General features: G+C 33.8%; 7 protein-coding genes and 1 non-coding gene across 13 annotated transcripts; 4 read left to right on the top strand and 4 right to left on the bottom strand.

The window, feature by feature from the left end:
- Positions 1-5171: 5171 nt before the first annotated feature.
- On the top strand, positions 5172-9441 carry LOC124828580 (RING/U-box superfamily protein). Its single transcript, XM_047301915.2, has 6 exons — positions 5172-5316; positions 5887-5989; positions 6302-7144; positions 8043-8168; positions 8248-8539; positions 8811-9441. Exons 3-6 carry the CDS (start codon positions 6474-6476, stop codon positions 8997-8999), a joined length of 1278 nt encoding a protein of 425 aa, XP_047157871.1. The 5' UTR covers positions 5172-5316; positions 5887-5989; positions 6302-6473; the 3' UTR covers positions 9000-9441.
- A 360-nt stretch (positions 9442-9801) lies between these two features.
- EMB2753 (tetratricopeptide repeat (TPR)-containing protein) lies at positions 9802-25933 on the bottom strand. 2 transcript variants are annotated; one of them, XM_047301914.2, is made up of 26 exons: positions 25653-25933; positions 24749-24827; positions 24478-24560; positions 24240-24389; positions 23603-23718; positions 20934-21039; positions 20457-20528; positions 20250-20365; positions 18925-19057; positions 17427-17504; positions 17286-17339; positions 17109-17179; positions 16202-16256; positions 16011-16106; positions 14711-14839; positions 14521-14603; positions 14200-14430; positions 13819-13951; positions 13639-13746; positions 12719-12850; positions 12367-12423; positions 11918-12015; positions 11740-11798; positions 11545-11656; positions 11025-11125; positions 9802-10643 (listed from the first exon to the last, which is right to left on the bottom strand). In XM_047301914.2, exons 1-26 carry the CDS (start codon positions 25701-25703, stop codon positions 10474-10476), a joined length of 2673 nt encoding a protein of 890 aa, XP_047157870.1. In that variant the 5' UTR covers positions 25704-25933; the 3' UTR covers positions 9802-10473. The 2 variants fall into 2 exon arrangements, with proteins under 2 accessions (XP_047157870.1, XP_087948924.1); XM_088092798.1 differs by lacking the exon at positions 25653-25933 and having other exon boundaries at positions 24478-24543; positions 24749-24811.
- A 1803-nt stretch (positions 25934-27736) lies between these two features.
- On the bottom strand, positions 27737-31609 carry ATXRCC1 (BRCT domain-containing DNA repair protein). The gene is made up of 8 exons (XM_047301918.2): positions 31590-31609; positions 31126-31430; positions 30859-31047; positions 30111-30222; positions 29495-29580; positions 29266-29376; positions 28988-29074; positions 27737-28296 (listed from the first exon to the last, which is right to left on the bottom strand). The coding sequence occupies exons 2-8, from the start codon at positions 31354-31356 to the stop codon at positions 27955-27957; spliced, it is 1158 nt and encodes a 385-aa protein (XP_047157874.2). The 5' UTR covers positions 31357-31430; positions 31590-31609; the 3' UTR covers positions 27737-27954.
- A 93-nt stretch (positions 31610-31702) lies between these two features.
- On the top strand, positions 31703-31784 carry TRNAS-AGA (transfer RNA serine (anticodon AGA)). The gene has a single exon. It is a non-coding gene; the product is annotated as a tRNA-Ser (tRNA).
- A 267-nt stretch (positions 31785-32051) lies between these two features.
- Positions 32052-37540, top strand: CENP-C (centromere protein C). The gene is made up of 11 exons (XM_047301916.2): positions 32052-32305; positions 32417-32616; positions 32701-32789; positions 32886-33000; positions 33103-33254; positions 33390-34717; positions 34825-34897; positions 36072-36181; positions 36794-36887; positions 36965-37072; positions 37230-37540. The coding sequence occupies exons 1-11, from the start codon at positions 32147-32149 to the stop codon at positions 37352-37354; spliced, it is 2553 nt and encodes an 850-aa protein (XP_047157872.1). The 5' UTR covers positions 32052-32146; the 3' UTR covers positions 37355-37540.
- A 10295-nt stretch (positions 37541-47835) lies between these two features.
- On the top strand, positions 47836-49276 carry LOC124828606 (Galactose oxidase/kelch repeat superfamily protein). The gene has a single exon (XM_088093710.1). It carries the CDS (start codon positions 48052-48054, stop codon positions 49132-49134), a length of 1083 nt encoding a protein of 360 aa, XP_087949836.1. The 5' UTR covers positions 47836-48051; the 3' UTR covers positions 49135-49276.
- A 2578-nt stretch (positions 49277-51854) lies between these two features.
- LOC124828585 (UDP-Glycosyltransferase superfamily protein) lies at positions 51855-56028 on the bottom strand. Of its 2 annotated transcripts, XM_047301922.2 has the most exons (7): positions 55868-56023; positions 55609-55676; positions 54447-55505; positions 53402-53978; positions 53083-53305; positions 52465-52521; positions 51855-52211 (listed from the first exon to the last, which is right to left on the bottom strand). In XM_047301922.2, the coding sequence occupies exons 3-7, from the start codon at positions 55435-55437 to the stop codon at positions 51966-51968; spliced, it is 2094 nt and encodes a 697-aa protein (XP_047157878.2). In that variant the 5' UTR covers positions 55438-55505; positions 55609-55676; positions 55868-56023; the 3' UTR covers positions 51855-51965. The 2 variants fall into 2 exon arrangements, with proteins under 2 accessions (XP_047157878.2, XP_047157876.2); XM_047301920.2 differs by lacking the exon at positions 55609-55676 and having other exon boundaries at positions 55868-56028.
- A 1972-nt stretch (positions 56029-58000) lies between these two features.
- On the bottom strand, positions 58001-62424 carry LOC124828586 (protein MLN51 homolog). Of its 4 annotated transcripts, XM_047301925.2 has the most exons (13): positions 62267-62420; positions 61666-62152; positions 61456-61558; positions 61138-61352; positions 60197-61029; positions 59763-59877; positions 59346-59540; positions 59069-59124; positions 58934-58979; positions 58719-58782; positions 58550-58637; positions 58344-58428; positions 58001-58249 (listed from the first exon to the last, which is right to left on the bottom strand). In XM_047301925.2, exons 2-10 carry the CDS (start codon positions 62130-62132, stop codon positions 58755-58757), a joined length of 2058 nt encoding a protein of 685 aa, XP_047157881.2. In that variant the 5' UTR covers positions 62133-62152; positions 62267-62420; the 3' UTR covers positions 58001-58249; positions 58344-58428; positions 58550-58637; positions 58719-58754. The 4 variants fall into 4 exon arrangements, with proteins under 4 accessions (XP_047157881.2, XP_047157880.2, XP_047157882.2 ...); XM_047301924.2 differs by having other exon boundaries at positions 61666-62424; XM_047301926.2 differs by having other exon boundaries at positions 58550-58629; positions 61666-62424.
- Between the last annotated feature and the right edge of the window lie 1670 nt (positions 62425-64094).

Below are 64094 nucleotides of genomic sequence, written 5' to 3'. Positions count from 1 at the left end.
AGTGTTCTAGTAGAGTTTTGGGTCACTTTGAGAGGAAGTAAGGTAGTGATTTTGGACATTGGATGTCTTGAGTGCAATTGGGCTGTTTAGGTAGCTCAGATAGGTCAATTTTGACTTGTTAGGAACCTCAAAATGGTCTAAAACGAGTTACAAGTATTTGAATTGGATTTGGGTCCCTAAGTTGTTGATTTTGGTGTTCTAGAGTAGAAATTGAGTTTAAATCACTTTAGAATTGTAGTAGGAACGTTTATAATCATCTAGACAAGTTTAATTAGGTGTAAAACAAGAATTAGAGGTGTTAGAAATTGGAGAAAAGGCCTAGAAATGGTAAGGGCTGGTGTGAGTGCATGATTCTGTAAAATTTGCGTTCTGCAAATGATGCAGAGTCGCTATGCGAGTTGTCTCGCATGGTGAGTCCTTGTAGAGAGTGCTCACTGTTTGGGTCATTCGCTATTCGAGCTGGTGCGCTGTGCGAATGACTAGAGAGTACTGCTCTCTGTCTGGTGATTCGCATAGCGAATCCTGTCACTGTGCGATTGGTGGTGGCCCGGAGTCACTGCCATTTTAATTCGAAAGGCGAGAGGGGCGCAAAGCGAAGAGGTTTGGGGGTGTGCTATCTGTTTAAGCCCTCGCATAGCGACCTGAGTGCGCTACGCGAGAAGACCTGAGGCCTGTAGCCTCATCGAGTTAATGCGCATAGCAAATGAAAGGGGTGCGCTATGCGAGAGACATGAGGTCTGGCACCTCAGCGAGTTAATTCGCCTTGCGAGTGAGGGTGCGTTGTGCGAGAAGATCTTGTCTCGCCTTGCGAATGGTGTGTGCTGAGCGAATCCTTTGAATCCAGATTTCTCTTTTGCTCTTGCTTTGAGTGAATTAAGTATGTGGAATGATTGGAATGCACAGTATGATGGTGGTAATGTGATTATATTGAAAGTATGTGAATGTATGAGACATGTTTGGTGGTTGAAAGTAACAAGTGTGGTTATTGGACGTAATTCTATGATCTTTAAGGAGAGAATCCATGGTGGTGCCCTTGGTGTGTTTTAGAATAATTTGCATGGTAGCTCAGGGGGTTATCCTAAAACTACAATGGTCAATCATTCTCAAGTAGAGAGGATTGAACCATGTCGTGAGTAGTAGAAGGAGGTCCTAGTCTTGGGTGCTTCCAGTATGACCCAAGGTGAGTGATAACAGACTAACCTCGTGAGTGTGGTAGGGTGAAACCCATTGGCAATGGCTTTGCAAAGCAGTAGAGGCCACCACGAGTGCATGACCCACTATAACTCGATAATCATTCTAAGTTCGGACGAGTCAAGTGTAAAGTGTAACAAGTGGTGTTGTATGGTTTGTTAACTTTGAATTAAACTTGCATGTTGTATGTGAGTGTTATAACTCTAATACGTTTAAAGTTTTAAATTATGACTAAATTTGGGATGACTGTAACCTTAATACTTTATTTACCGTCTTATTTTAACTGTTCTCTTATATTAAAAATGTAGACGGCTATATTATATATTTATATATAATTTGAGACATTACATCTTAAACTTATCATACTACTATAACATAAAAATAACCTTATCAAAATATTATTATTATTATATTATAATAATAATTATTATATATATATATATATATATATATATATATATATATATATATATGTGTGTGTGTGTGTGTGTGAAAGCATGTTGTCATACATTATTTCTATATAATTATCCAACAAAAATTGTTTTCCATGAACTAATTTGTTAGACTTTATTACATGTGACATGCACATCCTTTTTTAACAATGATTTTTTTTGGTTTAAATCTGACATTGTATCCTTAATATATTTCTTGGAATACAAGTCATTATAATGTCGTATTTTAATTTTGTTTTTGTGAGTTATAGTTTGCTACTTTTTTTTAGATTTTATATGTATATTTTTTTTTCAGTGCAGGTATCTTATAAAATATCATTTAATAACGTTATTTACATTTTAACATAAAAACACTTAATTTTAGTATTTTTATTATTGATTATTGTGAATGATTTTGTTCTGTTTATATTTTTTTAACACAAGAGTTCTTTTAATAATTTTCCTTTTGTTTTTATGTTATATGTATTTTAAATTTATTGCCGTGTCAGAATATTTGAACGGGAGTATCTTATAAGATTTAAATATTAAACTTACATTCGAGATACTCTAAGACTATAAAAGTATTTTTATTATAAAATTTACATTTAAAATTATAAATTTAAGACCTCTATTAAAATATGTTAACCTAACATAAAATTTAAAAACTTAAATAAACTTTAAATAAAACCATTCTTATATATCATAGCATATATTTATCATAGGCTTTGACAGTAATAAATGAAGAAGTAAATCAATAAATGAAAATAAATTCAAATAAATGTGGAAAAATATCTGAATGGGTAATTTGAAAGTGGCTTCAGTTTGAAAAAGATGGCTTCAAACAAGAACCATTTACTCCGGGAAGTGATGATTATAATCGACAGAAAGTGGGCCCATAATGGGCTTGGGCTTTCCGCCACTTGTCATACAGATGATGCACATGTTCCATATTTATCGGGGCCCTCCATTGTGTACAGTAGCTATTTGTGGTGTAAACTGTGCAATGTGTATTCCACCCCTCCACTTCCTTCCGATTTTTCTCCATCGGCCCATCAAAACCCACGTAATGTACGAAAAAATGCTTTATTTTTGTGGATGTTGCTCCCTCCACCCCCACACATCTCTTCCTCCACCTCCCCTTTACTATTTTGCCCCTTCCTCCACCTTTCCTTTACTATTTTGCCCCTCAGTAAAATTTTATTTTTAAAATCGTTGTTTTTTAATTTTATTCATTTATAACATATTTCACTGATAACCTACGTAGTTCCTTGTATGAGTAAAATATTTTTCTGCAAAGCTTGGTGATCGTGAAAAGAATTATCAAACAATCTTCTTCTTGTTCTCGGTGCAGTACGTGGTGCAGTGCGTTTGTGGTGTAGTGTCCTTGTCGTGGTTCCTCTCCAGGTACGTAGTTATAATCCTTCCAATAATTCTAAACCCTAAACCCTTCCCATACTTCCAATAATCCTTTTAATATCCAAGCCTATAATCCTTGCATGAGCCGCAAAACGTAGTAAAATAAAAACGAAACGTAAAAGGAACACTGCCTCTGGACGGATGACATCCTTCAACGGATGTCAACATCCGTTTAAGGCAAAACAGACGACATCCGTTTTGCCTTAAACGGATGTTGACATCCGTTTCGCCTTAAACGGATGTTGACATCCGTTGAAGGGTAACGGATCTCCCACATCCGTTTCGGCCTTTCGCGGACACTGTTGAAACGCGACAAGCACCAAGGCAGAAAGCACCGAAAACAAACCTGTACCACGCCGCACGCCGCAGATCCGCTCCTCTCCCAGCTGAACGGCCTCCACCGCACCAAGGCACCAACGGTTCAACGGCTGCTCCGCAAACGCTCTTCCGGAAAATGAAGAAGAAAGAAATGGAGAAATAGAAGTGAAAGGTTGATGAGGCTTGACGGAAGAGAAAATGATAAACGGAAATGGAGAAGAAGCTTGACGGAAGAGAGAAAGGTAAACGGAAATGGAAGAGAGGAAGAGGTGCAGAGAGAAGTAAATCAGAAGTTTTAAATAAATTAAAATATTAAAATAATAAAAATAAAAAATTTTAACTTTTGAGGATATAATTGTCATTTTAGAAGGATATAATTGGCATTTTAGAAAATTGGGGAGGTGGAGGAAGAGACGTGTGGGGGTGGAGGGAGTAACACCCTATTTTTGTTGGTTTGTTGGATTAGAGTCCAATTCACTGGGCCGTTTACGGCCCAACGTGCTTTTGTTATTCATACATATATGTGGAACAATACATAGGTTATCTGAAATTAATGAAGTAATCAGGTTATGCGAAACTTTTAATTGAATTTATACCAATTAATATCAATAACAGTGATGTTTAGGCGCAATTAGTATTTTAAAATGCATAAAATTATTATCATTATTAGTTAAATTCCATTAGATTTTTATTAGAGTATATTGACATAACAAAAAATTTAAAAACCTTGAACATTACAAAAGACCTTAAATCATAAAAATAAAATAATATTTTTTTTCTAAAAAAAAAACAGTAAATAAAGTATTAATTAAAATATGGATCTTACTACACTTTCCCGTCATAGTAAAAATTATTTATGCATCTTAAAAATAACGTAATATACTAAATTCACAAAAAAAAAAACCTTTTATATTAACTTTGGATTTTTATAAAATTTTATAATATATGTACTTAAAGATAACAAAACTACCCAACAATTTTCTTAAAGCCACAACAATAGTTTTATAAAATTATAAACATTAGTGAAACATCCTATTTTAACTTATTGTTTGACTAAGATGATTACTTTGTCTCATTCTCATCTTATCTTTAAATATAAAATTGATTTGCTTTATTTCTAAAAAGTAAAAAAAGTAATTAAAGATCATAAATATTTAATTCTTCAAATAATTTTCTTAATAAGAAGTGTTTCTATTATATCTAATAATTTCACATAAATAATTGAAGTATAAAATATTTTAATTTTTTTTTTCATATTTTGAAACGCTTTTTAAGAACACAATAATAATAGAATTTTACATTTCAAAAAAACTAATATTTTGGATATATAATAATTAACCATTATCTCAATAATTTAAGATCCAAACATTATCGCATAAAATCACATAAACTAATTCAATTTATGGTTTTTAATAAAAAAATACATGTTCAGTGATCCATTATGGTCCTATTATTAATCTTCACTTTCATCAAATATATATAAATCTAATTAATTTAAATGTAGGTGAAAACAGTAGGACCAAGTTATCGATATTCAATTTATTATTTATCGTAAACAAAAAATATGATAGAGTTTTCTTATTTTACAAATGATCAAATATCTAATAACATAATCTGTAAAAAAAAAAAGAGCCTTATCATCGTAAATATTATACGTCGTTGGATTAACTTCCTTTTGCATCATCGACGACGAAGGAAGCGTTTATTCAAATCGAACGGTAGAGAGAGCGAGCGTGGGACCAGACGACATCATGCCTGTGTTTCTGTTATTTGATCAGAGGCGTGTTAAGGCATTGCTGACGTTATATTAATATTTCAATTATCGATAATATATTATTATTTCTGGGTTCATTATACGTTTGTTCTGTTTTTGTTTGTTTAGTAAAAATCGAAAATCTGCAGCAAAAGAGACGGCATCCACAGTGAGCTTGGAATCGTTTGTTTGCGTGAGCTGAATCAGGTGAACACTTTCTTCTCCGCACTCACATTCCTCTCTGTTTCCCTTTTTTCTTTCCGCAACTTCAGCTTTTCTTTTGATTTATTTTGGTTCCGCTGTCGAATGTTTTTTCCTTTTTCTGTTGGGCGGATCACACTGTTTGTTGTCATAATGGCACACGCAAATTCAACAATTTCTCACTGAAACGGATGCGCTGGGATTGGGTTTTGTGTTTTAATCGGAATTATGATTTACTAGGTTTCTGTTTCCGGAAAAAAAACTATTTTCTTCTGAATTCACTGTTACCTAACTTTAGTATCTATTTATCACCGTGGATTTTGGTCCTAATGTCATACTTGCCCCACTTTAAACCCTTATTTTATGCTCACTTCAAACCCTTACTGCACTTTTTTTTTTGGAATTGGCATTACATCATGCTGTTATTGGAACTAGGTCTTTGTGTAAATAACGCTCAAGATAATCTACTGTCATAAAATGTACTACTGTGTTCTCACTTTAAACATATAGATTGCATTGGATGAAACAGTTTACAGGATTAGGAAGTGGTGAGATTTTAATATATTACTTGATCAGGAAAAAGGTTAATACCCCTTTCAAGGCCCGGCAACATTTCTACACATTTTGTTTGGAGTATTTCGGTGGATTTGAGTGGCATCAGGAATCAAATCAGGAGAAGGTGCGTGCTTATGTTGCTACCAATCTATGCCTTATCGTGTTTTACTTTGATGATTTAGTGAATTTTAATGAACTATGTAATTATCTATGACCGCAGATTTAGTTCCTAATGTTATGTTTGTCCCACTTTACTTACTGTTGTTATTGGAACTAAATCATTGTGTTAATAACATTCAAGATATCCACTGTTATAAAATGCATTATAGTGTTCTCACTCTCAACATATAGATTACCTTAGATAAAACAGTTTATAGAATCAGTGAGTGGTGAGATTTTAGTATATAAAGTTATGTATGTGTGGTTACTTGATCAGGAATAAAGTTAATCCCCCTTTCAAGGCCGGTGAGATCTTAAAACTTAAGGTTTGGAATTGGAGTATCGCGGGGGATTTGTCCGTCATCAGGTATCAAATCAGGAGATAGTGCAGGCTGAAAACTTTGTTGCCACCAATCTATGCCTTGTCGTGTTTTACTTTGGTGATTTAAATGGATGTTACTTCTCTGGGTTCAAGTACCAATACCCAAACTGACCAACACCCTTTGCTGATGGAGCAACTGGAAAATCATAATGGTCGTCAGCACGTAATTGACATTACTATGAATGGTGAAGCTCTAACTATGTCTTCCCATATTGATCAACACTCTGAAATGCATTTACCGCAGAGTGGAGATCAACCAGCTGCGGACACACAAGATTCCACTCATCAAGCATCTTCATCTTCGGCATCCAGATTAAACTCTAGAAATTCAGCTTCGCTAAGAAGAGGTGAAGGATATGGTCATCGTGGTCGGAGTCCATTGAATTCTGGATTGTGGATTTCTGTTGAGCTTTTTGTCACTGTGAGTCAGATCATAGCATCTATAGTCGTTTTGTCGCTGTCCAGGAATGAAAATCCCCAAGCTCCATTATTTGCATGGATTGTGGGTTATGCATCTGGTTGTGTTGCCACACTTCCCATTCTATATTGGCGTTTTCGGAACCGTAATCAAAGCAATGAACAAGATTCCTCTCAACCATCTCAAGGATCTTCTGGAAGCAATCCTCCAGATCGTACCTATACTGCTATCTATGTTTCTCATGTCTCAGACGAGGAGAATGGTAATGCTACACAATCAGCCACAAGAAACCCTATAATTCCTGGAGCCTTTACTTCTAGGTATGATTTTATTTGCCCCTCTCTTATCAATTTGTTTTTTCGGGGGGGGATGGTGGTGTGGGAATAATAACTCTGGTTTTTGAATACGCTATTAGTTTATTGTTTTACAGGCAAATAACCTTATTCCTTTTACGTACTTTTCAGCCCAATTCATCATGGGTGGAGTTGGGATTGTGGTTTTCAATTGATTGAAAATGTCCAATATATTTGACTTTATTTATTTGGTGTGGGGGGGGGGGAGGATGGAGTTCGAAACAAAGTAGCCAAGGATTCAGATGATTAGGAGTAGAAGAAGGACGAGTGCGTATTAGTTTTTCTGCTCCCCATATTGGAGACACTGGCAAGGTTTCATAACTCACCATGGGCTAATATGTCCTGAATTATATATTATCCTCCTCATCTGGTTGTTCAAGTTTTCAATTAAAAGATTCATATATTATATTTGGAACCAATGGTGAAAATGTTACTTAAAGTTTGGATATTTGCGATAAATTAATGTACAAGATGTGACGGCAGATTCTTTAGTAGTTACGACATCTTTTTTTGTTGATGACAATGAGTATAATTGTAGTGGCTGAATTGACATCTTGTTTCCTCTGAGGTTATTGATGTCAAATTCCAGCTTATACAGTACCTTGCCTAATATTATCCACATTTAATAAATTCCTTGTTAAATTACAGAGGAAATGAAATATTTTTCGAGATTCAACTAGAACTTGGTGACTGGGGAAGATAGGAAGCCTTGAAATATGTTGAAGTTGTAACACTATTTACTCGTCATTTTATTTAATGATAAATTCAACTGAGTACAAAACCTTGAATCTCAGTCTAATTTCATCATGTTTAATGAACTCCTACCACACTAATGAGAACAGAATTTTTCTTTGCTAAATTGCAGGCTTAATGGATTTGTAGACCATTTCAAGATGGCCTTGGATTGCTTCTTTGCAGTTTGGTTTGTAGTTGGAAATGTTTGGATCTTTGGAGGTCACACTTCTCCTTCTGATGCTCCACAGTTATATAGGTACCTTAAACACACTGTTTTTGCGCAGCCGGTATTTTACAATCTTGAATCTTCAAATAATCTTGGCCATTTCATGCAGATTATGTATTGTTTTTCTTACCTTTAGCTGTATCGGATATGCAATGCCATTTATACTCTGTGCAACTATTTGTTGCTGCCTACCTTGTATAATTTCTGTTTTGGGCATTCGGGAGGAATTTTCTCATAATAGAGGAGCAACAGTGGAATCAATTAATGCTCTACCAATCTTCAAGTTCAAATTGAAGAACAATGAAAACGTTGATGATCAGGATGTCAATGCAGCTTTGGATGAGGGTGGAATTTTGGCTGCAGGAACAGAAAAAGAGCGAGTTATTTCAGGAGAAGACGCTGTAAGTTTAATGGGGGTCACTATATATATATATATATATATATATATATATATGTTGTTTTAAAGTTATGAATTAACAATATTTACCTCAAAGTCTATGCTTACCTTCAGCCAAAAGAAGATCGAATAGCAAGTTTTAGATTTAAGTAGAACCTGAGTGGAAGTAATTCTTAAGGATGGACCAATGACTTTGTTGCCAATCTTTATGATTTGTGATCCTTCACATGTGGTGGAAAATAATTTAACTGAGTAAATTTCTGAATTTGTTGCAGGTTTGTTGCATTTGCTTAGCAAAATACGCAGATGATGATGAGCTTAGAGAGTTACCTTGCTCTCACGTTTTTCATGTAGTGTGTGTTGACAAATGGTTAAAGATAAATGCATCATGCCCTCTTTGTAAAACAGAAGTTGGTACAACTAATGGAGAGTCACCTTCAGCCTGGGACTCCAGTACTCATTAGGTCAGAACGGATACCAACACAGCCAAAGTTTATCTCAGATGAATATCCCCTTCAAGTTGCAGCTTTTCAAGCAAGTGTACATCATTAAACCTTTGGATTCTACTCTGAAGATGAGATCCAAGATAATGCAAATCAAGTAATACTTGAGCATGTGTGATTTTACGCTCTAGTAAAAGGTAAAGGATGTGTTTTTACCAGCCCTAGTTACCCTTTTTCTTTTCTCCCCCAACATCTTTGCACCGGTTATACATACTCACCAAGTATTATTTGTAGAAAAATAGGATGTTCGAATCTTTCTTCGTTTATCTGTTGTCCATCTGTACATATCACAAAATTTACTGAATATGTTGATTTTTTTATTTGAAACTGTAAAATGAGCTGAATGTTTTTCTTATTGTTTTGACATCGTGATGATTTCAATCTTAACCAGCTGTTTCCCTTCGCTTTGTTTATTATTTATGAACTGTTTGAATTGTAAGCATTAATCAAATTTATACTTTATTCCATGTCCAAATACTGCCTGCTTCAATTAATTTGACTATAGTAAAAGCAAAAAAATTATCAATTGTTTACTTTAAAACATTTCCGTCATAAACTTCTGCGATTCACATGTTCATATATACGTGCTCTTTTGATCTTAGAACTGGCTAATATATTTAACAAATATATCTATACATGATCGTCAACTCAACAAAATGCAGCAATAACTGTATACGAGGAATTTAGGTAAATGAATTTCAGGTGGCAGAAAGTATCTGATGTAGGAAACAAGCGCGAAAATTTAAAATCCAAGCGAACAGAATTGAGACTGAATATAGTTTGCAAATATTATTAGAATTGTAATGAATGTATAATATAATATCACAACTAATTTACTCAAACTACAAAATTATAGTTTTTATGCCATTGGTCTCTCCCTTTTCCTCTTTTTTTTTTAAATCATAATTTTTACAAGTCTTCTATTCTCAACCTTCTGCAATATTCAACATCAGGATTTTCACATGGAATCTAGAGCAAAATTTTGAAATGGTTAAATAACTAATAACTAATACATGATAAATGAGCCAACAGACAGCACAAGTACAACATTCTCTCGGGTAGATGGTGGCCGAATGCAGGACCAAAAACTTAAAATTTCTGCAGCTCTCCCTGCGAAGTAAACAGTAAACCTTGGACGACGATGCACACCTTTGGAGCCTTCCCTCTTAACATCAAGAGAAAAAGGGGGTGAGCAAATAAGAAATTCAACCCAAAAACATAATAGCGGTAGAGTTATACACATGCAAATGGAACACATCAGTTTAGAGAGGGAGAACTCGTGCAAAGAAAATACGTCCGTGAGTTGTTCAGAATTTGATATAACTTAGCATGACTCTTGCTGGGAACTGCAGCCTAGTTTAGGTGGTGTTTCAAATGCAGCTTGAATCCAAAGTAGGTAACCGGCAAACCATTTTTTAGCTAGTTTTCAACTTCCTCAGATGGTGAGATCTTTAAATGCCTCTAGTTTCCCATTTGATGGGGTGGATTCCACATGGTTAGAACTCCCATTTTCAGTGCTCTTGCCTACCTGATTAAAGGCAGAGCTACGACTGCCCTCAAAGTACGTGGAGTACGGGAAAAACTTGGCACAACGCTCTTTCCATCCTGCAAGCAAATTTACCATTTCCAAATTTAAAGAATATAAAACATATTGTATCTCCCCTTTAGGGGGTTTCCTCTGTCTATTCCAAATGGACTTAGACGCCGTCATGGCAGAATTAAATGTTATGTCAACAAAAACATAAATGTCAGTTAAAAAATAACACTTTTTTATTTCATTATTATTTTTCCTTCTTAAAATAATATAATTCTCCTCATCACAGAGCAAACAGTGAATTGTTAACTAAGAAACCAAATAAGCATTAGTCTTGGAGATCAGAAGCGCATACATACTTAATATCTCCCAAAAGGTTCATGGCATACACTCTGTTTAAGTCCATTTATATAAAATATAATCAAGCAATAGAAAATAACAATGATACTTACTTAATGCAGCATCCTCATCAACAAGAACTGTTCCAAGAAGCTTATGAACTGCAATACAATCTTTAAGTTTCCATTCCCCGAACGGTCCAAGCACACCATTTCTATAATAACAAATATTGCCCTTAATTTAGAAACCAAAACCGAGCCTAGAAAGGTAAAAACAGAGATTTAATTCTAAGAACACTTCCATAAACACAAACACTTACATGGTGAACGGCAACCCCCAAAAATTATAGGATGAGATATGTTTGTTTTTAAAATTTTGTTTCTATTTAATTCCCCCATCATATTTCAAAATATTTTTGATAGAGAGCTAGGTAAGGCAATGAATTCCAGTAAACTTTTTCAGCCTGTCAGTCAAAATGTGATTAGCACGCCGAGACATGTCAAGCAATGCTGAAGTACGAAATATAAAATTTTTATCCAAAAACAGGTGTGCATCACATGCATGAACGGTGCACCAGTTTGAAGACATGACACGACTTGATAGCATGAAACTTGAGGTTTGTAAGAAGATTACCTTGGCACAAGGTTATTTGTTGACCCTTCAATCAACTTGACAGCCTCAGGCCTTCTGTTGGGATCCAAAACATACAACATTTCCCCAAAAGCAGCTCTATGCATCAAAGAATCTGTAAACAAGATGGAGAACGAATAAGAGATCTTTAAGTCAAATTTGAACCATACGAATCTTCATCTTAATGCTGAGTATCACCTTCATGTTTTTCAAGGAAAGAATTATTTGTCTCAAACAGAGATTTCCCATGCAGCTGACTACATAAAAATAACAACCAGACAAAGGTAAGAATTAAATCATAAATTAACAAAAATGAATATAAGCGACCACAAAAGACAATAAAAGGAGAAAAAAGTAAATAATTGCAGCAGAGAACCTAATCGTTTGGCGCTCAGCTTCCAAGACACTCCAAACAAGTTTCTCACTGTCAGTCACAGGAACATTCATGGATCCCACTTTATTGAAGAATTTAATCTGCAAACCGTGGACTTAAAAAATGAATGATAGCTAAAAGAATCATTTTCCTTAATGGAGGAAAAAAGAAATCAAAATAGAGAGAACTGATATCCTCAAAAGCGAGAAAACTACGGGAGGAGCAAACTTAGTGGGACTTATACCAAATTCAAAGGAGCAGATTTTCGAAGGTTATCCAATTTGCATGTACAAAATGCTAAATATAAACAAATTAAAAAGATGACATGCACAAGTAAAATCAAATACTGTAATGCAATGTTCTGATGTTAATAAACGTTAAAATCCTAACTCTATAATCCAATGACATGTAATTGACTTGTTTGTTTTGTTCTTCATATAAATAAAGCATACCAGACAACGATGAGAATCAGGGTGTTCAGTATCCAACCTCAGTAACTGCTTAACAGCCTACAAGTCAATAGATTGAGAACAAAAGATATTTAATTGGCATCATATTCAAACAAGGGAAAGTGCAAAAGCTAGCAAGTTTTATAATGTCAAGAAATGAAAAATAACACATACATATTAATCAGCATAAAATCACAACAAAGAGGCCCCTAAACAAGTGTCTAGGAAGACACCGAACTGTTAACCCAAATAAACTACAAACCTGACATAATAGCTTTGAATAAGATGCTGTAACCCACCCCAGCCTGGGCTCAAAAATAAAAAAAATCTTGGCTCTCAATTTACATATTTTTACCTGGAAGGCAAGTAAAATTTTCTGTTTTCTCATATATAACTCAAAAGAGAGAATGTGTGTCTCCAATGAGTCAGGTGAATTCTTCTGAAGCAGCTTCAAGTATTTTGTGGCTTCCAACAACGGATCTTCAACCTAAGCAGGAGAAAAAAAATGCAGGAACAGTAAAATATCAGCATCAACAACTACAATAACTGAATATGCATAATTTTTCAGAACAATTTCCATCAAATTTATCAATGAAATTTCACAGAAATATATAACTGCTGATTAGTTTTTCATAAACCAAATGATGAACTACATCAATTTTGTTAATCCATGTAGATAATGAAACTGTGAAAGCTGTCTTTGGATTCAACATGGCATTTTAACCAATAAACCTTTTTCATTAAATATGATTGGAAAAACAAATCCTCAGAAAAAAAACATAAAGAACATTTGTAGCCAAAATTACATATTGAATGTCTTGCACATGCATGCACTACACCAGTGAAACCACCATAAAATTCTCTCACACAGATGCTTACACATCCTGCCAAACTACTAGAATTTGATTGAAATGATGTTTTAAGGATCCATCTTTGGAACAACTAGGATTTGTTAAGAGATAATAAAGACTTCATCAAATATATTCTAGGAATGCAGGAACATGATGTGGAACCAGAGAAGGTATGACTAATTTGTCAATAGCTCAGTTCTTGCTACCATTTTTCAAATTTAAAAAAGATCTGCACAAGGTAGAGTAAGCATGGGCATTATCTGCGGTTACAATCCAAAGAGCCCTAACATGAGGTGTCTTGTTAAAGATATGATTGTCCATCATGATGACGGGCCTTCATGGCTTCACATAACATCTTAGACTTTTGAATAGTTGGTTCTTGATTATACTCAAGCTAAATGAAATTAAATTATTGAAATTTAACCTGCATCAATATTTCACCACGTGGATCAGGATCAACAGGTTTTGCATGCCGTTTCCCAGACTTTGATACCCCACCAGCACTTGATTCTTCATTTTTTATTTCTGCCTCCTAAAAGAAAAAGAATTAACATGAATACCTTTTCATTAAGAATTTCACCACAGAATAAGAAGCAGTGATTACTTGCTTAGCTCTAGCTTCTGCCTTTCTTTGTTTTTGCCTCATTTTCTTTTTCTGTGAAGGAAGCAACTTAGACATGTCATTATCTTCCTCGGCTGTTGACTTTGGAGGAAAATCATGCAATTTGATATAGCATCTGCAACCCCGAACATTACAAGCATGAGAACATAAATACAAGATCAAAAGGAAATTCCATTTGCATGCATAAATTTAGGCTGTGGATGTCCCAAAGTGATGCTGTTTTAAGTCACAAAACTATAAGAAATGTTTGACCTCTCAAGGACGCAAGGCAGGGAAACAATATACCCAATTATATAGAGAACTGAATAACACTGACTAGGATAGCAACACACAGTAAAGCAATTAAGAACTGCATATATGCACCTGATAGCTCCAACGGCTGCTTTATGAAAGTATGCATGCGAATGCAATTGGTCTTGAAATTTAAGCATTTCCACGTATGGACGCAATGTCATTTTCCGTAAGCAGTATGAATGAAAATCAAATTGATCTTCGGTAATATCAGCATAATGCTTCTCCACAGCTAGAAATTTCTTTAGAGCCAGTCCAAGATCACCTTGGCGGAAATAGCTTTCAGCAGAGGCAAGCTCGTACCTTTAAAATATAGATGTTAGAGTGTGTTACAAAATGAAACCATACTATAGCTGGCACGTACACAAATAGTACACATTATTAGATACAGACCACATGCACTGCATATCATGTAGGTTGTTGTGCTGATCACCATCTTTTGTGAACAACACAGCAGTTTTTTCTGCCAAAGCCACCTGGACATCAAGGTAATGGTCCAAAGAAAGTCAGAACAGGCATAAGAGAAAACTAGACATATTATAACACGTGAGTGTGAATAAAATCAAATATAAAGATAGAAAACCTGATCAGCCTGCAGCATGCGCTTAACGCATTCACTATTTACATATCGATCAGCAAGATCCATACATCTAGCTTCATCTGCAAATGCAGCAGCAGCAACCAAATCACCAGCATGCTTCAGTATCCGACTCTGATATACGAAAACACCCATCAACCATTCAATTTAACAAGTTTTTCTGCTTGCTATAGACTGTTAATGCAAATTACCACACTGATCCCAACTAAATCCCCTCATTTTGTTATGAAGAGAATGTTAATAGGGTAGAAGAGGGAATTCACAGTAGCCAGATAGAAATACCGATAACCTTGGACAGAAGGCAGCAAATTTAGAGGAAAGGAGAGATAGTGGGTGTTCCAAGATAACCAACTTGCGTCTAAAAAATACATTTGCAATATATAACTGTTTGGTTACAGAGTGATGGAGGAATTTCGACAAATCTTCTTCCCCTTGGTTTCCTTCTGTTTTCTGCTCTGAGGGTTCCTCCCCTTTATCCTTTTCTGTCTCCGTATTACTGCTATGCAGTAGCTTCTCTTATTGTAAGAGTTCTCTTTTCCAATAATATAAATACAAAGCTTACTCATTGCTGGTTGAGCGTTTTTGTTCTTTTATACATTACATATTTTCACCAACATTTGATCTAAAAACATTATTTGTGATTTAACCATTTAACTTGCCTCAATTTGCTCTACAATGAAAAGTTTACCGAGATAATAAAGCAGTTTTGAGAAAAAAATTCTTCACCAAACTCTGCTCTCTAAATTTGAATATTTGCATGTTTACACATTATCATTTTCTTATAGAAAAAAAAAATTGAATATCTTATCTTTTTTTGCCTAATTAATATTTATTGAAGAAATAAATAATAACTGACATTTCATCTTTTTTAATATAGTGTTAGTATACTATAGTTGACCTGTTATTTTGTACAGATGTGGGTTTCTCACTATTGTATTATTGTACGGATGTTAGTTTCTGTTACTTTCAACAGCAAACTAGTCTCTATAAATAGTCTATGTACATCACATTTTAAACTGTTCTGAGATCAATAAAAATAATTCAGTTCATTGTTCGATCTCTCTTCTCTCTCTGTTCATGTTCTCTAAGATATTGCAAGCATGGATGTATAATACAACTAGTTATATTTTGTTTAGAGTATAAAATTTATACATAAAACAATTTTTTTATGATATACAATGCTGTTAATTGGTTCTCCAGAAACATCTGTTATATACATCAGCATGCAGAACAAATTTATATAATAGGGGATTAAAAACAATTTGGTGCATGAATATAAGCAAACCTTGACCGAATACAGATCAATGACAGTTGGCGTGTGACAAATAGCCTCATCAATTTTAGAAAGAGCAATTTCATATTGGCCCAGTCTGTCATAATGCTGCACAGTAAAAACTCACTAAGTAAAAAAAAAATAATGGAGCAACCTAGAAACAAATGTTTCAGAACATACCATGCAGAAAAATAAGCACAAACCTGAGCCAAGAAGAACAATGTCCACATCAGAGTTGAAGGTGGCTCTTTTTCCATCCTGATACAGGATGAAGATTGATTGTTACACTACACAAAAGTTCCAAAGTATAAAAACTTCAATGTAAACTATAAGACACTTTCCCATAATTGGATAGTATCGTTCTTATAACTTCTTTCAGCTCTTTGTGCAATTTTTCTTTTATCTAATTTGACATATCCTTCCCCCTCCGCCCCCAAGATTTACATTCTCTGTGTTGTAATTAAATAAAAGTTTAATTTATGTTTTTAGGCCCTGAATTGAGGTAAATCTGACCTTGACCCTCAAATTTGAGGAACTAAAAGCAATTTTAGGAAATCATTTTAGTCCCTTAGTATTAAGGGATTAAAACTATAGTTTTTCGAATTTGAGGTACTAAAATGAAGTTCTTAAAATGTTGGGGACAAAAATCACATTCCTCCTAAATTTTAAAAGTAAGAACATAATTAAGCTCTTTACAACACATTACAAGATGGACCCAAAATGGTCATTAGAGAAAATGAGAGTAGATTTGTCCCAAGAAAAATTAAGATATGAACATTCTTAATAACATGTATAGCGACTTTCAATTTTATTAGCTCAACATGCCTGATTTGTGTTGGCATTATTTGGGAAAAAGAATACTCCACAACTTGGAAATTTTCTGAATTGCTTAGTAAATAATATCAATCCATCAAACAAACTATTAATATCAGAATCATAAATTATTTAAGTAACTAATTACTCCAACTGTTACTAACAAATTTTCTCTTTTCTCTCTGCAAACTCCTAAGATGATATACATTAACATAGGCAGCCTTACACTTTTACCTTGTCAACATCGTTATCACAACTCTACAACATATATGTTAACAATCATATCACAATTCTTACCGTCCAGGGTATTGACCAGTGGACTTAAGTGAACTCTCTAACTCAAGAATGATCTGTTCCAAAACGTCTGCCTGGACAAAAGTGATAAAACAGAACTCAATCAGAATTTCCTACCATTATGTTTTACAACAACAAACTATATTATTTAAGAAGATGAATGGTAGTAATAAAACTGACCTTCCTAGGTTGATTGTATAACGAAGAAAGATCGGAGAAAAGAGATGGAACTCCCTATAAGCAACACAATGTAATCCCAATTTAATTTTGAAAGTAGTAAAGTAGGCAGAATATATCACACCAAAATAGATCCCTGTATACCTTAGTTAGGAGAGGCCTAATATAACTATGTGCTGCTTCTCTAAACTTGTCACCTTGTAAAAAATCCAGTGGTATTCTCTGAAAAATAAATAAACAGACAGCAGTGTTGGGTGAGCTTCATTCTAAAAAATAGTGGTCAAATTGTATTACTCACGTTGACAAAAGAAAAATACTAACATTATGCCACCACAAATTCATTATGTATTACAGATCAGTGGAAGATGCACTCAGTGAGTTTGGAGGTCAGCTGTGAGAAGGGTAATCCAATTACACATGTCAAGCCCAAAGATAATAGAATCAGGTCCAAGTATCTAGAAGACTATACCACCAATTAGTTGGGAAAGGGTGCATGATAATGTAGCCCTTTTTCAGATTAGCCTTTGTAAATTTGATGAATAACTGACAAGCGCATTCACATGCACATAGTGATGGTAAAAAGATCCGTAGGTAAAATCTTATCAGATATTAACTGAATATCTTTAATTGATACTTAGTGGGTATGGATATTTTAATTATCTGCATGTTGAAGGGACGATTATTGAGTAGCATAGTATCCACCTTGCAGATACTTCCTACCCGCTAGTAATTGTTAATGAATTTTATTTGGATACTTTAAAAAAGAAATCAAGTGATCAAAATAAAACTATTAGTGAGAGAAATATTAACCATTGGAGAATTATTTATTAATTTTATATGAGCATTTTTTTTTAACTTTGACCAATGAAATTGAAGTTGTTTTAAAAAGATTGTTTTTAAAATTTATACTTTATGGTACAACTTAATTAAATTTGGTTTTTAGAAAAAATCATTTTATTTTCACTAACATTTTATTATGAAATTTATTTGAATTATACTTTAAAATTAACTTTTTATGTAAGTTTATATTTTAAAAAATTACTTTCAGATATTCATGGATATTTTCTAAGTATTTTTTGTGGGGTAACTCGCTGGAATTTTGTGAAATTCAGTACATGAAAATGTACTGTGATAACCAAACGGATATTCACATTAGTATTAATATTGTATTTTCATGAGAGAATCACAAAAAAAATAATTGTCATTTTGTTCTAAAGAAGTTGGTATCCAAGGAAATTTGCACAAGATTTTACGCTCTAGTGATTTGCAAATATTTTGACTAAATTCTTGAGAGGACCCTTGAATTTAATTTATCCTTCATCTTGAGTGAGACTGTTAAAAGAGGTTAATTTACTCTTCATCTATAAAAAAGTTGTTTTTCAATGATATCCATCTCTCACCTAGGTGTAGCTTTTCTTTGTATTTCTAATGTAAGAACTCATACACACATACATGGATTGAGGGATAAATCAATCTCTTAAGTATTTTTCTCATATTTTCATTCTCAAGTACAACAGTTAGTAAACTAATATACCACCAGGGAGGTTCTCCTTTTACACTACATAATTAGTAAAGCAGGTTTTGACGCTAAAAGACAGGTATTAAAGTTGTGATACCTAACTACATGAATTGGCTGCCTTACCTTAACAGCAGAAGACCACTTATATTGCTGCTCAAGTGTTTTGTACAAGGCATCTAACTGATCAATTTCATCAGGAGAAAAATGGCCATTTTCTGAATATAATCCAACACATTTTTGGAGGCCTTCATAATATCTAAGCATCAATATGAAGCACAAATAATTGTTTAGCTTCTATAGGTCAGTGAGATCGTATACAGGATAAAAAGCAAAAGGAATACAAAGAAAGGGGAGTTATTACACAACCATCGTGCACCACAAAATGAATTAAAGAGTTTATGTCCCAAAGCATTTTGGAGGCATTTACAGAATCTAAAAACCATGTGAAACAAAAAGGGTCTAGTTATTTCTTGTCTTAGAAACTGTTTTCTATTTTTAAAAATAAAAACATGTTTGGTAAGAGTAGTTTTCGAAAACTTTTCAAAATTAACATCTCGTTAGATTTAAAAAAAAAAAAAACAGAAATATGAGTTGTTTTAGTTTTCTACTTTCAATCTTCTATTACTCATGTTCTACCTTACACTTCAATAATCAACTCTGGATGATAATAATTGTGAGCAAAATATTACTACATACATATGGAGGATGGCATGGCAGCCAATGAAAGAAGATAGCTCACAACAGACACACACACACTCAATAGAAAAACAATATAAATAAAAAAATAATAATAAAACAAACAAAATATGTTAATAACCATAGACTAAATTCTTTGCTCAAAACAAAACTACTAACAACCTCATTTTCATTAATGTCAAACTACTAGCAATCTCATTTTCATCAAGTTCAAGAGTTCAAAATAACAGATTTAAATAAACAAGAAAGTGGAATAAAAAAAAGAATTGAATAGGCAAAAAAGGAAGTTAATCAAAAGAATTTACAAATAGAGTTAACAGCAGAATTAGAAACACAAATAAGATTAAAAAAAAGGAATAAAGACTTCAATTAGAAAAAAAATTGAACAGCAATAAAATAAATAATTTAATAAAATAAATGATAAATTTCATCATAGAGGAAGAATGGAGAAGAAAAAGGAATTGATAGATGCTTAACGGAATAAAGAAACCACAATATTAATTTGTTTGAAGAAAAAACGTTTTTAAGAAAATAAATTGAAAAACAAAAATTACCACAGAAAATAAGATACAAACTAGACCTTATCCATCCATAAAGAGATGAATGAAGAAAGGATTTAATCATCTAAATATCCTTCTCTGTTGTGGCTAAAGCAACAGGGAAACATGGAGGAAAAAACCTAAAATGAACACCCAAACAGATATTGCAATTCAGGCATTCAAACTTAAAATGCACGTGGCCAGAAAGATCACCTATAATGGTCAGGGTTCATGCTAAGTAATGCGCGGTACAATTTCTCCCCTTCTTCTAAGTGACCAAGCTTGACTAGAAGTGAGACCTCCTGCTCTTTATAGGCAAGCTTATCAACCTATAGACATATATGAAACTGGTAAGACATGTTTCTCATTCACACCAATTTGAATCATCAAATTACCTAAATCAATAAATAAAAAACATACAATTTTTAACTCTTTCTTTTGCAACTCCTCAAGAGCTTTCTGGAAAAGTCCACATTCTTCCAACAAGGAGATCTGGATGAATATATTTGATACAGAAAATCACCATGTCAAGGAAATAATAATAGTGGCATATGAACAGTATGAAAGACTCCATATTCATAAGCATACACAAATATTGATAACAGAAATATTCACATTCACAAAATACAATTTACCTAGATCAAGAAATCCAAAAAATGTATATTAGATTCTGAGAAAGTCCTATATGTAGTCTATAACAACAATACTGCGTAAAAGTAAAAGTAACATCAAACGAAAACTCATACAGTAGAAGCCTATTCAAAATCCTATCATGTTATGACACTAGATAATTAAGTGAAAGTTACACCAAACAAAAAATATGCAAGGCAGCATTAAGCATTAAGCAATAAACATCAAACATAATAAAATAGCTGCAGCAACAGCCAGAGGAAAGACCTTATACAAAAGCATTTCTCCATGTTCACACCGTTCATTTTCTGGAGGATAATCATCTTCCAAAGTCCCTTCATACGCTTCAAGAATTTCAATAGCCTTTGATGCACTGTTTCATATGAAAAAGGTCAGTACAAGAAAATACCAAAATTAAATTGTCATTTGAAAAGTAACCATCAATACTTCAGCCTTGGTGTTAGCATTATCCAAAGCTTCACAGGAGAATTGTGATTTTGGTTTAATACAAACAACATTTGTGCAAAATCTTCATCCACAACATTACCAAGTCTAATCACATCCTAGACCCACAAGAACACAACACCCACCCAACCTTCCACCTGTCCCCCAAAAATGGGAAAAAATAAATTACCTTGTTTTATGAAGCCTTTCATTTTAATTACATTTCTCAGTATTTTTATAATTATTTTTATGACATTCAGGAATTTTTTCTGTGTTTTAATTATAATTTTTTAAAGCATTTTATAATTATTTTTGGGACATTAAGAAATATTATGTGCATCAAGAACATGGAGATTGCCAAATTCGTGACCTTTACAAATAATTGCATAGGATCCTTAGAATGTGGTATCTATGTAGTAGCCAGTAGTCTCAGCCATATTCATGTAACCATCTACAAACTAGCTGGGTAAGCTCTCAGGTGTTGTGCAGCAAGCCGTCAGTTAGTTATCACCGTTATATAGCTTGAACCTTAAGCTTACCATGTATAATAAGAGACTGTATACTCATTCCTCTAATCAGAATTCAAATTCACTGTCCACAAACTCTAGTTATTTTTTCTTTCAACTATCACATTTATATAGATCCTGGAATAAAAAGTGATCAGGACAGAAAGAGCCAAAGCAATTAAACGCATGAATAAGTTTACTAACAGTTTAAAAATTAAAAGAAAAACTAGGTATACTCACCAATGAGGATAAAATGATATATGGAGCGGAATTGATGAGCACAAAATCATAGACACGAGAAATGAACCCATCCTACATGTAAACTTGAGACGAGATGGTCTGTAAATCGGGGAAATTGGGTAAAGTCCTCCGGGGACAGCAGGAAGTTTTTATACGACAAATCAACATTTGATAATTGATTTTGCTATTTAAATTATGTTTCATGTCTCCTAGCACGTGACAATAGTAGCGCAAAACTCCTAACTTCTGAATGTAACTATTGACTTCCTTGTCACCATTCTGCATTAAGCCTCTTATGTACCTCTTCCGCTATTATGACCACAATTTATAAAGGGCACTAGTCCATTAATAGTGAGCTAATGAGTTTGGAATCCCTCTATGTGAGGGACACTAACAAAGGTATCCAATAGAGAAGAAATCTTCGACACAGTGAGAATTGGTGATTTGATGCTTCCATTCTGAAAGAAGAATTCAGAAAGGGAGCAAAAAGCAACCATTTTCTCTTGTTGAGCCCACTAAATCTCCATATCAAGATAACAAGGTAACAGCACAATAAGTTCTACTCAAGTCCTTTTGAGATCCATAAATAAGCTCTAAGACCTTTCTCTTTTTTATGGGTCATCAAAGGCTCATTACACTCCACAGAAATGAGAAATGTACCCTTCATACCAAAATATAAGAAATTAAAATACTCCCATCAATATCTTAACATACTAACAACAACTAATTAAACCAATCACCTCACTATAAATGGAATTTTAAATTAGCAAAACTATTTTGCATCATCCCTCAACCAAGCTTGTTTCATAGAAATCTATATGAGAGGGCCTACTTGTAAGATCGCCATCGCTCTCAATACATCTAAGATAAGATGGTAAATGCAAACTGGCTTGTCCAATCCGAATGGATAGATCCATTATGTTGGTGCCCTGTGATCTTCACCATCAGAGTCCATCACTACTACTGTTTCTTTGTGCTCTGCCATTAGGAAGGAAATACACCAAACATACCAGGAATGGCAATGTAATCAATGAAGGAAATCAGAGGACAAGAACCAATCCGGCCACACACTCTCACACTGTGATGCCAACATGTAAGAGAGGACAGAAAACGGGAGACAAGCATGCAGCATCAGCACACAGCTCCTCTGACTGTATGGGATAGGCCAATTTGAAGGTTTAGATCCTCGTATTGTGAGCATTGTATTCTATGCTAACCCACTGAATTTAGAGAAAGTTTTGACCAGCTCTTGATGCCATGTGTATAGATGTTGTTAACAAAGGTAGATAACAAGGATGCTGGAATAACTTATTTATTCATAGGTAATTTATGTAACACGTGTGTATTTAAAAATAGTAACTGATTCTTCTTGTTTTTATATATTTACTACGACATGATTTGCACAATCACAGCAATATATTTCTCATTGTAAAACACTTGCAAAGAATCACATAGCAACCAATTTTATCTTAAAAGTGTCAATATATTAAAAATATAAAGAGTTGACAAACTAAGGGCTTGTTTAGCTTGGTAAAACATATCCTATTTTCATTTCGTGTTTTTCAAGATATTTAAAACAATGACACCTGTTTTTTCTTTACTTATACCTTTTAAATATTCATACAAGAAATCGCAAAAACAACATTTAAGAAAATAACCTTTAGGTCGTATACAATTTAGTAAAAAGCCAGCTCAAGCAGCTACCATTAGGATAAAGCATTTAATTTTTATACACACAAATCATACCTAGAGTTCAAATGATGTGCAACAGCAAAGCCAATCCAGTTCATGCGATGATTTGACTTGAGTGTCAGAAGTTGTTGTCGTGTCTCAACAAAGCCAGTTAAATCTCGCATTTGAGCCTACCAGTGAGAAGTAAAAGCACGTTCACACTTAGTCAAAACACTTAATGCATTATAGAAGAGTTCACTGACTGCGAGTGCATGACATGAAAAGTGATACACAGTAAAATATCATTGAAAGGTATTTGTGTCTGTTTGAATTATAAAGAATTGTTTAACATCCATTTTCCAATTAGCTTTAGTTCATTGTGCAGCTTAGGTTCATCAGGAAATTGAGATAGTTTAATTACCCTTCTTCTGAATTGTATTCAGTATTAATATTAATTAAAATAATCTGTTTATATAAACCATTTAACTAGTGTGAAATGTCCAGTCAAGAAATTCACTGAAAATCAGTTTTCTCTTATATCTACCTGTGAGCTTCATCAAGAGTCATAAATGAACTTAGATTGGAACTTAGAGTATCATAAAAGTGCCATTGCTGGCAATCATGGTACGTTATGGGCAAAGTTCATGATAAACTTTACTTCACATCGATAATACCAATATGAAGCTTCGCATCTATGATGAGAAAATGCTACCTGTAAAAGTGACAAGTCCCGCAATATTTCAATATTGTCAGGATCTATTTTCAATGCATTGCGATAGCACTTTATTGCCTCCCTGTATTCTCTGTGCGACCGATAAAGGAGACCATAAACGTGCCAGCAAACATGACTTTTAAGGTCATTCTGCACCAGAAAAAAACAGTAACCTTGAATCACATTACAAACTTTGAGGGGAAGATAGATAAATGGTACAAAATCAAAGGCAACCAACCTTCAATCCTTGGCGAACCAATTCGTATGCCTCGGACTTACGATCCATGCAATTCAATGTCAACCCCTTCATTGATAAAGTTTCTATCAACCAGAAGGAGGGAACAGACACATAAATAATAATAAAAAAAAGAGAGAGAGCATTAAGAGATGGAGAGAGAACAACTTGGGTTAGGAAATAACATGTTACTCATTTAAAGGAATAAGAAGAAAGTAAATATCCCCTGACCAGAAAGGAAAGGCACCGAAAAACAGGTACAAAAAAATTCTACCTCCATGGTCTGGGAATTTTTTCAAAATGGCATCGGCTGCTTTAAGGCCCTTTTTGTATTGTTTGGTTTCATAGGATTTCTGCAAGAATACAAACAAGGAAAATTAAGTCAAGCCCACAGAAACAGGTAAACCCCCATCCCCAACTCTCTCACAGTATCAACAGCACTTCCCTTGCTTGTAGAATTCCCAATAATCAAGATGATAAAAATCGAATTACGCAAAGTAGTAAGCACACATTTGTTTTTCACACTAAGAAAACCAAACACTGCTAACAGAAGTAATTCCACGGTATAGTCTGAGAGTTAGGTCCTACAACAGATATTTATCTACAGAAAGTTCCTTCCAATGCTAGGAACAAAAACAACTGCCAACGTTTCCAAGTCAACGAATTCACTCTTCCCCTTCTACTTAAATAATCTTATCACCATTTATTATTGATGATTACGCCAGGGTATCAGTGCATGCATTGATAAAGACAGCCCCATGCACAAACCGGGTGAGAGCAAATCACGATTCCTTCCAGCTTCCCATAGCCGCAAGGGGAAAAGGAAATAAAAATACAGAGAATACAATAAACTCAAAACAGCAGAGTTGGGGAAGTTCCAATCCCGCTCTAAATAAATCTCAGAAGAGCTGAAAAACAACACAGCGGTGAACCTGGCACATCAAAGTATCGCAGAACTACAACCAAACCTGAATGCTCTGATTATCATCATTTAAATTTGAATAAAGCCTTTGGCGTACTGTCAGCAAACAAAGAGGCGTAAAAGAGTGCTAAGGATAACAAGAGAATCTAGGGTTTTCCAGAAGGAGAAGTAGCAACCGTGGAAGCAGAAGCAAATGAGTGAGTTGGATCGAAGAAGGATACGAAAGCATAAAATTAAAACGAGAACGGAAGCTTACAACAATAAGCTTGAAGAGGTTAGCCTCTCTGGGAGGAAGAGAAACACCCATTGTCGGAGGTTAACGGCAGCGGAAGGAGATAAAGGAGGTGGTGAATGGTGTCTGTGTGCGTGCGTGCGTGCGAGCAATGCAGTGCAACGCAACCCTACTATCAAAAAGAAGAGAGGAAACACTGCTGCTACGTTCTACTGTTTCTCCTTTTCCTTTTTCTATTTTTGATTAATCCTAATTTGCACTGCACAAAGCAACAAGGAACTCGTGCCTGCGTGTCTCTTCTCTGCCGCCTGCACCCGCATTCGGTTAACTTCCATACTCAAATTACTACTAGTACTTCACAATTACCATAATTGTCGGTTCGGGTCGGTCTACAATGGCCCATTCATCATATTTTTTGTTAATTTGGATCCATACTGCATACAAAACGGGTAAAATACAAAGTTTTATGTTTTATTTTGATTGATTAAAAACAGAAATCATATCGTTGTTTATAAATATTATGTGTATGTCTATAGTTATAGTTATATACACGTATATTTTTTTCCACTTTTACTCTTTTACTTGGTATTTTTAAAATTAGAAACTATTTTTCAAATTTACTAAATTACTTGTAATAAAAAAGTATTTACACAATATTACTTATAATATATTTTATTTCAATAACTAAAAATTATTTTATTTATAGTTATATCTATAATTATATATTTATAACTATATATTTGTAGTTATATACACCTCTTTGTTGTCTTATTACTTTAAATTATCTTATAATTTTACTTTTTAAATTTTATAATTATTTGTAAAATTAAATAATTGCCTGCTATAAAAAAAACTATCTACAGCTATTAATACAAAGATTTTCCATTTTTTTGTGTGTATTTTTTTCTAATTTAATTTTTAGTTAGTCATTTTTTCATACTAAAACTATTATCTAACCATTTTTATATGTTTATTTAAATTTAACTATTTTTTTAACTAAAATGATTGTTTTATTGTTTTACTTTTAATTGTTTATTCAAATTTAACTAGTTAATATGTAATAAGTAGCTGACATTCTATTTTAAAATCCTGAATTTGTAAATTATTTCGATTATGGAATTTTAGTTGCACACTTATATTATGTATATGTTAATGTCTAAGTCTTCGCCTTTATCATTATTAGTCTTAAATGTTGTTTCATTATATTGAAAGTTATTATAATATTAAATTCAATAAAAAAAATTTAATTATAGCAATTAAATTAAATAAATATTTATAATTATAGTAATTAATGTATCTTAATTGCATTAATCTATTCCTTATCTCAAACATTTTTGTAGTTTGATTTTGAATTAACAACCTAATTAAAATTCAAATAACCATACTTTCCTTTAAGCTAATTAATATTAATAATAATATCATGAAAATGATCCTTTTTGACCTCATGATAGATAAAAATAGTTTATCTCATAAACTTGACTAATCATATGGTACATAAAAGCAATAAAATATGTGAAAGATGATTATTCACTTTCACTAGTTAGACCAACAAAAAAAGTGTTAAAATATGCTAGATATTCTATTTATGGATATTAGACAATCATACATTGTGTTTGTGTTAGTTATAATTTAAGTATTATTATAATTTGTATAGATTTATATCGTTATCATTTCTTTAATTGATGGGAAATTATAGGTTATAGGATCATATTATATATATATATATATATATATATATATATATATATATATATATATATATATATATATGCATACACACTCTACTCTACTCTTTGAAATAACACATCAGAATTATTCTTTAAATCTTTTTATATGGTATCGGAACCAATCAGTCGAGGAGAGTAAGGAGAGAAGTAAATGTTAGTCCAAGAGGAAGAAATTTGCAAGTCCCATCCTCGTCTCTATCCAACAGAAACAAGCTTTTTTTTTTAATTGAACGAATAACTACTTCATAAGTAATACATCCAATAAATTTAAGCATATTACATAAATTTATCGAATATATTTATGTAATATGTAACTTAAATTCACCAATGTTTAGGTCAAATTTATGGTGTTCAACATGACTTAACATTTAATCAAACACATTCCAAGTAAAGTTGTGTTTTGATTTACCCAACTCCGATATTAGAACAAAAATGGGAACTGAGAAAAGTAATATGCATGGAAGTAGCAAAAACAGGTGAACATCTAAGGCTGACAATAACAAAGACTTTGTGACATACACAGTAAAATATTCAAAGAAAAATCTAGCTAAACCAAATCAACTTCCTTTCTCCCCAAAAGAAACAAGTTCATTCAGAATTCACAAGTGGCCGATGTTAGAGGACAAAGTTTTATATGCAAGGTCTATTTCTTGTTCTGTCATCTCAATTGTATCATCACTATCATATTCAACTGCATCAGAAGACATGGCATTTGTTCTTCCAGTTTTGCTCGTCTGTTCTTTATTTACCTTTGAATTTTTCTTCCTTTGATGATCTAAACTACTTAGTTCCTCCTCGTAAATTCGCTTACAATCCAAAGCCTCTCTGTGAAGATCTTCCTTTGACAATAAAGTCTTTTTGTTTCCAACTACATCCAACTTTGCAAGCTCGTCAACTACACGAGGCAAGAACATCCAGTCCTCAGTTCCTTTTCGGATATCCTGGTTAAAGATAGTAAGGCAATCACCATCAGCTGTGAAATCTTTTATTTTGATTTCATCCCAACTATAAAAGCACTGCAGTGAAACTAAAAGTAAGAGTAGTGATTATGGAACAGGATTCATGGAACGGTGTGAAGTCAAATATAATCGAAAGGTATAAAATTAAAGCATTAAACTAGAAACAAAACACAATATTCTAAGATCAAACCGTTAGTGGCTTTGATACGGAAATGTGTCATTCAGTGAGCTGATTCAATCAATTGATCAGCCAATTCCTATCTAAATGAAATTAGTCAGCGACGTTAGGTATTATCACTACCATAAAAACAAGAAAAAAAGTTGCAGAGAAACTTAGAAGCACCTAAGAACATGTTGGATCGGAAACAAGTAGGAAATAGAAAATACTAAGTACTACGGGTGTTAATGCAAGAAAAAATTGACATTTTATGGTAATGTTTCCCAGTTAGCTAACTTCGTACCTCCTAAGATGGACAAAAACACAATTAATACTCAAATACCAGTGATCCTAGCCTTGTATGCATGTGAAAAGTGCATCCTTACAGGAAATCGATTGAATTTTAAATAATAAGGTAACTCTTTTCTTTATGCTTATGGTACCATATCTCTATGAAGGGGGGAGGCTTACTATGCTTTCTAACTGGAGAGTGATGCAAAATTCTGTGTACATTACCTGTTTTTCCTCTATAGAACGAATTGCATCTTGCAAACAAGTTAGAATTCCCTCTGCAGCTATTTTCGTCACCTCATTTGGATCTGGCTGAAATGATTAACATAATTTAAGAGGGTAGTGAAATACAATGATTTTCTAACAAATGAGTTTATTTTCAATGCAAACTTCTATTTTAGCACTATAGTCTGATTCCATGCAAGTTCAGAATCTAAATAAGAATTTTGTAACCTCTAGAAGGAAACAAAAACTGAAAACACACAGAAAATGATGACCATAACCTTTTCTTCTTGACTTTCCAGCCACTGAATTGTTTTATTCAAGTCATCAATGGCCCACTCCTTCACTTCCGAAGGCTCAAAGCATTTCCTAGAAATATCAGTGCCTTTTCCCTGGAATACCACCAAACATATAAGTCTATACTCTATAGCATATTTAATTGTTTGCAGATGAAATAAAGGTTATTCAGACTCTCAAGTATGTGACTATAAAACATCTCGTTAGATTTACCTTTGATTTTACGGAGGCTGTTGACTTTGAAGGCTGTTCTCCATCAACATGCTTCGGTGACTTTTTGGGTACAGATGGTATTTTATCTGTACTCACCCATAGTGGGGTTCACATAAAGATAAAATAGATGTGAAATTGGATGGAGATAGCAGTATTAGGGCAGGGGAAGGAGGTTGACAAGAACTACCTCATAAAGACATGTTGTAACACAGGCCATTATTTTCAAAGCTTCATCATTTCATTGTAGCATCCATTTAAGTAGTGTGTGTGTGTGTGTGTGTGTGTGTGTGTGTGTGTGTGTGTGTGTGTGTATAAGATGGATGTAAAAACGGCTTTAGAAAAACCAAAAGAAGTGTTTTAACTGTTGAGTATTTTCAGAAATAACTAGACATATAATATCATTTAAATCCTCAATAGATGATCACAATGACTCTTGAAATTGCAATTTTGTTTCAAAATATATAATTTTATTTTTCGATTCACTTTCCTAGAAAAAGAGTAAAGATATAAACAAGATGCTTGTTGCAACTAGTGCAGTGTCAGTAAATAGTTAAAAAAAGATGCCCTCTAACTTAACGTTCTATACTATATACAATCACATAGCCAATTATATCACCTTCATTGACTTCTCCTGAAACATTTCCTTTACGCCATGGTTTCCCAGCATGAAGAAGGTAATTGTCAATCTCAATCAGCTTCCTCTGTGTGTAACAATCTATTATCCAATCCTAATCCCAAAAACGAAGAAAAGAAAGGGCGCATCATGTAATATCAGGTAAGACTATCGTCCAAAAATACATACAAAGATTATACAACTAAGAGTTTGAGTGGCATGACAATAATTTCCCAACCAAAATTAAAATGTGTTGAAGTTTGATATCCCTTATATTTAACACTTAAGTAAAGTAATGCTGACAAAATAATGAAAAAGAAAAGACATAGATTTGATTTAGCAATAGAAAACCTCTTGCAAACAAAATGTTTCAACTAGCACATTACATAGAAAATTGCTTCATACAAATCACGGAAAAGTTGCCTACAATCTTCAAACACTGTAATGGAGTCTAACAACACCACAAATTAACGGAATTACAGAAATTGACACTGAAATAAATGTGGACCTAAACGATCAAAAAAAGGCTTAGAAATAAAGTTACTTCACGAACAAAGAAAAATGACTTTGAACATAAGATGCTCTTGCGTTCTCTTGGTCATTAAATAACAGTTTATTTTAAATTATGAGTTTATCAATAAGCATGAATCAACACCAGATATCTTAACTCTTTTATAAATGAAGGCATAAAAATGGCACCAAGAAAAGCATAGAATTGAAACAAAACAAGGAAAAGGGAAAAAAAGAAAACCTTGGATACAATGGTTCCACAATCAGCTTCAACTTGTCTAAACTTAGGGGTATTTGGAAATGCACAAACCAAGAGAGTGCAATCAGAGTTCCAATCAGGCTGATATTGTGCCCCCATTTCCATTGCTCGTGACCTCAACATGCCCCTCTCCGGATTCACAAACCCTGAGAGTACAAAAACCACCCCTTCCTGTCCAAAAACCGGTTAAATTAATGATTCAGTCAATAAACATTCGAAAATAGCAATGCAAGGAAAGCCAAAGCTCACCAGAAGTTTATTGAAGCTTCTAAACTCCAAACTTGAGGCAGAAGATTTTCCACCACTCTCATTTTGAACTTTGCCCATCTTGGGTGCCTCACCCTCATTGGATTTCTCACCTTTGCCGTCGAAAGTTAGTTTCTTCTCACTGTTTTCGCTCTCGTTCTTCTTTGAACATGTCCACGACGGTAGGCTCCGCTTGGAACCGCTGTCGTTGGCACTTCTTTTAGCACCAGACATAGTAGAAGAACTACCTATGCGTAGTGTACCAAAAACACCAAATTCGAAAAACACCGAAGTTTTAGTGAAGAAGCCTGCGTTTGGGGTCAGAATAAAATTCGTAAATTGATCAGAAACTTCATCGGTGAACAGAAACATGCAAGAGAATTTAAATGTGCGTGCCTATTGAGATGAATAAATAAAAAAATATCGGGAGACAAATTAATCAACAAAAAAAATAATAATAATAATACTCTTGGCTTCCTCCTCCTCTATGTGCTGTGCTGAATGTGCAGAAGGTGGTTTTAAATACATAGCGTAATAATTATTTTATAATTATTAACTTTTGAAATCAAATATCACAAAGGTGGACGTGCCGGAGTGGTTATCGGGCATGACTAGAAATCATGTGGGCTCTGCCCGCGCAGGTTCGAATCCTGCCGTTCACGCTTTTTGTAATATAAGATTTTTTTCCTTTATTATTTAGCTATTTTTGAAGGAGGAGCTGCTCCCGCTCACCCTTTTGTTTTTTAATTTTTGAATAAAAAGAAATAAATCCAAAACACAAATTTATTATGGAAAATGTTATTTTGCTTACACAGTCGAAAATAAATAAAAAAAAGTTATAGATTAAAATAATAAATATTAAAAATTTGTTGAAGTAAAAATAATATTACTTTTATTATTTAGTTATTTTATAGGGAGTAAGAGCTGCTCCCGCTCACTCTTTTGTTTTCAATTTTTGAATCAAAAGAAAAAACCAAAACACGAATCTAGGGTTTAGTTGTCCGATTCTCCGAAACCAATATGCATGCGAACGTCAATGGAGAAAGAAGGTGATGCAGCAGTGGATCCTCTCGCCAATTATTGGGGACTTTCCCTCTTTACTTCGCCATCTCTTCTTCCACCTTCCCAACCCTACAACTCAGACTTAGATCTTCAAACCATCCACACTCACCTCAAATCCATGGTGAATATTTATCATAATCCTTTTTCCTCTTCTGTCGTTTCAAACTAATTAAGTTCTGTTTAGCTTTAATTGAAGCATTGCCTTCCATTTCATGCTACTGTGTTTGCACAGGCCTTGCGGAGTCCCGCGAAACTGGTGCAGGCAGCCAAGTCTGTTTTGGATGATAACCCTAATCTGTTCGGCTCTGAGATCACGCAAGACTCAATATTTCAAACAACAAATGGTGCAGGAGAGGATGGAGATTTTCGTCGACAACAGAGACCTGGGTTGGGGCTCAAACGTCCACGCTTCTCTATGAAGCCAACTAAAAAGTAAGGCTTATATAACCCGGACCACCATTCTATCTGTGAATGTCTTCTACAGTTGTTTTTTGTTGACTTGGTTTTTTGTAACAGGCCCTCTGTTGAGAGTTTGCTTCCAACTTTGGACCTTGATAGCTTGAAAGATCCGGCGGAGTTCTTCTTGGCCCATGAACGGTTGGAAAGTAAGTTTGTGTTGTTTTTTGTTTCTCTTCCTGTGAACGAGATTCACTTCCCCGCGGCTTGTTCTTGGTCTTATTGGGTTTGCATTTGGTGAGTAGATGCAAAAAGAGAAATACAGAAGCAGCTGGGTGATGCCTCGTTTGAGTCTGATCAAGATAGCTTGTCTACTAGACCACGACAACGTCGACCTGGGCTTTTGGGGAAGGATCAATTGTATGCTCTCCTAATACTACGATAACCAGTCTACATTGTGTTCTTTGTGATGTTTGTATTTTTTATCTGTGTTTAACTCGACCTTAATTTCTTATGGGCCAGGCCAATCAGATACAAGCATCGGTATCCCAGAGAAACCTCTGAAAGTGTTCTGTCCTCCCAGGATACGCTTGGGTCTCAGACTCTTGATCCCGTGGCCGAGAAAACTGACATAGATGAAGCCTATATGCCATCCTCGAAAAAAGAAGTAATGGGTAAGTGAATGCTACTCTATTCTACTATTTGAGTGTGCTGGCGGGCCTGATTTTTTTTCCTCTAAAATCGGACTTTCAGTGCTCTTTACTTCCCGCCTTTTTCAATTCTTCAAACATTATGTATTTTTGCTCCAGATTCATCTGCTACTAAAGGGAACAAGCTCGATGAATTGTTGGATGGATTGCTTTCATGCAATTCTGAGGATCTAGAGGGGGATGGGGCCATTAGTCTTTTGCAGGAGAGGTTACAGATCAAACCCGTAGCTGTAGATAAATTTTCTATTCCGATCTTCCCAGATAGCCAAGTGACTGATCTGAAATCATTGCAAGGGAACAAGTCAAAGCCAAGGAAGGCTTTATCCGACATAGATAACTTGTTGAAAGGAATGCATACGAATAAGAAGACACCATCTAAAAAGTTTGCACAGATCCCTGTGCAGCAATTATCTTCACCCACCCCTCCAAGAAGTCCATTTGCTTCAGTCTTGTCACTGCAGAAGCACATTTCAAGGTCAACGCAATCAGTGGATCCTTTTTCACTTAATGAAATTGGTATGGAAAATTCAGAAGTCAATCTTGTTCCTGGGGGGCCGAATGAATTGAAGGCTCACATGATTGAAGATGTTGTTAGAGTTGGTAAGATCAATACAGTTTTGGACACAGACAGGCATTACACCAATACATCATCTGGAAATCCAAAGGAAGACAACTCTAGAAAATCATTGAATGAACTGAATGCGTCTTCAACTCAAGATATAATTGTAGTTGGTGGGACAAGCGAGGCTAATGAAACTGTCAGTAATGGTACCAGTACATCTCGTAAGTCCATAGAGGGTAATTCAAGGGAACCTCGGTTCGATGTTGATATTGACTCAAGTGAACTTCATTTTGACATAGATGTTGGAGGCAGTGGAATGGGCAAAATGGTTGGCACAGAGGACAGGTCGAACGTTGAGCCAAACATGATCGAAGATTTTGTTGCTGTTGACAAGACAAGAACAGTTTTGGATACAGACATAAATTGCACCCGTGCTTCAGATATTTCCAAGGAAGATAGTTCTGAGAAGTCAACAAATGAACTGATTGTGTCCTCAATTGAAGATATTACTGCAGTTAGTGGGACAAGTTTGGCTGAGGACACTGCCAGAAATTGTACAAGTACTCCTCAAAAGTCCACTGAGGATAATTCAAGGGAACCCAAGTCTGTTAAAAGTGTCGATTCAGATGAACCTCTTGTTCACATGGATGTAGATGTTGGAGGCAGTGATACGGGCGAAAGGGTTATGGATGACATTGAGGAAAGTTTGGATATTGATGCGCACATGGTTGAAGATGTCGTTGCTGCTATCAAGACAAATAGAGTATTGGAGACAGACATAAATGTTAAAAGCAGTTGTATGGGTGAAAGGGTTATGCATGACATTAGTATTGAGGCAAATGAAACCTGTCAATCCAAGGACAAAGTATGTTTCATTTGAAAAAAAGTAGTGTCATAAATTTTAGATGTTGGCTAATGCAGAATTTTAACAATGAAAATCTTAATCAATCTTTTGTATTCTGATTGACACAGGCTGGAAATATGCTGGCATTTACAACTTCCACTCAAAGCGATGATACAAATCACAACATGGACAGTCCACTAGGTATGTATACATTCACATGCTTCTGAGTTATGTTCAGAATAAATAACTGAAAGCAGAATACCCGAACACTTTAAGAATGTATTTTCCTGCAAAGTGCTTCATTTTTGCATTATTAGGAAATTAAAAGAAAAAAGAACAATGGCAATTGATTTGTACATTGGCACCACTGTCATATACAAGGGTAGTTTATTCCATTGAAAATCCGTTGGCTTAGGATATGCATGCTAAAAGGCTATACAGATTTATTTGAACCTGCATCTCTTGAGTAATTCTGCATATGCATTAATGCTTCTTTTGAAGACTGAAGCTATATTATAATCTTTGTTGCTGATATGAAGTCATGTTCCTGCTCACTGCTCAGAGTGCAGTTATATTTGATCATTTGGTGATGGATTTGATATCTTTCTTACTATTTACGTAAATGTAATAGATTTGTGAATAGAAAAACCAACTGTTAGGGAACTAATTGTATCTAGTAGAAGAAGAAACATTAACCAGCCTAACTGCCTGGCAGTTAGGTAAGTCAGTATAAAAGGGGTGGGTTGGTTGGTGAGAGGGGGAGTCTTTGAGTGTTATTGTTTGGCGGGAACTCTTGTAGTTCTTTGGAGGGAGGTTAAGCTCTCTGGTTACGTTGTAACACCATTCTTACTGATTCTTTTTCAATAAAAGGAGGCTGTATAATTCAGATATATTGTCTTTGTGTGTATTCGAGTGTTTTTCCATAGGTTCTTGATCCAAGAACCTATCACCAACACTGGAGTTTCCAGAACATGCAATATAGAAGTACTTTAAGATATTGTTACCCTCTTTTCTGTTTTGTCTTCTTAAAAGAAGTTTAGAGCGAGAGCAGGCTAAGCACAGTCATAGAAAATCTTTCATTATCAAATGTAGTTTTTTAATAAACATGCCTGAAAATAGTGGTTGTATAGAGGCTATTTGGAGGAGCTTTTACTTTTAGTGAATGCAAAGCCCGAAAAAACTGTGCCAAAACATATATTATCTCAATGACATCGCTTGATCCTAGTCGTTTACCCCTCTCCCAGTAATTCATATAACAGTGTCCTGAACTCTCCTCTTAAGTTTCCCTTTGATCTGTGAAATCAGCAGAAAATATTGCTTTAAACCAACGTTAATGTACCTTCGACTATACTAACTTTGTTGTGGTTTGCCTTAGCTGATCAATCTGATCCTTCTGGATGTCAAGCCAATGCTGTGGATAAACGAGCCAGAAGAACAGAAGATGATCAATCCAATCCCACTGGATATCATGCCAATATTCTACAGGTTACTAGATTTGTCCATTTCTTTTCTAATGTTTCTCAGTGTTTAAACCACCTGTGTCATAATTCAATCATTTTATCATGTATCAGCAATTTAAATGGTGAAAATAGATATGGGGGCAATCAAGGTGCTTTACGCAGAAAAATTATAGTTATACAACTAATTTGTTCAATATTGTTTAATATTTATAAATTTATTAATGACATAAAAAGATAAGAGATGCATAATGTGATAGAGAGAGATAGAGAGGATCAGTGAATTGTTAATACGTGTGGTCAAAATTTTGTTAGGAATAATTACCATACTTTGAATGTGATAAAGCGTAATTTGTTCGATCACTTGGTGAAAGGTTATCGCACTTGATTATCCATGCACTTTCAGTTTCCTAACTCTATCCTACTAGAAAAGGGTAAAATTAAGTTTACCATACAATTCAGATAGTAAACATACGGTGTGGAATTGAATTGTATTTAGAAATTTACAAATATTCGTGTTCAAAATTAGTTAGTTTAGGATAAGCCGCCCTGACATGATTCCACACAAGTCTGATTAATCACTATATCAAAAGTTTACCCTAGTTGCTTTTTAAGGAATTGACTGTGACTTCTTTCGCAGGAAAAGACAGATGCTTCTGTGCAGCCTGTTAAAAAACAAAGGAGAGTTAAATCACGTGCGCAAACAAATGTTTCCAAACGGAAAAGCCTTGCAGGTTTCTACTTGTCATTTATCCCATCCATTTATTTTCAAGAATTCCTTTTGTTGTTAAATAATTAATCCTTGTTCCAGCTTCCGGTACATCATGGAATTCTGGATTAAGGAGAAGCACCAGGATCAGGACAAGGCCATTGGAATACTGGAAAGGGGAAAGACCGGTATATGGTCGCGTACACCAAAGTAAGTAAAACCATATTGCTCTATCAGTATTGCTGACTAGTAGCTTAAATTCTGCCATTTAAGTAGGAGTTTCTTCTGTTTTATCAAATTTAACTTTGATTGTGATTTTTTTATTCTCGATACAGGATTGAAAGAATTTTACCTGTCATGTTTGCAGGTTTGGCTACTGTCATTGGGGTGAAGTGCATCTCTCCAGGAAGTGATGGAAAACCGACTATGAAAGTAAAGTCTTATGTATCAGATCAGCACAAAGAGCTTTTTGAGTTGGCATCTTTATATTGAACATAAAACAAGTTCCTTGGATTTGTTCTGTACAATGATGTGATTTTTTCTAATCACATCATTGACTGTAGCTATAATCAGTAAAACGGCAAGACAACTAAAGTGGCAGTAGTTAATTGTGTTAAGTACCTTATGTTGTTATTTAGTCACATTAATCCAGGTCTTAATTAGTACCAACAGCAAAAAGAAATGAAATTTGTGAGAAGTAAAAAAGTATTAATTAAATTAGTTCATGCACTTAAAAGTAATCGTTATAAATTAAAGGAGAGTAATAGCAAAGGCAGGTATAAAACCGAACTTGTTTAGTGTATTAGCTTTAAAAGGTCAAACAAACTAATTAAATTAACAGAAATTCCCATATAATGCAATCAGAATAACGGTAAAAGTATGTAGCGTATTGATTCAGTTTTGGTATAATAACCCTAAAAAGTCAAACAAGCAAATTAATTGGTTCACTTCTCAAAACTTAGATCTTATCAAAACTTAACTAGTAAGCGAATTTCGATTGGTCTGGATGTTATATTTCATTTGCCAAACGGATAAAAACATTTTATTTTCTTGTATGATGGTATTAATATCCATCATTCTGTTGGGTCTACTAAGAGGGTTCATCAAGGAGATACAAACACTAATGAGATCTGAGTATAATTATATCAGGGATTGATATCACTCTCTATCTAAAACCTTAAGCCAATGGGTTAATGTGTCTTTTATCTTTATATAGTGTTCTACTTTCTCATTTCTATCCAATGTAGGACTTGGGTTGACACTTAAATTTCCAACAATCTTCTCTTCAAGGGTGAGTCTCTTCCACATGGGTACACTTTCTCTCCAACTGTCAACCACGACCACGAGTAGCCTTTTCCAACTGTCATTCATCTTAACGGAACTCGCTTACTTGAATATCTTTTACCATAAAGACTTTCGGTATAAGGATCATTATACTCTTCTAAGTCAGTCACCAAGACAAACCATCGGTTCTGATACCACTGTTGGGTCTATCAAGGAGGGGGGTTCAATGGGAGGACACAAAGACCAACAAGATCTTAGCACGAGCATATAAAGGATTGACATCACTCTCTATTCAAAACCTTTAAGACAATGGATTAAGGAGTCTTTCATCTTTATATAATAATCTACTTTTTCGTTTATATCCAATGTAGGATTTGGACTCGCTTAGATTTCCAACACATTCATCATCGAAAATAATAAATCATTTTATTAGAAATATAAAAATAATACTTTTTTTCTTTATTTTATATAAAAAAACATTCTCATTTTATATTTATCTTGCAAACAAAGAGAAATATTTTGGATGATTGAATTAGATACTCGTAATTAGAATGCAGCTTTACTAATCGGAGAAAATTGAAGTATAATTTATTTATGTATTCTTAGCATAAACTTTTAATTTTACAACTATCATTACAACATTATTGACATGAAATTTCAATTTTGACAAAAAGAAAACATTGAAATACAAAGAAATAAACTGGAATTCTATCCATAATACTAAACTCGAAGAATAGCTAAACGTAACCAATTTGAGTACATTTTATTAATTTTATATTGCAGTAGAATGAGTCCAGGGACTTACCAATCAAATTGAAAAGGACAATGATGTTGAAAAATGGTCTATTTTCAAACATCAATAGTTTCTAACTCATTCTACATTCTTCTGAAATTATAATTTGTGGCTACAAGAAAATACGTAAGTCAGAAATTGTTCAATCACAAGAAAATTGATACCATTTTAGTACATATTTTCAACCTCCACTTCTCAATATCAACGTGAATTCTACTCCATGCACTCAAAATATTCTTTGGTTTTTATTTTTTCTCAAAAATTCTTTAACACATAAATTTTTTTATATTCATTTAATACATCACTTTTTACTTTTATTTTTTTTATAATTATTTTACTTTTGTAACGTGTATCACTCTCGTTACTTTTTGACAAATTCAGTTCTTGAGGTTTAAAACTCTTTTTAATTATCAACACAAACAAAATAACACGAAGTTTTATTGTAAAACTTTTCTAACATCACATAATTTATTTTAACATTTTTATTTGGTGTGAAAATATTAAAATTTATGTAAAAAAATATTTATTTATTCATCCATTTGGTTAGATTGAAATTAGTAATTAATGTGTAACGTATGCATCACACATGTGTTTACAGTGGCTGGATTAGCCTAACTTTAAAGATAGAGTTGAATTATAATAGCACAAATATAAAAATATGTATGCTTCAATTATCACGCTATCACCTTCAAAGGCTTCTACATGTCGGGTTAGTTCTACCTCTAATTTAATATTTAATTAGCAAACGTTGTCGATGAGAGTGTCTCTACCAGAATAATTATTTGGTGAAAGGTGTCCTAAAGGCATAGAATTATTGTCTCTTTAAATTAATGTTTTTGTCAAAATAAATAACAATTAATTATTGTGGTTTAAGAGTACAGACAACTCATGAGTTCTCTAACTATTTCACCACAGTAAAATTGATAGATAGAAAAAAACTTGTTGGTAATCCAAAAATTATAACAGATTTCTAAATTTTTATTATTGATGAGAATTATAATTGTTATTATTCATGAATATTTTTATTGGTAATAGATCTTTTCGTAAATTTAATTTTTTTTTTTAGTTTTAATAGCAAAGCAAATAAAATTTATGTAAATAAAACTCTTAAATACTATTTTTGGTCTTTATTTTTATTCATTTTATTTAATATGGTTTGTATTTTTTTCGTAAGTTCAATGTGTTTTCTATTTTTAATAAATTTTGTTTTTATATTTTCTCATGACGCTATTTAAATTGTTAAGAAAGAGTACATAGAGTGACAATGTTTGAATGAGTTGTGTGATTTTTTTTCTTATGTAGCTTGTTATGCATAATGTGACTTGAAATTATATGTTTATTGTATTTTGAAACTGAAATAGGACATAAAAAGATAAATAGGATTTTGGGAACTGAGTATGGGTTTTCTCACGGGTTGAAAATTGATTTTGCAAACTCTTATGCATCTAAAACATATAAGTTTGACCGAATTCCTGAATTTCAATGTGTTTCCACACAGTAGAACACCTTTCTTTCTTTCATTCACGACTTAATAACAACTTTCAAAAATTAACCTTTCGCTAAATGAGTATATACTTTCTGTTTCACTTTTAACCAATCTGTCTCGCAGAGCGAGTATCTTACTTGTTCCCTGAGTGAACAAGTTGTGACTAAGCGAAAAAGTCCTGACAACAATCTCTAATTCTCTTTAAATCTCAATTTTCCTGCACAATAATCTACAAAAAAAATAACATTATATATAACTTAAAATAAATAAATAAAATACATATTCCCACGAGGAGAACACATAATACATGAATAAATACAACTTTAAGGTTAAAGTTGTTTCACTTCTCATTTATACTCCGTCATAGATTTTGTTATAACAAATGCCCAAATAGACTACAATTGTGTCTTTCATCATCTTCATTGTCACTTTGATTATCTTGGGAACTTACCAAAAATTCTGAACATCACTCATCATCAGATAACCCCATGTCATTTGATATTGATTGGGTATGTAGACTATGCAAGTGATTCATTGTTCATTCTTCATCAATGTCTTATTCATTTAAATGCACTTCAATTGTGACATTTCCTTCTACAATGTTTTGTACAAGACTAACAACATTTACATGCATATCCACAAGTCCTACACCCACTTCACTTACATCGTCATCATCCTCACTTGCATTAACAAATTCAGTCTGAACCTCCACTTTATCATCACCCAAAACATGTACTTTGTCCTCACCCTGAACCTCCACTTCATCCTCATCTCCTACTTCATGTTATTACCAGCCACAATTTGTATCTCAGACTCACTGTTGTGATGACCATCTTCTGTCCTCTTTGTGAACTTTTGGAGTCGCTAACATGACTACTATCACCAATAGTGATCAAGAACTTCATTTAGTTCATTCTCTATGACATCTAGCTCATCCACACCATGAACCACAAAACAACTGAACTTCACTATAATACTTGGTCACATTGACCATATTAATTGCACCCTTGTCATCATACAACTAATGCAACATATTTTCAATAACATATAACAACCCATTAACTTCAATATACCTCAATTCTTTAAGTGAATCTATGATTTCAAAGTAACTTCACTTATCAAGGTCACCTAACCAATAACTCATTTATCCACCAATATATTTAAATGATACATCTTTTTTAAAGTCCCACCATGGACTACAACTTTGAATCTTTAATCTTAGATATCTCAAAACAACCATGTATAAAGCCTATAAAGTTAAAACATATTTTAATTTCATAGAGACCACATACACATTCAAAAAAACTTAAAAAGTATGAGAGATCAATTCTAAAACCAACATCGAACACAAACAATTCAAAATTTTGGGTCACTAACACCTAATCCACAACATTTACTCAATCCAGATCATGTAAAAAACATTCATAGCAAAAAAAAAAATAACACAATGCAATGAAAACCCAACAATAAAATACCAATCACAATACATATTAACGAACACATTAAAAAGTGAAACTCACCTGATTAATGATCAATCCCTTCGAGTTTTTACAAACGATGTCCAAAATTTACCACTCCACCTTCACCTCCCTGCAATGCTGACGAGAGTTCTAAATTCCCCACGCATATATGATTTTGTTAAAATAAGTCTTCAGTTAAATAAATTAATTTCAAATCACACATTGTATAATGGTCTACATAATAAAAAATGATACAACTCATTCAAATAATATCTTTCTATATATTCTTCTGTTAACAATTTAAATAATATAATAATAAAAAATTAAACAAAATTCATCAAAAAGAAGAATCACATTAAAGTTACGAAAAAAATTGATCACATTGAACACGAAAATAAGAACAGTAAAACGTAGACATGGGTCCGTTCTAAACATAACATAAATACTGACACTGTTGTAATTAATTTTAAAATGGGAAGAATCCGAACCTCGTGGATCTGAATCTGGTGTTATCTTGAGTGGATCAGACAAGTGTTGGGTTTTATCAGTTAAAAAAGTAGCAGCATGGGACCATGATGAACCGCATGACAGAAAAGCTTCTAGAAGGAAAGATGACTCATGATAATGTTAATGTCATGGCTGATTTGGAATGAGGACGGTGGTCACATGACAGCAATGCTTCTAGAAGAATGCTCTCAATAATTCAATCATCTACTGTTCCTTTTCCATGGCCTCCAAATAAAAACTACAATCAATATGTTTTCTATAATATCTCAAATTTAATTTCCAATGATAATGAACTGCAATGTTTCTGCATCAAATTTTCCATCTTTGGCACTCGTGCTTTGAACTTTTCACCTTTGAACTGTTCTTCCCACAAAACTTCCACTTTCGTGTAATAATTGTTTCAAATAATTAAGGACTTTTTTTCTTTGCAATTACCATCTCCATCATCGCCTGTCTCACAAATCCCACACTTTCAATTTCATTCTTATCACTTTCGTTAACAAATATCTATAAAACTATACAGAATATGAGTCTCGATACCTCAAAAATTAACAATTTATTAACGTTGAACCAATAATTAAGATTTTACTAATCCAATAACGCGACGACAAAACTGGTACGCTGCAGACGTTGTCTGGAACGCGTTTAAAAGGCATTAAAAAAACAGTGTGCAATGACTTGTCTGTTTTCTGGTTTACTTTCAATATTTTCATTTGCAAATATTAATGTTTGATGTGATTTTTGGTTTGAAATGCGACGTGAACCTTACCGGTTGGAACTTTAATGTGGACAAAGAAGTTATCAATGGAATGAAGCAACTTAAGTAGGAAGTTTTAATGGAAGCAAAAGGTCAAATTTCACTCCATTTGTCGGTGAAAGCACGAAGCTTTGATCTTGAAATGGAAAAGTTAAAAAGCTTCAGGAAGTGGGTCATGGGTGGGGTCCATTGCATGAATAAAGATCCTTCCCTTCACTCCAAAATGCTGTGGGAAACCAAAAATAAAGAGATAAGCTCATCCATCGTTTTGAACCATAGAGCAAGCAATGAATCCTATCCTATCCTATCATTTTCGTTGAAATCTCGGAATTGCAGTTCTCAAACACAATTAGGGTTTCTTTTCGATTGGGATGAGAATTAGAAACGTAAATATATATTAATAATTAATTATGTTATAAGGAATCATTGATTATGTATATGGCTTATGTATGTATAGCTAATTGGGTATGTTGTAATACATAATCATGTATAAATTTTTATATATGCATAATTAATGTGTTATATATGTGATACATAATTGGTACGTTGTAATACACGTAATCAAATTTGTGTAAAAACAAAGAAAGTTATGTTGTAATTTTTATCTTAAATTTTATGAATATTATTTCCTTTTCTTCTTTTTCTTTTAATTATTTTATTGAAATATATTTTTTAGCAAAAGTACGAGATAAAATGATTTATCATCATTTTTAGTGTCAAACAAAACGTGGTAAAATTTTATTTAAAGAAAAACGTGTATAATTATTAAATTAAACAAAAAGTCAATATTTGATTTTTTTTTTCGTTTATCAAACATATTAAAATTTGATAACACTTTTTAAAAAAAATTTAAAAATATCGGAGCAAGTCAAATTTCATTAATCATAGTTGAAATATAAACTTTAAACCTATTTCTTAATTTAAAATTAAGGTTTATTATTGTTTCTATATGGGGTAGAGGAACACAATTTTTCAAGTTTGTTTGTGACTCCTTGCATAAGTTTTTATGTAGTGATAATACTTTTTTTTTCATTCAGTCATGTCTAAAGATTACTTGTAAAAAAATCTCCAATTGATGCATAATAAATGCAAAATGACTTACCTTTTTATTACAAATTTGTATTTATGGTTTATAAAGTGAATTTTTAGTTAACAAAAACTTAATTTCAATAAAATGATTGATAATTTTATTTTGTTCAAAGTTAATGATTATTCAGATTAATTTCTTGTCGAAATAACCATTCCACACATGATATGGTGGTTACACGATCTTATGACCATGACCATATTACCGTACAATACAATTATAATCAATTTTTTTAAATTATCTTATCATTAATATTATGTTAAAGATTTTATATTAATTAAAATAAAATGAAATATTATATTATATAAATAAGAATAAATCTCACTTTTAGGTTTATATTAATTTTATTATAGAAAAAATTATAAATCATAGTAAGACAAGAGAAAGAAAAGTATGCAAAATTTGTGAATAGAAGAGATAAAAAGGCAATTATGAGAGTGAGAAGAGTGATACTGAAATGACATTACAGCATTTTCCTTTCAGTTTGGATTTTAGTTTTCGCTCAAAACCTTCGCTCTTATCTCACAACTGGTCCCACTTTCCTTTTCAAACTATCATTTTTTTCAAAATTTATTAATAAGCATTTATATTTATTTCACACATAATATAAAAATAAAATAATTATAGAAAATTTATATTATAAAAAAATAAAAAAATATGTGTATATCAAAAAATATAATTTCTCAAAAAAATTCTATAAACTTTATTTTATGCTCTGCGCTTTTTTTAATTCTTATATATTATCAAATTACATTTTAATTCTTGCATTAAAGAAACCGAAACCATTATAATTCCATAAAATATCACAAATTATTTCATAAAGGTAACATGATTGCAATATTGTCGAATGATATTATATTTAGGAAATATATTTAATTTAAATATGTTAAAGTATAAGTTATTAAAAAAGTATAAATACATTAAATTTAAGGTAAGTATCCCTTGTTTATTACTAATTATCAATATTCAAATATAGAAAAAATTCAACTAATTAAAGACTTTTCGTCAAACTAGTATTAGAAAACAATACCTCGATCACATAAGATAAATATTTTCTAAGAAAACATAAAAGTAAGAAGAATGGTCTTATGTGGTTATTTCAACTTTTATATTGACAACGTATTATGGAGTTTTCTTTTTTGGATACTGAGTAAAATAAATAAATAAATGTTTTCATAATAAAAGATGTTATATGTAGAGATTAAATTGAAATTATTAACTTAATATTTAAAAAATTTTAAAAATTTTGCAGGAAACAAATTAAGTTTTAAATAATTAGTTTTATAACTATATGTTAAATGTATTGTTTTCTTGCGATATTTGAACCATTTTCAATGATACTAGAAAAATTGGTATGACTTCAAAGTGCTGCTGCATAAATGTATTATTCTACACCAGTCTTCTGGGAATAAGTCAGTAATATTTATCCTAAAGAATTTCATTTCATTTTTATAGTTTTTGGTTCCATTTTAAATAAAAATAAATTTAAAACAAAATTATATTAGATAGATGCAATTTATAATTATATTAATAATTTTGTTTTAATAATATTCTTATAAAAAAATAACATGGTTTTTCCAGAGAAGACTCGCATGAGAAAACTTATCTTATATTATCTTGGTACTTGAGAGAAACTTTGAAAAAGAAAAATAATTTAATTTTTTTAAGATTTTTATTATAGTTTTTTTTTTCTGAGAGAAGAGTCATTGATTTTTTTTGGTGTTAGAGGAAAGTTATTTTAATTTTATTACATTATTTTTTTATTGTCTATTCTGTTCTTTTTATTTTACACGTTAATTTTTGTGTTGTTAATATAGTTGCTAACATTTTCATGGTAAAAGATGGTATTTTTACCACCTTTATTTCCTTAGTTATAGAATGGAAGTTTGTTTCATTATATCCAATAATCATTTAAAATTGAAACATATATTATTTAAATACATTTTTCTCTCGTAATTTTTGAAATACATTTTAGAAACTGAGAAGACTATCTTAATGGATCTAAAGTGGAAATATTAATGTTGACTGTCTAGATGAAAAATCATTCTAAAAACTAAACTTTATTTTCTTAATTTTCTATTAAAGATTTATTTCGTGACACTTAAAGTTGAAATATATATAATGTATTTAGTAAAATATGTTTATGAAAATAAAATTTGACTGTTATTAAATAACATTACTATATCACTTATCATATATAGTATATGGTACTGTATATTTTTTTTATTAAATAATTAAGCTCAGAATTATTCGAAATCATACCATTGCAAAGAAGGTATAAAGAAAATAAAACAGTATTTTATTTGTTTTTTATACATTTTCTAAGGATTAGAGAAAGATAAGCAACTCTGATATCGGTGACAAGACTATGGTTGTTTTATAAGATGTGTATAAATTAAATTAATATGTATTTAAAGTAAAATTATACTTGAATTTGATTTTGTAATTAATTTTTTATTTCATTTTAAATTTCAACAATTTGAAATGAACTATTTTGACTATAATGGCTGTTTTTTTTTTCTGTATTATTAAAATATAATATTAGTTCAACCCACAAAATAAACTTAGTCAATCGGAAGTGTTTTCATCTTAAAGTGAAAATTCTGTGGTTACACCTTAAAATATAATTAAACTCGAGAGACTGGGCCATGGTACACCAAACTATTATCTATTTTGTACATAGTACTTCTATCATAGGATTTCAATCATATAATTTTACTAATGATAGAAATAAAACTATGTAACTTTTCAATTTTTTATCATTAGTTATTTTATTTTTTGGAAAAATATTACAATAATGGAAAGTAATAACTAGTTTTCATTCATTAGTAAACTATTTCATTTAATATACAATTTTTGTTTATATCCTTCTACGCGTATTCTTAAATTTTATACAAAATGTATAAAAGAAGAAGAAAAATGCATCCTAAATTACAAAATATATTAATGTAAAAGTTAAAATAGTTAATCAGATAATTAAATTAAATTAAGTTTAAAAATGAGTAGAAGCACTAAATTAATTTCAAATGGTTTAAAGTAAAAAACAAAAAAATAAATTATTCAAAGTTGTTTTAAATAGATTGGTTGGAACTACGAAACTTATCAAGTGAATGGGTATTTATTTAACATGATTGTTGCTTTCAATGCTCATCTCACCCCTACTTTTTCTGTTTGCCAGTTGCCGGTTAAAACCTTCTAGAACATAGATGATATTTTTGTTATTTTATTCCTTAAAATATAATTTTAAATTTAAAAATAGTTTTCTGTCACTGTTTAGATGACCTCGAGAAGACAAATTAAAAGTACTGAAGAACAATATTATAAAAAAAAATTAAACAGAAAAGATGTCAAAGTGATGTGCGTATTTTTTTGTGTTTACGAGAAAAAAAATCAACCGCCGTTGGTTGTGGCTGGAAGCAGAAAACATTATCATGGTGTTTTACCATGTTCACCCCTAGTTCTTTCTTCGATCTGATTGCAAGTTGCCGGTTTCTGAAAAGCTTCTAGAAGACCCACCGTTTTTTTCATATTTATATTTTTAATTTTATTCACAAATCTCAAAATCAGTGAGAACTTATCTGGAAGACCATGTGCGCCCCATTGTGATTCTTATAAAATCCTCTCTCTCTCGTACGCTTCTCAACACTCACTCTCTTTCAAACATAGAAGATTCTCTTTTTCAAATAGCAACCTTTTTTCATAAACCCTTGTTACCCTTTTCTCTCTTCGATCTCGTAATCGTGTTGCTGTTCATGGGATTTCTCTGATTCAATAACATCAGATTCATCTTTCGTTTCCCTCTCTGCTGTTTTACCATGGAGTTGATTTCAGGTCTACCAGAGGACGTTGCCCGAGACTGTTTAATTAGGGTTCCGTACGAGAAATTCGCGGCGGTGGCATCCGTCTGCAAAGGTTGGAACTCTGAGATTTACTCGCCGGAGTTTCACCGTCGGAGGAGAACCACAAAACACGCACAAAAAATCCTTGTCACGGTTCAATCCAAGATAGACTCCGAAAAAACCCGAACCGGCATGCTTGCGAAGGCCTCTGCGAATCCGGTTTACCGGCTGAGCGTGTTCGAACCGGAGGCGGGTCTATGGAGCGAGTTGCCCCTGGGACCCGAACTCGCTTCCGGGTTACCCATGTTCTGTCAGATTGCGGGTGTCGGGTACGAGCTTGTCGTTTTGGGCGGGTGGGACCCAGATTCTTGGAAAGCGTCGAATTCGGTTTTTATTTACAACTTTCTCTCGGCCAAGTGGCGGCGTGGGGCCGATATGCCGGGCGGGCCCCGAACGTTTTTCGCGTGCGCGTCGGATCAAAATCAGACGGTGTACGTAGCGGGCGGGCACGACGAGGAGAAGAACGCGCTGAAGTCCGCGCTTGCGTATGACGTAGCGAACGACGTGTGGGTCCCGCTCCCGGATATGTCACGCGAGCGCGACGAGTGCAAGGCCGTGTTCCGCCGTGGCGGGCTCTGCGTGGTGGGTGGATACTGCACGGAGATGCAGGGGCGGTTCGAGAAGAGCGCGGAGGTTTTCGACGTGGCCACTTGGAAGTGGGGCCCGGTGGAGGAGGAGTTCTTGGATGCGGCCGCGTGTCCTCGAACATGCGTGGACGGTGGCGATGGTGCCGAAGGGGAAATGTACATGTGCCGCGGCGGTGACGTGGTGGTGTTGCGGGGAGACACATGGCGGAGGGTTGCGAAGGTACCCAGTGAGATTCGGAACGTTGCGTGCGTGGGGGTGTGGGAAGAGACCATGTTTGTTATTGGGTCAAGTGGGTTCGGGGAACCGCATATGGGCTTTGTTTTGGATCTGAAGAATGGGGCTTGGGCCAAAGTGGTGAGCCCGGAGGAGTACACTGGGCACTTGCAATCCAGTTGTATTTTGGAAATCTAGTAGCTGAGTTTTTGTTTGGGCCGAGTTCATGTAAATACATTATATGAAGCAACATTTTTGTTTTCTTTAGTTGCTTTGCCTTCTACTCAAAAAGCTTCATCATTTTAGTTAAAGTTTACCTCTAATGGAGTTTTATTCTACACTCTGCTCTTTCTCTTGCCTTTCAAATCTCACAATGAAATCTGCACTTTTTCATTCACATTTTCTTTAAAATTTAAAACCAAATTCAATTTTTTTTTTCAAAATCTTTCTGTCTCTTTCAATGAATTTTATGTTATTCTAACTCAGACCTATGGACTATATAAATATATACATATATAATGGTTAAATTTCTTATCTTTCTGTCTAAAATAAATTATAACCGTCCATCCACTAAAGGCCATTGTTATCTATAAACATAACAGTACAAGTTACAACTAATAGCCAATATCCCTTTGGTATATACATAATTATTCAAAACTTTTTTTTAAAAATATGATAACTTTTCAATTCATTTTAAATGTTGTAAATTATTCAACCATGCATGACTAAAATGGTTGTAAATATTGAAGTTTTATTTTGGTTAAAATGGAATAACATAAAGATTGTAACTCTCAATTCAACTTGGGTTGAACTGAGAGGTTTTGAGTTGCCACTAAATCTATCGCTTTCGAAGTTGAGATGAGCGTTGCGTACAAGACTCTTCAACCATCATGATGTCTCTCTTAAAAACAAAATTAATTACCGTGTATGATCTTCTTATTAGTCTCGATCTTAATTATAATTAAACATGTTATAATGTATCCTTTTGGCAATGTTAGGTTGGCTCAATTATGATAAGAAAGTAGGAATATAATCAACACTATTAGTCTACAATCTGTTAAACTGATTTACATTATACATGATATCCGATTTTTTAAATTAATAATTTACCTTATGAACAGTTCTATTATATTATTTTAATTTGTGAAAATATTTTTAGACTTTTATAATTTGTATTGTTATTTAACTATGTTAGTTTTATTCAAATCTTAAACTTTAGAGTATATTAATAAACTCTTGTTTATTAGATACGGTAAATATTTGTAGTTTTCCTCAAGAGGACTTAAAGTCAAACAATTTTCACTTTATCCGTTTCAAACATTTTAGTAAAACTATTTTATTGACATCTTGTAATTGTCTTATGAATCAATTTATTCATTAAACTGATTTGAAACATAATATAATCATTATCAATTTTAAACATTTCAATTTCACTCTTTGTTGATTACAAATAATAATCTTTTTTTACCAACTTAACAACTACAGCTACTTTCTTTAAAATCTTTATAACATTTTATTCTTAATTAAATCTTTAAACCATTTTAGTCTTAATTGATCATGTTAATCCTTTTCTTTTGAGACAAAGGTGTGACATGTTCATCTTATCTTTTATTACATCAAGACATCCTTATTGTATCAAGATATTTTTCATCTTAATCCTCCGTTATTCAAAATTATTTAAAAAGAATAAAAAATCAATGTCAAATTGGGATCATGTTTTCAAACATGTTCTTTTTTATTTTCTCTGTCTTCTCCTCACGTAACAATAATGAGTAAGTTTTTTCAACGGTCATAAGAAAAATAAAAAAAAATATGAAAGAAAGACAATTGAGTTATAAAAAACACAAAGAATGTCTCAATATAACATATTACATACATCATAGAGTTTAACATGTTTTTCAAATATAGAGAAAGAAACAAATAACTGAAAACAACTAAAACAATTAAAGCAAAACATCTCTTAACATAGACAAAGAAAAAAACTGGCAAAAAGTGTGAAAACAATTAAGACAAAATTATCTAATAGAGGAAGTAGATGATAGATAATATAAAACATAACATAAAGTCAATATATAAAAATAAAGGAAGTCTTTACTTTTTGGACTCACTGAAACTTTTTATTTGTTTCGTCAGTTTGGTGTGTATACTCATTTAATTATTAAGATGTTTATTCAATAAAATAACTTATTTTCATTTAAGCCAATGAATTCACTCAAAAGTTGTGTAGAATATATTATTTGTACTTACTTTTTAGACAAAAAGTCTGTACAAGTTGGCCACTTCCTGCAACTTGTATTTCCCGACCTTCTTCAACACTCATATGATACTGACACTTAACATTTCAGATAAGAAGCAATAATAAGAAGGTGGATCCTCATTCTGCATACTTCAAAATTGACATTTGTAGATTAAATATCTAATTAATAAATAAGTCAAACTTTAGGTGATCCTGATCCTAAGAAGACAGATGTTTTCAGAAATAAGAGAAGGAAAAAGAAAAAGACAGATGTTAACTAAGTAATTTAGTTAATGAATTCAAATAGATGTGTAAAAGATATATTTCTTGTAATATTTTTAATATAAGACATAAATTAAAATAATATTTTTCCGTATGAATTTTATAATTTTTCCTGAAATATTATATTTATTTCTCATATGTTTCTATCATATATTTTAAGTTTCTGTGATTTTCTTTAAAATGAATGAAAATAAATTTAGTATATTAGTTGTTTTTCTTTTGTCTGTGATTATGTTAAAAATATTGAGAAATTTAAGAAGTATTTGTAGTAATATTTTGATATATTTTTATATTACTTTTACAAAACTAATTTTACAAAGTTAAATTAGTCACTAAAATCATATCCTAAAACAGAGATGAATATTGCTTTTTCAGGAACGATATTTATTTCCAAACGAAATAAAGCACACAAGCTGGTAATCTTTCCCATAAATTGGACTGAATAGGGTTTGTGCAATCTAATAAAAGAATGGGAGTTGCATTGCAAGTACCAAGCAATTACTTATTTCACTTACTTGCTTCTCATGCACCTAACAATAACCTCTACAAATTTCTTATACATGTGTTGCTTCAAATACATTCGCTGCACCTTCTTTCTTCCTTCCACACCCATTTGCTTCCTTGCAGACTGGTTTTTGAGTAAAAACCGGAGATTCTGTGCGAGAACAAGATTCCCTGGATGTCCAACAGGATGAAGAAGACCTGTAACATTGTGCTCAACAATCTCCTGTGTTCCCCCAGCTTCCGTTCCAAGAACCTACACCGCAGACAATGCACATGAGATGACATAAAAATCATTAAGTTATCAACTACTTTCACAGAAAAAGTAAATAGAAAAGGTAAATATCACGGATCCCACACTAGAGCCACCCATCCCCTACTGCAGTTTCTTATAACTGGAGCCAAAATGTTATCACAAGGTATTGCTTTTAGTTCCTGGTTACTGTTACATGCATATGCTTCTGCAACAGCTATCTTATGATGAGGTTAAGGAGAAAATGTAGTCATACCGGAAGACCAAACGCCATCGCTTCTATAGTCACACGTCCAAATGTTTCTCCCAGCCCCTGTTCACCATTTTGCTAATCAGCAACAGCTTTACATACTAGAAAATAGTTCTTTCTACAATTAATTCGATTTCCGCATGAAGTAATATCTGGAATGTGTAGTTTTAGCAATTATGTCAAGTTGCAAAATGAAATGCTTTTTTTATTATGTTTGGAAGAAAACAGAACCAAAAACTGGATTCATAGTTATTTGCAATAATTTCATTGCAGAATTGTATTAAATCTTATTTTTTATTGATAGAGAAAACTAAACAGGCTAGGTACAAATTCAAGTCATCAAGACAATATGATTAGAATCCAAATTAGAGAAAAAAAGGCAAATATTTCATCTGCATCAACAAATAACTTACCATGACATCATAATAATATTTCAGACACACTGAAACAATGTTGTCATTTACAAGTAGATTTGTTTGGAAGTATATATTATATAATGGACGTCAGATTTAAACTATATTCATAAGCAAATGCACACTCAACAATGAAGGATACTTACACCTATTTATGTGTGTATAAACATTTCATAAACTACTTTACAAATAATTTAACTTTTAATCTTACCTGAGAGTTTATAACATAAACATCGGCAGCAGAGTAAAGTGAGGCAACCCGAGTTGTGGCTGGAGTCCAAAAAAATGATTTTGAGGTGTTTGGATGCTGTTCTACGAAATTTAGAAGACTTTTAACATAATCCGCCTTGTTACTCTTTGATCCAACCGAACCAATAAGAAGCTTGAGAGATTGTTGAATTGTTCCTTTGTCATTAGGCAAAACTTGTTTCCTCCTGTGAATGTCAAAATTCTCATGATCAGTGGAACATACAAAAATTGTATACTTTACAACCATAAATTATAAAAACCTTTTTTTAGATTCATGTAACCTGCTTAAGATATCATTCGAAGCTACTTTGCCATTCTTCAACACCGGCAACAATTTTCTATTGCGATGCTTTCTAGCCAGGGTAGATATGCCTTCCTTCATAGTTGATACCTTTTTCATTTTCTTATCATCTTGCAACAATCCTTGTTCAAGTACTGAGCTTACTGATTCAAGAAGCAATAGCTGGCCCTTCCCAGGGTTGATGCTACTAAGTGATATCACAAGCATGTCATTATCAGTTAGGCCAATTTCTTTTCGGACTGATTCTCGCAATAACTGCCTTTTCTCCACCATTTTCTCAGTACTAAAGGATGGAGTGTTAAGTGTTGAAGGAATACCAGCTACAAACGCCAGTTCATCATTAACAGACAATGGAACAATTTCAGGGTAGGATCTAAGTTTTATCCTTTCCTCTTCACACCACTTTTGCCACTGTTTAGATTGTGATTCAGAAAGAAAAACCAACATCTTTACTCTGCCCAATACATCTTTGGAACGATCAAAGTACTCTCGACGATTTTCCATAATCCACCAGGCAACTTGGCTTGCACCAGCAGGGAAATGTTCGATATATTGTTCTGGAAGCATATAAAAAGATAATGATTTTCTATCAAGACATGTAGAGAACTGGAATTACAAACACGCATCGACAAATTATAAACTACAACAAAATATACAAGTCTTCAACTTGATAACAGTAGAAGATTCCAATCAACCAATAGAGCAATATGCATACCTCCATGTAAAATCAAAATCAATTGTTTTAACAATTTCCAAAGTTCAAACTTTCAAAATATTAAAAGGTTGGAAGTTTATATTTATACGCAGGAAGTAAGGCATGGTGGTGAGGATCCTCTGCCAATGCCTTTTAATGAGACAATCGAATTATATAATATTGTATCCTTGCATGACAGGTTTAAAAATGATTATACCAATTATTCCAGAACTAGTTTGAGATTAATAACTAAGCCTTTGATAAACGTCAACTACTTTCTGACACTAAAAACCACAATAGACATAGTGAATTGTTACCAATCTGTTCTTACCAATCCATGATGCACAGACAGCTGAACCAGCAATAACAAGATCGGCCTTCATTGCAGTTTTGAAGCTGAGATCAGCTTTGTCCTCAATCACCTTGATCCGTCTCCTAGTAAGCTCTGACATCAAACCACCTTTCTTGCTAAGCACAACAGCTGAAACCGTAGCCCCACAGCTCAAAAGTTCTGTTGCAAACTCCATCATTGAAAGTGGAGCTCCAGTCATGGAAAGCTCATGAAATATCAAGATAAATCTTCGGGACCAAACCAGACGTGCAAAGTCCTCCTTCCTGTTACATGTCCCAGAACGTTTCTCTGGACTCCATTCCAGAATCCTATCCTCCACTGAGCCAAACGGACCAACAAGCAATCCATACGTACTGTTGGCTGTAGGAATTTCTGGCTCCTGCTCCTCTATATCAGCGTTCTTAACTTCTGTAGTTGGTTTCAGCTTACCACTTGATTTACCTTTCGAAGCACGTCTTCTCCTGCTCCTCTTCTTTGAGCTCGTTTTACGATGTAACGGAACATCATTGCCTTTCTTTGCCAAAGCTACATTTATAGTTTTACTAGTCCCTGCTATATTTGCATCAGTCTCATTATTAGCAGACAATGAATTATCACTAGCAAGTAAATCACGGCGCTGAACTTGTTCAGCGTCTGAGCCAGTATTTCGCGGCCCCGTTCCAAAGCCAGAAAATTCCTCCTTCTTATCACTATGAGCCCACCACGACTGAACGAAAAATCCAAGATAAGCCCAGAGGGTAATTAGAAGCAACCAAAAAAGTAAACGATTGCTCCGAAACCACAGTGCCCCGCCTAGACTGTTCCTTCCTTCTCTTCTTGGTGTGCGACCAGAATTCAGTCTCCGAAATGACGGCGAATTTCGCGGACTTGATCTTCCAGATAACGTTGATTTAAAACTGCCACCTAACCTCAATGAAGTCTGCTTAGCCAAATTAGGCTGAAATTCCCCTCTATTGCTGCTTTCCTCCATTAGCTTCCCGAACTATCATATCACTAAAAAAGAACGCTTCAAGCTCGAACAATATTTTTCTGAATTCACTACAAAAAGAAGCATTTTCCCCATCATAATTCATCCAAAGAGAAAGAAAGAAAGCAAGAAAGAAAGAAAAATAATTTTTACAAGTTCTCCAAAACACTCAACAGTTCGTTTCTTGTTATTCTCTTCCCTAGACTCTCAAGATTGCTCCGTCTATCGTCCTACGAAAACCACTGGAAGTAAAATAATACAATTTCATTTAGCTGTTTGTAAGGAAACAGAGTTGGGTTTGTTTCTATTTATTTATTCCAAATCAAAAGAGGAAACGCACAACATTGAAGCAAATGAAGAAGGTAGAGTTACTTAACCAAGAAACCTATGATGTAAAAATGGCAAAATAGCGAAGAGGATAGAGGGGCATTACATGAATCGTTCAAGATCTGGTATGATTGGGTTTGAAGAGCGATTCTTGAAGCTTGTTCTTCGATTGAACACTGAGCTGAGCTTCTTTCAATACACGTTGAAGAGCTCAGAGAGAGAAAGAGAAAGTTTGCAGTGTCACTGTGAGAAGTTCTGAGAGTTATTTCAGCGAGATAGAAAGAAACAATTACAATACCACGTGCGTCCTGCACGTGCCATCATTCAGAATTTCAATCCGAGTCACTGCACTGCAACGTCGGTAGTCTCGTCCTGAGATTCTGACTGTTGGATCAATCCAACGGCCTGCCTGGCATTTGACTTAGGTCCCACCACTTTGACTTTATTGCATTTACTTCAATTATCCAATCAGCTAATCAATGATTTATCTAGCAATGACTGATTTTATAAGATTATTTACACACAAATATTAGTCAACTAAATCCAAGCCAAACGAAACGAATCGAATGACGAAACAAATCGAACTCAACCGAACCTAATCGAATAAAATTAGATTGGATTGGATCAGACCAAACTCAACAGAACGAACCAAACCAATCCCCACCAAACCAAACACAATTAAATCGAACCAAACTAAATCCAACTGAACCGAACAAAATCGAATAAAACTCAATCGAATCGAACTGAACCGAACCGAACTCAATCGAACCGAATTGAATCGGATTGAACCGAACCGAACCCAATCGGACTGAACCGAACTGAACCCAATCGGACTGAATCCAACCGAACTGAACCCAATTCAACCCAACCAAACCGAACCGAATTGAACCGAACCCAACTGAACTAAACCGAATCAAACCCAACCCAACCCAACCCAACCAAAGTCAAGCCAAACAAAACTGGACCGGACCCAACCAAACCCAACTGGACCCAATCGAACCAGACCTAACCCAACCGAATCGGACCCAACCGGACCTAACAGAACCCAACCCTAAACTTAACCCAAAACCCAACCCAACCCGAAACCTGAAACCCTAAACCCAACCCAACCCAACCCAACCGAATCAAACCGTACCCAACTCAACCCAGCTGAACCAGACCCAGACCCAACCCAACCCAACCTTACCGAACCAAACCAAACCAAATCGACATGACCTGAAATGACCAAAACCAACCTAACTCGACCAAACCCAACACAACCAAACCTAATCCGACCTGACTCGACTAGACCCGTCCAGCCCAACCTAACCAAAAATTAGTTAGCCAAACTAAACCGCACCGTACCCGAACCTACCCTTCTACTCGCCTCGATCAGTGCCGTTTCAACCTAACGTTAACCTGACCTAATCCGAATTACCAAACCAAGCCAAGCCAAGTCTAATCAAACAGAATTGAGTCGAGTCAAGGCAAACCGAACCAAGCCAAGGCAAACCGAACCAAGTCAAGCCAAATCGAGCTAATACAGGTTGAGTCGAACAATTTGAGCCAAGATGAACCAAGCCAAACCGAATTAAGCCGAACAAAACCAAATCAAACCGAAACAAGCCAAATCGAATCAAACCAAACAAACATGCTGAGTAAAGTCGAACTAAACTAGCCAAAATAGCTAAACGAGCCCAATTAAATCAAACTAAGTCAAACTACACTGACTGAACCAACCAACTAAACTAAACCGAATAAAACTGAATCGAATTGAAAGTTCGAAAATAAAACTACAGTATTCTATCAAAGTGAAAACAAAAAATTATACAATTTCACTTTTATTGTTAGATTGAAAGTAACTTCCCCCGTATTTTCAAAATTCTTTATTCTATTCTATCGCGGAGGCATTAATCATCAAAGGCCACTTTCTGGAATCAAACATTAAAATAAATCTCAAAGGACGTTAAATTTTCAGTTCCTAAACAGAATTAAATTTAATTTTAAGCATCCAAAGTATTAAATTGTTTATTGGCCTTTTCAATCGTGAAATAGAACTTTAAATTATTTCTTATAAATAACAGCCATTATTATCTCTAATGCAACTTTTAATAGCATGTCTAAATCTAAATTAAATCCAAGTATCGAATACCGAACCTGTTCTTGGTAACAAAATACTATATATTAACTTCCTTTCATAATACGACGTCTGAGTCTCAAGTCTTGATAGAAGAAACAAAAGAAATTCAGAAGGCAAAAATAGCACGCAGTCAAAAAACACTTGGTTGAATGTGGAAAAATATAAAGGATTACACTATTAACGGCTCGTGATAATTTACCACAAGTCAAATACCATAGGAATAAGAAAACCATTTACACGAGAAATTCTTAACTCCACGATCAAATCAGTTGCTGCAAAACAATCGTCGTTCTTTCCCCACATCTATAGTTGTAGAAAAGCCTGCATATGTTTCTCACGAGCTTAACGAAAGCAAAACGCAAGAAAAATCTGAAAAGACAACAATTATCATTTAGTTTCCTCAGCAACTACCAAAAAAGACATAACTGCAAATTCATATATACTTGCGATCGATCGGACTTACCGCACAATTACACAAGCAACTACCACCTGTCAAGCTGCAATTAACCTTCTTGAAATGGACAACAGCGTGAACAGGCGGTTATATACTGCAAGGAATGAAATTGAATACGGGGAGAAAAAAGAGGTCCATCAGTGTACATAGTCCACGGTAAACCTTAACAAATAAATTAAAAAATATTCCCCACGAAATACAAGTTCTATAATCACCTAAAAATTCTTGAAACATATCGCTGCCCAAAGTACTCCAGAACAAAAGCTGGAGGACAAAGGACCAGTAGGAAGAAGGCCTGTGATACTAAAATTACGAACACTTAGAAAAACGTAACAATAAGAAGAAAAATAATGTGCATCGATCGAGGGCAATAACAAATCTTACCTTCTTATTCAAACAAGTTGCATTCTATATAATACTTCACTGCCCAAAGTTCATCTCCGAGTATCTGCATGGAACATAACCAAAATTCATCGAGATTATGTTGATCTAATTAAAAAAGGAGCCACCAGTAAACAAAAAAACAGCTAAAACCATGCTCAAGCATTCACAAAAAGAAAAGTCATTATATGAATAGAATGTCTCAAAAATCAACTTGCCTGCGGGGCTTATTATGCCGCTGTCCAAACTCATCATTTACAGTCTCTGCATACAGATCAATTTTGAAAAATAAATTATTTACAACCAATGGCAACGAGTAAACATTATCAAAGGAAAGGAATATCAATGCGTACCAGACTTTGGTGGTACCTTCCAGTCATTGCTACCTTTATTCACATTATTTTCCTTGCTGCAAACATTCAATCATAAAAACATAAATCATAAAATCAAAAAGCTACAGAAACATAAAAACTTCATCATAAACACCTCTTCCAAACCCACACAAAACAAATGGAATAGATTGATAAAACACAAACATCACCAGTCATGCCAAGCCATAAAATTTGAAGTAAAATATAGTTAAAGCGTAAAACAATACGAATTCTTAATAAAGCTATAATCTCAACCAACCTTGAAGTAGCTGTTGCAGATGTCTGCCCTGATTGTCGTGCATGATAAGCACCATCAACAGTGAGATAGGGTGGACAGTATGTAGCCCCTAAAGCACCTGCCGCCCCTAAAGCACCTGCCGCCCCTAAAGCACCTGCCGCCCCTAAAGCTCCAGCAGCCCCTAAAGCTCCTGCTGCTCCAGTCAAAACCGGTAGCCTAGAGCAAAAAATAGGTAGCTAATTAGTTTTCACAAAGAAAGAGACGCTTGTGTGTATGGATATTCCAAACATTAGTTGTGATTAAAATAGTAAAATATAATATTAATTATAAATTTCTTCATGAAAATTGCAATGTGCACCGTACACGGATGCATATACTAAGGATGGAGATTTCAACCATTCTAACATGCGAATAACATTCGGTCATTAATACCCTTACCATGTCATTTCAGAATTTCCCAAACCAAGTTGAGGCTGAGCAACATATCCAGGGAATGCCATGCCAACCGCAGGAACTCCTAAGCCACCAGGATGCTGCCCACCAAATTGCATAACTGTGCCACACCAGTGCCAAGTGAAAATCAGAAAAAATGATCAAAGAATACAAAAAATATATGCATCAAGTATAAACACAACAAAACCAGCGGATGTTGATAGCCAGGACACCCTCACCACAAGAAAACCCATCTCTAACAGAGTAACCAATTACTTGACCTTCCACAGTCTATAGATGCTAATAATTTTACATCACGCGCTCAGCAACATTGTATAACAATGACGGAAATGCAAATTGACAATAATTACATTGGATTCCAAACTTCCGTTATAATGGCACTATGATACTAACAGAGAAGTTTGCGGATTAAAACTGACCTGGCAAAAAGGTTGGAAAGTTCTGATCTCCATGATTACCATTGATATTTCCAGCAGGACCCATAGTTCCACCATAAACAAAAGAACCCCTTCCGCTACCCTGGGAAGCCTCCCTTCCCTTCCCAACCAATGCACCCTTCAATTTACCTGATTCCGAAGCTGACTCAATTTCTCCAGAATCCAATGAACCAATTGCAGCGGTTGTGATTGGGGGAGATGAAGCCTGAGACCCACTACCAGGTCGATGACCCAACTGCGCAGCAGGGGCTTGCACAGAAGGAGAAGTTCGCCCTGGAGCAGTTCTCTGAATAGCCTGGAGTTGAGTTGGATCAATTTTACCAGCTTGATTATGAGATGCAGCAGGCTGATAATTCATCTGAACCGGTACTGCTCCACCCCTTCCAGTACCTCTTGGATGAGTAGATTGAGATGCATTAACACCAGAAGATCCAGGTGGCGGCATATGCAAATTGTTAAAAGCTTTCCCAACAGATGGAGCGCCAGGCCCATCAATATACAACTTCTCCATGCTGACATGATCGACAACATTCTTTCCCCGGAGAAGTACGTTGTTCTGTTGAACCAAAAAACCCTCATCGACAACACCAGGCCGAACGTTCCTACTTGAAGCAGCAGTTGGGATATCCCCTTTTGATGTCACACTTGTATCTTTGTTGGAAGAACTAGAAGGGTAAAAAGGGGGAGAAGCATAATTCAAATTTGATGCAAAGACCTGTTTCTTAGAAGGTACAGGATCGGGTTCTGAATTAGAGACAGGAGTGAAAGTTTTCCCTGAACCACCATGCGAAACTTTCTCGGGCTGTTTCCCGTATCTTAAAAAATGACATAACAAGATTACGATCAGAAACCTTTAATATGTATAACATGTATTAGGTAACACAAATCCAACTGGTCTTATATAATACAAAGTCTGTACTCACTGTTTATTTTGCACATGAGATGCTGAATCATTGCTCTTATTAGTAGGCTCGTACCTACGGGGTCCTCTCCCTCGCACAACACTCTTGGGTGCCTGTGTTTGATTGCCTCTGTTATCATACCCTTTTCTGTTACCTCGGATATATCCTCCACTGCGATCAACACCTCGTGTTTTACCTCCACGACCTCGATAACTACCCTTAGAAGGTCTCCTTCCCTAAATGTTACACAGATTACAAAACAAGGTCTCTTTCACTTCAAGAGGAAAAATAAAAAGTTAAAGAAATTTGTTCCAAGTAATTCACAAAATCAATCATCACCTCTTTGTATTGCCTTTCTTGCAGAGAAATTTCCTCAAACTTATCATGTCCCCATTTCCTGTCATCCTTGGACTCCCAGAGTCTCCTTCCACCACGCATGCGCCTAACAAGATAACAAACACAAACATAAAAAAAAAAAACAAAACCTTAAAATCAACCTCGTAACACTGCACACAAATCAAGAATAGGTTTCAGTAAAGATTTAGACACCTGTGGCGTGCACCGGCATTATCCCTGAAGCGATCATCGTGCATATAAAATGCTCCAGCAGTGGGCACCGCAAACGGCTCATTCTCCTTCTTCTCTTCATCATCTCCATTCCCAGATTCCTCCAAAGGGCCTTTAACATCACCATCGGAGTCTTTAACTACTGTTCCATTCAAACCTCCCTCCTCTCCAACCCTACCCTCATCCTCTTCCTCTTCCAACAACTCTTCTTCCTCCTCTTCTTCTTCCTCTTCCAATTCTTCTTCGTCGTCATAATCTGCAACGCCACCCTCACCGTCGGAATCATCGGAATGGGTTATCCGGCGATCGACTGCGGCGTTTCTCGCGTCGGTGTCAGCGTCGCCTTCCTCATCATCACTGGCCTCGCGCCTTCTCCGCATTGCAAGCGATCTCGTGGCCTCTTCGGGATCACTCTCGTAGTCAAGCCCTTCTTCACCTGCCGTAGCCATTCCTAAAACCCCTCAAAAACCTAAAAACCCAAAAATCTGATTCAATCGCAACCACCAAAACACACGAAAAACACGACCACGAAAAAACCAAAAGCTAATGAACGAATTGGAAACCCAAAATTATTGGAGCGTACGAGGAGGGAGAAAGAAGGGTCAGATAGATGAAACCCTAGATTATGCGAGTGGGAGTGGGAGGAAAGGTTTGCGCGTTCCGAAAGGAAACCCTAGATTAAATAAATTTGGGACATTTGATTTTGTGTCGTTGGAATTGAAACGGGGAGACGAAGAAGGAAGACTCTAAAAAGCCTAAGGGTTGTGGTGGAATTATCTTATCACCGGGGGTATTTCAGTAATTTCCTGTCGGTTTGGGATTTGGAGTAAGCGATTGGGTTGCCTACTGACTACTGACTTGGACAACACGTGAGAGATGGCTCCAGTTTATGTCACAATTTAATTTTTTTAATTATTATATAAACTTAAAACATATTTACTTATCATAAACTCTAATTTGTAAATGTATTCCTTTTACATTCTGTACATGTTTGTTCATAGGCTGTATTTCACAAATTATTTTATACACATCATTATATTCTATTTATTTAAATATTGTTTATACATGGAAAAAAAATCTAAAACTAAATTCATATTTTGAACACAAAATGAAAATCGATAAAAAATATATATTCAATTTATTTAAACTTAAATTAGTTATTTCTGATATAAGAATTCTTAAAAAATCATTTATTTAAGAAAAGTTAGGATTTGTTTCTTATAAAGTTAAAGAAAAATATCGTGAAAGAGAAAAATTGCTTATTAAATTTAGTGTTTTTAAAATGAGTTGAAATTATGAATTAATCTGGCCATCGGAAATTCGGATCAAATTGGATTGAAATTTTATTTTTGAAATTTCGATAGAATAAGTTTTGAGTCCAACTCACTAAAAACGCGACTCATGATTAAATCTTTGGTGAGCTAATCCGACTCACCTAATTTTGGTTTTTTATGTTTGGTTTTGGATTATATTTTGAGTTTAAGATGATTTTGGATTGTATTATATATTTTTTTTAATTTTAAGTTTTCTCTACAGTTTAATATAATTTTGGATTAAAAAAAATTCAAATTTAAATTAGAAATAAATTTGTTATTTTTTTGGAATTGAAAAAAAAATGTTATTAAACAAGCTGGTGAACCAATATGTCTAACCCATCAACCCGTGATAAGTCACAAGTTCAAATTTTTTTTATTCACTAATAAATAAATTGAGTTAAATTGACTTACTAAGTGACCAATTCATGATAGATTAGATCGAGTATGGGTTGGATTGGATGACTCGTTTTAAAAGTACTACTTAAAACAATCAATATAAATGTAAGGGTAAATAGTTAATTTAGTTCGGTCAATATATTTTATTTTTCATACAATGAAAATTAGTTATATAATGAGTGATAATGTAATTATCAATGAATTGACTTGGGTGTTGAATAACATAAGTAATATCAAGTTTAATATTGTTAAAATATGTTAAGTTATCAATAGAGTATTTATTTGAAAATACATGTAAAAATAAAGACATGGAAGATTGATGCAACATAATAAAATAATAAGAAGAATATAAACAAGATTAAAATTCAACAAACTAGTGAGAGAGAAAATATCGTAAACATTTTTATTGTAAGGTATTAAGGCACGACACTTTTTGTGACAATCCTCATAGAGAACCACAACGTCTTTATCGTAGCAATTTTCTCCCGTGTGACTTCCGACACACCTCTCTCACGTCGAGGTATAGACATCATCTTGAGCATGCGACTAGATATTAATGGGTGGTCCGATAACGACCCAATAGCGGGTGGAAAAACATACCCAACAAACAACAAATATCTCTTGGATAAGCTCTAACCATAGTTATGACTTTAAGCCTAACTTAACCCCACAAAACTGACTTGTAAGGTGAAGTTTGCA

Source organism: Vigna umbellata, chromosome 6 (assembly GCF_029865625.1).
Source record: "Vigna umbellata cultivar VRB3 chromosome 6, Vumbellata_1.0, whole genome shotgun sequence".
Classification (NCBI taxonomy): domain Eukaryota; kingdom Viridiplantae; phylum Streptophyta; class Magnoliopsida; order Fabales; family Fabaceae; genus Vigna; species Vigna umbellata.
The sequence above is the reverse complement of the archived record's forward strand: the minus strand, read 5'-3'. Positions and strand labels throughout refer to the sequence as shown.

What these genes read in the sequence shown, in the direction of transcription:
- LOC124828586 (XM_047301924.2), bottom strand. Translation starts at nt 62,132, where the DNA reads ATGGCTACGGCAGGTGAAGAAGGGCTTGACTACGAGAGTGATCCCGAA. An exon ending in TCTCATGTGCAAAATAAACA is followed by an intron (nt 61,030 to 61,137) that starts GTGAGTACAGAC and finishes TCATTTTTTAAG; the next exon opens with ATACGGGAAACAGCCCGAGA. An exon ending in CGGCATAATAAGCCCCGCAG is followed by an intron (nt 58,783 to 58,933) that starts GCAAGTTGATTT and finishes TGTTCCATGCAG; the next exon opens with ATACTCGGAGATGAACTTTG.
- LOC124828580 (XM_047301915.2), top strand. Translation starts at nt 6,474, where the DNA reads ATGGATGTTACTTCTCTGGGTTCAAGTACCAATACCCAAACTGACCAA. An exon ending in CCTGGAGCCTTTACTTCTAG is followed by an intron (nt 7,145 to 8,042) that starts GTATGATTTTAT and finishes GCTAAATTGCAG; the next exon opens with GCTTAATGGATTTGTAGACC. An exon ending in GATGCTCCACAGTTATATAG is followed by an intron (nt 8,169 to 8,247) that starts GTACCTTAAACA and finishes CATTTCATGCAG; the next exon opens with ATTATGTATTGTTTTTCTTA.
- CENP-C (XM_047301916.2), top strand. Translation starts at nt 32,147, where the DNA reads ATGCGAACGTCAATGGAGAAAGAAGGTGATGCAGCAGTGGATCCTCTC. An exon ending in CTCGAAAAAAGAAGTAATGG is followed by an intron (nt 33,255 to 33,389) that starts GTAAGTGAATGC and finishes TTTTTGCTCCAG; the next exon opens with ATTCATCTGCTACTAAAGGG. An exon ending in ATCATGCCAATATTCTACAG is followed by an intron (nt 36,182 to 36,793) that starts GTTACTAGATTT and finishes CTTCTTTCGCAG; the next exon opens with GAAAAGACAGATGCTTCTGT.
- ATXRCC1 (XM_047301918.2), bottom strand. Translation starts at nt 31,356, where the DNA reads ATGTCTGGTGCTAAAAGAAGTGCCAACGACAGCGGTTCCAAGCGGAGC. An exon ending in GTGGAACCATTGTATCCAAG is followed by an intron (nt 30,223 to 30,858) that starts GTTTTCTTTTTT and finishes TTTTGGGATTAG; the next exon opens with GATTGGATAATAGATTGTTA. An exon ending in CAGCCTCCGTAAAATCAAAG is followed by an intron (nt 29,377 to 29,494) that starts GTAAATCTAACG and finishes GTGGTATTCCAG; the next exon opens with GGAAAAGGCACTGATATTTC.
- LOC124828585 (XM_047301920.2), bottom strand. Translation starts at nt 55,437, where the DNA reads ATGGAGGAAAGCAGCAATAGAGGGGAATTTCAGCCTAATTTGGCTAAG. An exon ending in TGTCTGTGCATCATGGATTG is followed by an intron (nt 53,979 to 54,446) that starts GTAAGAACAGAT and finishes ATATGCTTCCAG; the next exon opens with AACAATATATCGAACATTTC. An exon ending in TTTATGTTATAAACTCTCAG is followed by an intron (nt 52,522 to 53,082) that starts GTAAGATTAAAA and finishes AATGGTGAACAG; the next exon opens with GGGCTGGGAGAAACATTTGG.
- LOC124828606 (XM_088093710.1), top strand. Translation starts at nt 48,052, where the DNA reads ATGGAGTTGATTTCAGGTCTACCAGAGGACGTTGCCCGAGACTGTTTA.
- EMB2753 (XM_047301914.2), bottom strand. Translation starts at nt 25,703, where the DNA reads ATGGGTGTTTCTCTTCCTCCCAGAGAGGCTAACCTCTTCAAGCTTATT. An exon ending in AGTGGTCTTCTGCTGTTAAG is followed by an intron (nt 17,505 to 18,924) that starts GTAAGGCAGCCA and finishes TTTATTTTTCAG; the next exon opens with AGAATACCACTGGATTTTTT. An exon ending in GCTGAGCGCCAAACGATTAG is followed by an intron (nt 11,799 to 11,917) that starts GTTCTCTGCTGC and finishes ATTTTTATGTAG; the next exon opens with TCAGCTGCATGGGAAATCTC.